The 72,089-nt window shown below is 36.8% G+C and overlaps 1 long non-coding RNA gene and 1 other non-coding gene across 2 annotated transcripts; both read left to right on the top strand.

The window, feature by feature from the left end:
• Positions 1-11,837: 11,837 nt before the first annotated feature.
• Positions 11,838-65,136, top strand: LOC138812361 (uncharacterized). Its single transcript, XR_011367605.1, has 4 exons — positions 11,838-12,104; positions 13,146-13,253; positions 17,911-17,961; positions 65,031-65,136. It is a non-coding gene; the product is annotated as an uncharacterized lncRNA (long non-coding RNA).
• LOC138812366 (U6 spliceosomal RNA) lies at positions 35,228-35,329 on the top strand. Its single transcript, XR_011367607.1, has one exon. It is a non-coding gene; the product is annotated as a U6 spliceosomal RNA (small nuclear RNA).
• Positions 65,137-72,089: the final 6,953 nt, after the last annotated feature.

Here is a 72,089-nt window from a genome sequence, read left to right as displayed (position 1 = left end):
GTCTGTCTTGCTGTCCTTAAAGGGAAGGGGCAGCAACTAACAACCCCCTTAAATCTGACTTTAGATGACTGGAAAAAAGTTACAGCTCGAGCCCAGATTGTCAGGTTTTAGGAACTTGCTTGTTTGTCAATTATGAAATTGCCACTGACCACCTGCGAGTTGCCCCAGTTAGATCTCAGCCTTGGGCCTTGGCTCAGGGGGTCTGAGCGTGGGGGACAGGTGCTAGGGATTTTTCTTTTCCCTTGCCCCAAGATGACTGGGAATTCTCCTCTGCCTTGGAAGGCCCCTGGGTCAACGTCTGCAGGAATCTAAGAGAAAAATCCTCCAGAGGTGAGTAGGGGGGTTGAGTCCCCTAGTAAGTGAATGGTGGTGAGATGTCGCCCCATTCACTGAGACCTGATTTTGTCTTTGTGGCCTGTCGTTTGTCTTGTTAACTTTAGTGTGTGTGTTTGTTTTATGTTTTCTGGGGTAGGGAAGTTCTGGGTGAGTGTGGCAGGCTCACTCAGCAGACTCTGGATTCAGCTTGCTGAGTGGGAGCAGCACAGAATTCCGGTAGGGATAACCTGGGGCCCATTAGTCCCCAACTCAGCCTTTGGTTCTTGTCTAGTTCTGTTTTAAAATTGGTACCAGTTTTAAATGTGGATCCTTGGTTTTTGTGTTTATCTGTGTTTTGTTATTTATTTATTTAAACATCTGTGGGGGAATAAAAGTTCCAGCTGGGCTCGGTCACAGACCTGCTATGCCCACCCTCCCTGTGAGTCATGGAAGGTTACTGGGCTAGTTTGGTTCCCTTCAAGCCTCAGGCTGAGTTTTCTCCTTGTGCAGGCTGCCAGCAGTGAGGGTGTAAAAGGCTGTGTGCCTGGTTTGGACTTTTTCAGCTAGTCCTGACAATGTAACAAATTGTGAAGTGCTCTTGTCTAAAATTGGATTAAAAAATTCTGGCCAGTTTGGTTTTAGGTGACCCCCTCTCCAGCCCTCCTCCAACAGAAGGGATTCAAAAGACTAATTAGTGAATTGCCTTGCTAGATAAGCAAGCTCTGGGAAAATAAAGCCCAACAAAGGTACCCAGTTAAAAAAATACTATCATAAATTTTTGTTTAAAAACTTTAGAAGGTGTACATACAACTGATTTTGATTTTTGCGCACTTTAAGATCTGTGTGAATGTTTTGTGTGTGTCTGTGAACGTGTTCAAAGATAAAATTGTCAGCATGCTGTAACAATTGGGTGAATTTTAATTTAAAAATTCAGAAGGTTATGAGGTTTGGACATTACCAAAAATTTTTAAAAAAAATCTTTGCATTGTTTTAAATGGCTTTTTAAAGATTCTTTAACTTGCAAATTAGAAAATCTGGTATTTAAAAAACTAATGTTTTAAAATGCATAAGACTGTTTATACTGTAATCAAGTTATATGGCTTAACATAAATGCATTGGCTGTTTGGGATCTAGTTCCCTTGGCTAAAATTTGGGATAAATATTAAAAATTTAAATGTAAAGGTTAGTTTAACACTGTCAAAGATGGTACCTGTTCTGTCTGTCTAAAACTGATGATTTCATTCAAGAACCAAGAGAAGAGACAGGGGGAAAAACTAGAAGCCAACAGAAGACCTATCTTTAGGGGTGAGAGGTGAACAAGCACAAGTGCAGTTCAGCTGGTCATGCATGGTGGGACAGGTCCTGGGAGGAGTCCATGCATGGTGAAAGAGGGCAAGCTGGCAGTTCATCTAACCCTAAAGAGTCGGATTGGGTGTGTGCCCATTCCATAGAAGGGGCTGAGTGGCCCATCTTTGTTCTCTCTTTTCCCAGCAGATAGACACTGAAAACATGATGGTTAAAATGAGTGATGTGATGATCTGATTAGTATTGCTAAAACCTCCCCTTGGATGTGTTAACATTAAAATTAAAAAGGCCTTAAAAAGAGGGTTAAAAATTATTTGTATAATGTGACTTGTTTTTAATGTTTTACAATTAAGATATTTTTAAAAGTCATAAAGATGCTAAGTCTAGCTTTTTGGGTCAGTTATGATGATTGTTATTTGTGTGTCTGTTTTAAAACAAGAAGCCAAGAGGCAATGAGTGGCACTTGACCTCAAGATTTCAAGGGATCTTTTCAAAATGCAAATAAAAACTAAAGTATACAATATTAAAAAGAAGATTAATAGGAGACTAAAAAATAGGGAATGGATTTTTGGATATAAAGTTTAAAAGTAAAGTTGTTTTTAACATTGGCTTCAATGTGCATGGAGGAAAAAATTAGGATTACCAAAATAATTGCTATTCCAGTTTGGTCTTATAGGTTGTTTTTTTTTTTTTAAGTTTCCAGCAAGCCCAGAGCAAAGCACAGAGGATTCTTACAAGTTGTCAGATGTAACTTTGACTCTTAATAAGTTTCAGGTAAGAGCATGCTTAAAAGCTACTTATATGTTGACCACCTTGTTGCTTTTAATTGGAGTAAAATGGCCTTTTTAAAGACTCATTGATCTGCAAACTGGTTCAAAGCCAACTCGGGCACAAAAAGGTTCCTGTGAGACTGTCACCTCTATTCAGCCAGCAGAGTACTAGCCCCGGACTAAAGAGTCAGGGGACAGTACTCAAGCCCCAAGCTTGAGACTCACAGTGGCAGAGTACTAGCCTTGGACTGAAGAGTTAGGGGACAGTATTCAAGCCCCGAGTCTGGGACTCAAAGTGTCAGAGTGCTAGCCTTAAGCTGTAGAGCTGAGGGATAGTGCTCAGGCCCCAAGTTCAAGTCCAGTGACCAGCTAAAGGGAAATACCAATGAAGCATTTATCCCAAAGTAAAGAAGACACTCCTGGGACAAAAGCATTGGAGGAGCATCCAGAGGCAGTAAACCACTGCTTGTATGACAGAAATGTCAGATCCTAGAGTCATTTCTGCGTGGCCCTTCAAAACAGGTCAGAGCCAGGAGGTCATAGGAAGATAGTTTGGAAGCATGCCTAATGTTCATGACTACCTTGTAAGGGACAAGAACTTGCCAGTCCTCTGTGATAGTAAAAAGCTAATGTTATAAAATGTGGGGGATAGTTTAAATCTCAACCCCTTTATGTACCAAAAGCTCTAATTGGCAGTAATATTGAGCTGACACCAGCTACATGAAATTCATCTGCTGAGGAAAATTTGTAATCCTGAGAGAGTGTGTTTCTATTGATATCTGTCTAAAGGCCTGCAAAGGTAAATTAGGCATTGTTTGGGATCATTAGAGATCACATTCCAAAGCCATCTAGAAAAATGCTTTTGCAAACCAGAGTGCTAAACAAGCTACACTGCTGTAGCTGGAGAAAAGGTCTGTGCAGTTGTCAAAAGTTAAATATTGTTCTTAATGACATCTAACCCTGATGGCCTCTTTGTAAAATAGGCTAAGGTTATAGGTTCCTGGCTAGGTAAGATCAACGCCCCTGAAGTCAGCTTGAAGAAGTTAGAAGATGGACCTTCACCATTCTACCCCCATTTTAAGATCAAGGGTGCAGAGTCAGTTTTGGAAAAATAAAGCAAAATAGATAAAATAATTTTTAAAAAAAGGCATAAAAAATAGTGTTAACAGTTGTCGGTGTGCAAGGTGTGGAGACTGCTTTTGTCAGAGATGGTTACAAGACTAAGCCTTCTGTGTCTAATTACAAAAATATCTGGTTAGTAAAAAAAGTTGTGATGGGTTATTGTTTAAAGATCTTAAAAACCAGCAGGATCAAAGCCTGCCAAGCCTATGCAATGTATCTTTAACCAGTCTGTGTAGGAATTTACAGCCCAGCATGAGGTGTGACAGTCCCTTGGAGCCACTGAGAGACCCTGCTGCTGCTGCTGCTGCTGCTGCTGCTGCTGCATACCCTAATGGGTAAAGTTCAACGACGGCCTGACAGCCACCTGGAAAAACTCCTGCCTGATTCCATCACCTGAGTCTGCTTCCTGGTTGACTGCTGCTAAATCTAAGATCTTGTGGGACATTCTTTTGGGTAATATCCAGAAACCCTCTCTTCCCACAGTGGATATTGGGGACAAGTATATCACTGGCTTGCTTGCCTTAGGCACTTCAGTGCATAGTGACTGGAAATCCACTCTATGGTCGCAGTCTAGTTTGCCTCTGGTATGGTGATAACCTGAGTGTGTTATCAATGGAGGTAATACTCTTAGCCTTAAACTATAGCAAGCTTCTGCATCACAGTGGTGCCTTAAAGCTGTTCTAAGATAAAGGTTCCACAAGCCAAAGGAAAATTGGGCAGTTTTAAACTGCAGCCACAAAGATGCTCAAGAAATTGTAAAGAAAGAAGGTAGTAAAGAAAGCCTTGGAAAGGAAATTGGGGAAATTTGAAAAGTAAGGATTGTCTTCAAGACAAACCTCAGAAAGCTTAAGTATGTAGCAGATGGTATGAGTATGTCTTAAAATTGGAGCTTACAAGTACAGCTGGTATAAAATTAACTGTGATACACAGAGTCAGGACTGGTGGGAAAAAAATGTAAGGGGCCCTGGTACAGTTAATTTTGTTACAATCAGACATTGAATACTCAACAGACTGGTGTCTTTTGTATAAGAAAAAGATCAGCGCAGTCTGTCTATTAGTTCTGAGATCCAAATACCAAGCATTGAGAACGACTGACATCCCACAAGATAATATAGAGACACCCTGAATTTTAAGATTAAAATTAGCCCAAAGAAAAAGGAGGGAATGAAAGATTAAAAATTAGAATTACATTTCACAATAGCTAACTGCTGATTTTGCTTTTGTAAACTTGCTCGCCCTATCACTAACCCCCTCCCTTCTGCATGGGAAATAAGGAATTGAGTAAAAAGTCTCGGAGCCCAGATGCCGGAGCCCAGATGCCGGCCCCTGGGACAAGGCTTGTGGTCATAGATAAAGAACACACAGGTATGTTTTCCTGGTTCCTGTTTGAAAATTCCCTAAGTGGCCAAATGGGACCCACGATAGGGACCCAAGATAGGGACCCAAGATAAGGACCACCTGGCAAGTCCAGCAAACTAGGCCAAATGTTAATCAATCTCAACCCTGTAATTCTGTAAACTCCCTGACCCTTATCTCCCAGAGTGACTATCTCCTTTGAGCATCCGCGCCAATTGTTTTATTACAAAGAGTGTTATAAACTTCCCCATGTAGTAAAAAAATGACTGGTAGAGTGTATAGTGACCCATAATTACCAGACGCCTTGTGTTATGTGTAAATCTTGGGGTTTCTGCCTTTAAAAAAAGCCTGTAACCACTGCTTGGGGCTCCCTGTCTGCTCGGGACAGAGAGTCCGTTTGCGCAAACGTCAAATAAACTCCTCTTGCTTGTTGCATCTACTGGTTTGGAGTCTTGGTCTCTGGGGCACCCTCCCATAGACGAAAGTGTCCCAGGAGTCTGGGGTCTTTCAAGCAGAAGTACAAACATGATTTATTCCTGAACAATCAAGCTTCTTGTAGCCTGTTTCTCTCTTCCTATTTTGCTCCCAGATGCCCTGGAGACCCTGGTTTGAAGACATATTCTGTATTGTCAGGTGTGTGAGATAAATGACTTCCTTAGAAGAAAATGTGAATTTGAAGATTGAAATTGAGAAGGGAAATCAAACTCTTCCATCTTTTTTACTAAGGACCAGAAAACAATGATAATGTCCTTACATGCTGAGATTAAGCAACTTTTGCCACCTGTGGTAATGAATTTAATTTTGATGCTGTTGTGAAATGTATCTGACATGTGTCCTCAACCCTAATTTCTTATTTTCTGAGAGCACCACCTATTCAGAAATTCTGATTTGTGCTGTGAATATTTACTTCCTGTAAAATGTAGTTGATTGGATATTTTGATTTTGTGAAAGCTTGGTTAGTTTGATATTGTTCTCTCATTTAAATTATTAGCAAGTAAAAATGAATTGAACCTGATTAAATGAAGTTCTTTCTGCCCATTTACTCTGGTACAGATTTCTCTGATTTAGGAAATCTACATTTTAAGTCATTCTGGATGCCTCACCAGGTCTGTGTATGTGGATGAGTCAATAAGAATTGCAGACTTTGCCACATTGATTTTGGAGCAAAAAATATCAGCTGGTAACTAAGCAATGATTCAGAAGACAGATGAGGCTGAAGCCATGAGCCCTCCTGCCTGTGTTCAGCTCCAAATCTCTTCTAAAACACCCCTCACTTTCCATGCAGTGGTTACTTTTTCTATCCAAAAAGGTTTCTGGAGCTTCATCTTATGCTGGCCTCCTAGTATGCCAACATGAGGTGAGTCAAAGCAAGCAAGGCAGATGTGGCAGAGGCATTTTTTGGGTCAGATTTGGGGCCTGAAATCTGGGACTGGGCATTGTCCCTCAGCTCTTCAGCTCAAGTCTAAAACCGCTGATCTAAACAGCTGCATATATCAAGTAGATTTAACAGACATCTATTGAATATTTCACCCAGCAGCATCAGAATACACGTTTTTCTCTGCAGAACATAGAACATTTTCCGAAATAGACCACATTTTAGGTCACAAAGGAATCTTGTCCAAATTCAGAAACATTGAAGTTATACCTTGCATTCGCTCACACCACAGGGAATAAAATTAGAACTAAACACCAAAAACCACCAAAGAAAGTCCTGTAACACATGGAGGCTGAACAACACACTGTTGAATCACCAGTGGGTCAGGGAAGAGATTAGAAAGGAAATTCAAATGTTCATGATATTCAACAAAAATGAGCACACAAATTACCAGCTCTTCTGGGACAGAGCGAAGGCAGTACTCAGAGGCGACTTTATAGCTTTGAGTTCTTTCATCAACTAATTGGAGAGATCTAAAACCAACAATTTAATGAGACATCTGAACCTCCTTGAAAAAGACCAGCAAGATAAACACCAATCCAGTAGATGAAAAGAAATAATTAAAATTAAATCAGAATTAAACTAATTAGGATCGAAGAAATCCATAGAAAGAATCAACAAAACAAAGAGGTGTTTCTTCGACAAAATTAACAAAATTGACAGACCCTTAGCAAATCTTATCAGGAAAAGAAGAAAACTCACCCAAATAAACTCAGAGATCAGAATGGAAATATCACCAGAGAAACAACCAAGATTCAGAACATTAAAAGGGAATACTTATGAAAACTATGCTAATAAGTTTGAGAACTTGGCAGAAATGGACCTTTTCATGGCAAATATTGACATGCCGAAACTAAAACAAGATGAGTTAAAACATTTTAACATGCCCATATCAAACATTGAGATAGAAACAGCAATAAGAGAAGTCACATTTAAAAAAGCCCAGGACCAGAAAGATTTGCAGCAGAATTCCACAATGCCTTTAAAGCAGAGCTCACACCAATAGCCCTTCAATGAAATTGAAAGAGAAAGTGCACTACCGAACTCATTCTATGAAGACATCATAACCCTTATCCAAAAACCAGTCAGGGACTCATGAAAAAAAGAGAATTATAGGCCCATTTCTTTGATGAACATTGATGCAAAATTTCTGACAAAATTTTGGCCACTCAACTTCAACAATTCATGCAAAAAATCAAACACCACGATCAGACAGGACTCATTTCAGGGATGCAAACCTGGGTCAATATACGCAAATCAATTAATAAAATTCATCAAATAAATGAGACCAAGGATAAGAACCACATGGTTATCTCAATAGATGCAGAAAAGGCATTTGGCAAGATTCAACACCCATTGATAATGAAGACTCTGGAAAAACTAGTAATCCAGGGAACATTCTTCAATACAATAAAGGCTGTATAGGACAAACCTACAGCCAGCATTATACTTAATGGTGAAAAACTAAAGCCATTTCCTCGTAAATCAGGAACAAGACAAGGATGTCCATTCTCGCCACTCCTCTTTAATCTAGTATGAGAATGCCTAGATACAGCAAAAACAAGATTCAAACATAAAATGGAAAGATGATGTAAAATTCTCCCTCTTTGCAGATTGAATGATTTTGTATTTAAAGAATGCCACTGACTCCACTCCCAAATTATTCAAGCTCATTCAAAACTTGGGCAAAGTAACAGGTATAAATTTAACCCTCAAAAATCAATGGCTTTTCTGTATGTCAAGAATGAAAAAAGTTTGGCTGGAATCAGGAAAGCAACTTTATTCATAATAGCTCCACAAAAATGAAACACTTAGGAATTAACTTAACCAAAGAAGTGAAGGACCTCTATGATGAAAACTTTAAAAACCTGAAAAAGGAAATCAAAACAGAACACAAAAAGTGGCAAAAACTCCCAGGCTCCTGGATTGGAAGGATCAACATCATGAAAATGGCAATATTTCCCAAGGCTATCTACAAATTGAATGTATTACCTATCAATATCCCAAATTCATTCTTCAAGGAATAGAAGAGACAATCCAAAAATTCATATGGAACAATAAAAGACCCTGGATAGCATAAAAGATGATTAACAGAAAGAAAAGTGCTGGAGGAATATCAATACCAAATTTCAAACTCTCCTACAACACCATAGTAATCAAAACAACTTGGTAATGGCACAAGAACAGACCTCAGGACCAATGGAATAGAATTGACATCATCCTGATGTCAGAATTTAGAATTGACATCATCCTGATGTCAGAAGCCAGTTGTTTCACACGTTTTCCTCTCCTGTGAAAGTCCTGAGTCTCAACCAAGAAGAGGAATTCAAAGGCAACCCTATAACCATAGGAATAGGTTGTCATCCATGTCAGCAAAGTTATACCTGTCACCATATTTAGTAAAATACACAATACCTCCATGAAATAGAGACAAAATAAGGAGAAGAAATTCACCGAACACAAGATTCTCTACACACATGTGTATCAATATAGATCGTACGTTTAAATTATGAATTCAAGACTATAGTGGACCACCTTGGCAATCAATGTCAGATCCTAGGAATAGCTTAGCTCATTAGTTGCTCACAGGTTAGTGTGTTCACCTTGGCTTATAGGCGAATTGGTCGTACTAGGACCTGAGTTAAGATCCCAGCACTACCAACAAACGGATGGTGGAGTAAGAAGCCAAGTGTGAAACTTGTTTTCCTTTTCTCTGAATATCCTGGGTGATTTTGAGAATCCTGGCATGATGGAGAACATTTCTACAAATCTAGATGCTCTGGGATAGGATGTCATCAGTGTAATAAATTAAAGGGGTTTCATCTTAGTACAATCAATGGTAAATAAATGAATGAAACAAAAAATACCAGAACAACCACACCAAACATGTATGGACTGAACATCTATAGGTAAGTATAAATCCTATCTTTACAATGTATATAAATAGTATGTTTCCAGGGCTGGGGCTTGAATTCAAGACTAGTGAACAGGCCTAACTTTCTTTCTTTCTTTTTTTTTTTTTGTTGGTCATGGGCCTTGAACTCTGGGCTTGGGCGCTGTCCCTCAGCTCTTCAGCTCAAGGCAAGCGCTCTACCACTTGAGCTACATCGCCACTTCTGGTTTTCTAGTGGTTTATTGGAGATAGGAGTCTCACGGTCTTTCCTGCCCTGGCTGGCTTTGAACCGCAATTCTCAGATCTCAGCCTCCTGAGTAGCTAGGATTACAGGCGTGAGCCACTGGCGCCCGGCTGTGAACAGGACCAACTTTCTTATGTTCAAACACGGTGATTTTCCCCTTCATCCACTTTGCTGCAGATTTACCCAGATCCTGAGTTCAAATCCAAAGCCTGGAAGAATAAACAGTGTGAATTGCAAGCCAGGGAGAGTAATTTATTTTACTTTTCTCAATATGGCGCTTGAATTCAGGTTGTGGCAACTCTGCCTCAGCTTTGATCACCCTAGTCTGGGTTTCAGCCACTAGACCTACAGCTCCTCCTGGGATCCTAGACCCCCAGGTCTTGCATGGAAAGCAATGCACAGAAAAAATATGGCCATTTTATGGTTACTTCCTTTGCATGGTGACCCTCATGGGTCTGAATGACACTGTTGCAAAGGGTACTTCACCTTGCATTGCTGAAGGCTGCCAGAATATCAGGGAAGCCATAGGCCCACGTGGCAACATAGGCCCTGATTTCGAATCCCTGTCCTGACACCAACGAATGGCCAGAGATAAAGAAAATGGTTCCCATCCATAGGATTAACGATGGAATATTGTCAATGTCACGGTTGAATGAACTGATCATGAATGATGCTCCTATAAAATTAGACAGCATCATTTCAGGAGGCTGATTGATTTGATTTAATATTTATGAAGCATTGAAAGAATATTATTACTTAAAGGAAAGCAATAATTTCAGAACACTGATTTCATTAATAGTTTAAGGATGAAAACAATTAATTAATTACATTACATTAATTACATTAATTACATGGAGGCATAATTAATACCCAGGGATTTGAAGGAATGTAGTCTATATAACTGAATATTGTATAGACATCTCTGACACTCTATAAAGATATATATTTATTAGCATACTGCCATCTTCATGTCAATCTTTTCTTATTTGGTCACCCCTCGGGCTTGATCTGAGGTCCTGGGAACAGCCTGTCAGCAAAATTTGTCCTAGGATGGCATGCTAACACTCACGCATTCATGAATTGGGCCTTGTAGGCTTGTAGGTCTTGAGTTCAGATGCCAGCACTACCAAAAATGAATTGTGGAGTAAGAAGATGATAGTGACACATGTTTTCCTTTTTATGAAAGTCCTGTATGTCAGGTATGAAGTGGAATACATATGCAGACCTATATCTTGTGTAATCAATGTATTCAATGTTTTATATTCCATAATAGTCAATAAAATAAATGGTCAATACATGAAAAAATAAAAAAAATAAAGTAATTACACTGAATGCAATATGGAGTCAACATATGTATATAAATATAAATCATGTATGTAAATTGTACATGAATAGGATGTTTTCTAGTGGTGTAGATCTATTTGAGGCATAAGGAACAGAACTGAATTTCTTGACTTTAAGGCGGCCAGCTTCCCATTCCCACACAGTGCAATAGAGTTACCAAGACATTGAGTTTCAATCCCAGTCCTGGCAGAAAAATGGTACCTTTGCAGTATGTGAGGCCCAATTCTTAGGCATTTCATTATGCCTCAATTTTATGAATGTGATTGTTTAACTGCTTAATAAAGAATTAACTAAAATTGATCAGTGTCCTATAATATAATTGTGTATAACTTTATCCTGGAATCATTCAAGAGCTGCCCATTCAATCATGACATACATCACATTCCATTGGTACTCATATGGATAGGAATGAATTCCATAAGCTCTCCAGCCATTTGGAGGTGGCAGGACCAGGTTTCGAACTGTGGGCTCCAGCTCCCTCCACTTCAACCTGGGGATAGGGTACTCACCGTTCTGTCCAAGAATATCAGCAAGACCAATGATTAGATAGGTACCAGTGGCTCTCAGCAGTCCTCCTTGATACTTACAAGGCTGTGATGGGAGGATCATGGTCAAAGTCAGCCTAATCAGGAAAGTTCCTGAGACCTTTTTCCAACTTCAGTGCCAACAAAGCCAGAAGCCCAAGGCTCCAGTGTGGAGGGCGAGCCTTGAGCAAAAGCAGTGCACAGACTGTGCCCAGATCCTTAGTTCAAGGTCCGGGTCTGGCAACAAACAGACATATACAACAATCTGTGCAGCCATCTGCCTAAAGCAGGTCACCCTCTTGTCTCCAACTGAATTGGACATTGGTCCCTGGGATAAGGGCTGGGGGAGCCGCTGTCTTCTTGACTCAGCCCATGCTGCTTGCATCACAGAACTCTGGCCACACCCCCATTCTTTCATGGTTATTTCTGACCAATGGGATACAAGAATGGTGACCACGCCCACATTCCATGCTGCCTAGTAGCACCCTGGATTCCCTCTGTTAGTTTACAACTCTACCAGCAATTGAGGAAGGTAGAGGTGGCTAAGTGGTGAGGAAGAGACTCAAGCAACTTTGGAGTATAGTAGGAAATTGAGATGCCTGCCCGCACCCCAGCTCCCTCCTCCCCTTCCCAAGTTGCAGGATTTTAAACCTCAGGCAATGGTGCACTGCCAACCAGGCCTAAAGCCCTGACCTGGTCCCTGGCCCTGGTTCTCTGCTCTTGGTCCATGTGTTTCGCTGCCATTGCTTCTTGCCCCACCTGGAGCAGCCTCCAGCAGCTTTTCCCAGCAACACAGGTGAGTGGCTTCCCCCAAATCACAACTAACTGTGATCAGACACCCCTCCTTGGGCACCATGACCCATGCTTGTTTCCTCACCCTGGCTCTGAGGAGCCATCTTTCTGTCTTGGGCATTTCTGAAACAGAGACTCAATATATGCTCTGATTGGACTGGATCGAAGTCTTCCTATCTGGGAAAGGTATGCTCTACCAGGCCTGGCCCTCTGTAGTTGGGATGGTAACCATGTAGCACCATGCTCAGTCATCGATTTAGATGGATTATCCCAAGCTTTTGGTCCACAGCAGCCAATTCTTGACCACAGGTGAAGCTCTGGGAAGGGTCACAACCATCAGAACTCATTCTCCTCACAGGACAGTTTGAGGAAACAAGGGATTTATACAGAGGGAATCTCTGGAGCATGGCTTGGCATGGAGGGAGTGGCATTCAGAGAAGGTTCTCTGCAATTCTGTGAGCAAATGACAGGAAGATACCCACAAAGGGCTCAGGTGGGGCCAGTTATTAATCATGCAACAGCTGGGGATTTTGAAACAAAACATGGGTCTCTTTCATCGTTACCCTATACCCATGAGGATGGGGATCCTTCACTGTGTTTAATTTTGCATCTGGGGAAACCGAGGCACAGAGAAGTCAGGTAACCTCCTTATGACTTCAACTTCACAGGAAGCTCGGCCTGACTTCACTACCATGCTCCCTAGGACAATGGGTGATATTCAATCCGCTTCTTGTGGTAGGGAGTCCAGTTCTTGTCAGTTGTGGGGCTTGAACACTAGGCATGGGCGCTGTTGCTGAGCTCCTCAGCAAAAGGCTAGTGCTCTACTACTTGAGCCCACAGCACCATTTCTAGTTTTCTGGTGGTTCTTTGGAAATAAGAGTCTCAGAGACGTTCCTGTGGGGGCTGGCTATGAACCATGATCCTCATATGTCAGCCTCCAGTGTAGTTAGGATTAGAGTTGTGAGCCACCGGCACCCAACCTAATTTTAATTCTGACTTTTCCCTCTCTCTTTCATAAAAACTGTTTGAATGGGTGCTGGTGAAGGGGGCCCAGCATCCCCATGTGGCTGGAATCCAAGGTGACCGTCTCATTCTGGAGGTGGGCTGTGGGTCAGGAGCTGTCTAGCTCAGCCTGTTGAAACAGCACCCTGAGGTAAGCCACACTGTGCCCTGGCTAGATCATGAAATTCATTGTCCATCCAGCCTTACTGGACTTATTGTATTGTATTGCTTTCTAAATCATTTTCTAGCACCTGGCCAAACTTATGATACTTAGTTATGGAATGAAAATGTAATGCCTTCTTAAGAAAGTCATTTAGGGCTCTGGGAATGTGGCTTCATGGTATGGTGATTGCCTAGTATTCATGAAACCCTGGGTTCAATTCCTCAGTAACAGAGAAAAAAGAAAAACACTAGAAAGAATACTGGGCCACAAGTGGTAGAGTGCTAGCCTTGAGGAAAAAAATGCTCAGGAATAATTCCCTACCCCTGAGTTTAAGCCCCTGGACTGGCAAAAAAATTAGTAAATGGAAAAGAAAGAACACATACTTGAAATATATAATTGCTCCTTACATACTGACACCTGACAATAGCCCCTAATTCATGTACTTTACTTATGTTAGGATACTGTGTTGAAAAAAGTTTTGTTCATTAAGTCACAGCAATTAATGCCAGGAATGTGCTTGGATGTCCGCTGAAGATTAATTCTGGAAAGTCAAGGATTCCAGCATTTTGTGTCATCACTGCTAATCACAAAGTGAAAAGTAGTCTGCGTGATTTTGAAATCTTTTTGGTCAGTTTTGCCATCAAAAAGGCAGAGGCTAATTAATAGTTATGACAGAAAATAAGGAGTAACTCCGGATGGAAGGAAAAAATGATAGTAAATAAGGTATACCAGAAACTGGTCTAGAGAACCATTTTTGGTTATTGAAGAACTATTTGTCAACTAGGCTTTTCCTCATTGCCTTTAGCATTCTAAATCTCTTAGGCTAGTTCTTAATCTCTGCGTGGTAAATGTATCTCCTTCTATGCTGTTCTTTCATATCTTATCTCCTTTGTTTTCTAAAAATCTCATTCTTTCTATATTTCTCTATGAACATTTCCTGATACTAAATACACCTATACAGATGTCACAGGATGCTAATGTAAGGGTCCCATAGCTCATGATTCATTAATGTAACAAACTGGAAAAGGAGGACATATTTATTGCTACCTCAATTTTTTTGAAAAGCTGCAATGTCATCATTTGGTTAAAATTTCAATTCTTTGTCTACACAGTGTGTCAGTGCACCTAAATGCAAATATGAAATGGGTGCTGGTGGTTTACACCTGTAATCCTAGCTACTCAGGAGTTTGAGACCAGAGGATTGTGGTTCAAAGCCAGCCTTGTCAGGAAAGTCCATGTGAACCTAATCTTCAATTAACCACCAGAAACCAGGAAGTGGTGCTGTAGCTAAAGTGGTAGTGAGGTCAACTTGAACTGAAGAGCGGAGGGTCAGTGCCCAGGATCAGAATTCAAGCCTCAGAACCAACAAAAAAGGTGAAATATGACTTTAAGTTTCCCCAAAAGGAACGACAAGATCAATAATCTTCCCAAGCAAAAAAAATTAATTCCAAAATGATTCAATGCACCTACTTTTGGTGAGTTATGTTATGGAATCTGTGCTGGACATATTCTCTAAAAACAAATCGTTTAGGGATACAGGTGGACCCATTGCAACAATAAGATGTACAAGTCATTATGTCAAAAAATGAACTTTACAACTTTGGTGGGGGGAGGATGGGATGGGGGAAGAGGGAGAGTATGGGAAGGGATGGGAAGGGGAAAAAAAGAAGAGGCAACAATGCTTGATAAGAAATGTACACATTATCTTCCCCGTGTAATTGTAACTCCTCTGTATGGTATTCTCACAATACAAAAGAGAAAAAAATGTCAAATATTAGCTTTACAAAAAACATCTAATATTTCTTCTTTGAAGAGAGATGTCTATACAGTTGATGTCACTTGGCTTTCTTACTATCTTAGTTCGAATCCAACCATGGCAGTAGAGTCTGTCAAACTCTTATCTGTAATTACACAGCATAAAAACCACAAGTGTAATTTTAGTTCAAGCAGCAGAGCTTTGGGGGCAGGTTAGCAGGAAACAAAACTGTTCAGAGACAGGATCCAGCCTAGGAGTTCAAGCCCCATAACCAACACAAACTAAAAAAACAAGCAAATAAAACCCCCAGATATTTCATTGGGACCCTCCTTAAAGGAGTACTGGTCTGAGAAGAGGCTTCTTTTGCTGATCATAATCACTGGATACTTTTTTGGAATCCTTATTCTCTGGAAAATTCAGGACCAAACTAAAGGAATTGATAACTGACTCCTGAAACAAGGGAATCATCTCAGGGGTGAAAATACCATCGATAAGACACTTTAAAGCCTCCATGTCTTTGTTTCTTACCAGTAGAATGGTTTTGGGGGGGTCCAGTCGTGGGCCTGAACTCTGGGCCTGAGCGCTGTCCATCGGCTCTTCAACTCAAGGCTAGCACTCTACAACTTGAGCCACAGCACCACTTCTGGCTTATTTTTGCTTATGTGGTGCTAACGAATCGAACCTGGGCCTCATCCATGCAAGGCAAGTGCTCTACCACTGAGGCAACTTCCCAGTCCCTGCAATAGAACATGTTTTAAACAACGTTATTTCCTTTTGTTCTATGCTGGCTTTCAAATGGCACATTATTTCTTTTTGTAATACTCTCAACTAGGAGTTTACAGAAAAGTTATATATGAGTAAATACACACACGAAAAAGTCAGGGACAGAGTTTCCTTCAAGCCTTGGGATTTTTTGAACAGTAAAAAGGAAAGCACAATTTAACTTGAACTTTGTCAATCCTCTATGTTCCATTCCTTTCCTGGGACCAGTTTCCACATCCAGTAGCAGTTACTTCCAGGAACAATCTACGGTGCTGCCTGAGATATAATGAATGTTTTCTTGCTTCACCGAAAAAACACAAGGACATCCTGCTCTGAGGTTACACGTGTTTCAGAGACAACTTAGTAAAGAGAAAATATGAAATTTATATTGCTTTTAAATACATTTTCCATAAGTATATTGAGTTCAAACTTTGTAAGTTCTCTATGGATTAAGGCGAATTTTAAATGGGAAGAAGATTCTCAGATCATTTTTTTGTGAGTGTATGTGCTGCGCATTATTTGCCAACTGTTCATGAGTTAACAGTAAGGAAACAATAGCAATAATAAGAGAAAGAGAAGTTTTGTGTTTAAGTATAAGGGTTCATAGAAGACTCTACAAATAAGACAACATTGAAACAATAAAGCCAAGTCCAGTATGTAGATTTATGAGAGTGATATAGAGAAAGCATTACTCGTACGTGGAACAGGAAGTATGAGGCCACTCCCTTTCTAAATCATGCTTGCTAATCACGCAACTTTGTAGACAGTAGAATGGAAGCATAATTCTGTTTTCAATGCAAATCAGATATAAGAGCATGGACTTAATTGGAAAAAAAAGATCATCCTGAGAGATCAGGGATTATACTAGCCATGAACTGGTGGATAAGATCACATTTATTTTCTTTCCTTTACTTATGTATTTTTTGTTAGTGATGGTCTTGGCACTTGAACACTGGGCCTGGGAGCTGTCCCTCTGCTATTCAGCTCAAGGCTAATGCTCTATACTTGAGCCACAGTGCCACTTTCAGTTTTCTTGTAGTTAATTGGAAAAAGAGTCTCCAGGATTTTCTTGCCCAGCCTAGCTTTGAGCCCTGTCCTAAGATCTCACCACCACCCAGCTAAGGATCACATTTCTAACAGTGTACACACAGCATATATAATGTGCATGTTCATCTATCTTTATATGAATTCTTACGTTGAAAATCTAGGCTACAGCTTAGCCTTTACACTCACAAAAATGTTTGTAATTTAAAAGTTGATACTACTGGAGAAATAAAACCTAAGAATGTAAAGGAGTCTGGGAAGTTCCGTATGCATCCAGCCTGGGCAGAACAGTCTTTGAGAAACTATAATTAACCAGCCAAAAGCTGGATTGGAAGCATGGCTCAAGTATTGGAATACCAGCCATGAGCAAGGTTGCTGAATAAGATCTTGACGCTTTTGCATACATACATACAATCATACACATATATACAGAGACACATATATGCACTCACAAATACACATATGAAGCAACTCTCAGAATATGTGGAAAAGGTAGAAAACAATAGAAAATATGTCCTGAGTAAGATTGGAATCAAGTGATAATTTTTAATGTTAGAAAGTCCTCAAGTGAACCTTCTTCAAAAAAGTTTAAGAATATTACATAGATAGGGACCAGAGTCAAGTAATCATTATTAATGGGATCAGGTCCATGGAGGAATGAATCAGAGACTCCTGCAGGTACATCTGAAAATGTTCATATTCTGTGTCAAATGTTATAACATCTTTGAAAAGAGTATATGAACACTCTGAGCAGTATAGTGGATAATATTACTGGAGAAGTTCAGAATTGCTAGTCTGTATCTCGATTAAATAAACCAAGAAACAATGGAGGGGAAATGTGATACAAGGCTAGAATTCTAGCACTCAGACTAAGACAGGAGATTAGATAGTGGAATTACACAGTGATACCTTCCCTGGACCAGGTAGTATAATTTTGTCTTAATAAAACAAACCAAACAAGAAAGGAATACGCAGTTCGAAGTTTGGGCTAATATTGTCATTATATTTTGAGAAGTCGTTTCCTGTTGAAATGCAACTCATATATAATCCTCAGTTGTGTTTTAAATGTTCTCTTCATTACAGAACATTCTTAGATGCAAAATGGCTCATGATTCCCATCCAAAATTTGAAAAAGTAAGTAATCATCATTCTGATAGATTCCAAGGATAGGATGAAGGATTACAAAAGCTTAAGCCTGGAGAAATAGCAAAGTTAATCTAATGTAGGACTATGTAGATCTTGCTAAATTAGAGTTTAAATTTAAAATAAACATTTTGGTTTTGTTTGTAATTTCATATTCTATAGGATACTACAAAATTCTTTTAAGTAGAGGGTTTAATTGATAAAGTTACAAATGTTTCTTGCAATCTATTTGCCTAGAATATTCTTTCATGAGAATTAGAACTCAGTTAATAGATAATACCAACACTTCATGTATAAAATGAAAATGTGAATAATGTAGACAGAGTTGGCAAAAAATGGATGATATTAATTTATAAATTTAGAAAAGACGATTTTTTGAGGTTTTGGTATAACATGGTATGAAGAGAATAATTGTGTGTCATCTGTCTTCTACCTGTATGTAACACAGGTAGCAATTTCCTTAATAACGTCTTCTGTATACAGTGAGAAAACTGCTAGGTTTGGGATTTGTTTTTTTTGTTTGTTTATTTTATTAGTTTGACCTAGGGCTTGAACTCGGGGACTAGACACTGTCTCTGAGCCTCTTTGTGCGCAAGGCCCATGCCCTACCACTTCAATCTCAGCTCACTTGTGTCTGGCTTTTGCTGGAAAGTTTATTGGAGATAAGAATCTAGAGAACCTTCCTGCCTCGGTGGGCTTTTGTCAACGTCTAGTGCGTTGGAGTCCCTGGGTAAGGGTAACAAAATCACCAGGACACAGGGGATGCAGAGTGCAAACAGCAATTGCCACTGCATGCTGTGCTTTATTGTTAGTGGTATTTAATGACAAGCAAGCATGATCTTTGCCAAGATTTGGTCAGAAGACATTGACACAAAAATTTCAACAGATACATTTTTACTTGACCTATGAGACAATGTCTTGATATATTATTATCTAAACTATTTTAGAGCATGTTCAAACCAATCAGGAAAATGCTTGACCAGCTGGTCAACTATGATTAAGCAATCAGAAGAGCTACTTCCTCAGCTCCCAGGAGTCTGTGACATGTGTTTTGAGATAGGGAGAGAGAACATTTTCCCTCTCTAGCCCGGCATGCCAAGAACTTTCCTAATACTCAAACACAGTCCTCAGATAATCCTGAGGCCGGAGTCTGCACCATTCTGCCCCTTCAACATAGACCCTGAGTCTTCACAATTTCCTTCTTTTTTCTTTTGTTTTAAAAGTAAAGCTTTCCACAGAGTTATCATAGACGCTTGCATTGGTTTCATAAATATCAAATATAACAGTACAAGTGCAAACAAAATAATAACAACCATAATTTCCACACCACTAGCAGTATGTGAAATGCTTTGTAGTATTTCTTTTGGATCCAACCCTTCCAATTGTTTAATAAATGCATCAGCAATATTAGAAGCATCATCATTTGTAAATTGTTTACCAAAAATATCATGTACATCAAATTGTAACTGAGCAATCAATTGAGCAGCAGTAGAATTTCCATATAAATATTGCTGTATTACATTCTAATCATATATATATATATATTATATTTTACATTAGTAATGCAAAAGGTAGTAAAATTGCAATCACATTTTAACAATAACTTTTTTTCACAACCAATAACTTGTTTCCTAACCATCCCACTGTCTGTTTAAGAAAATTAATCTGTGTTTGTAATAGAGTATCATTTTCTACCTGTGAGACCCACAATTCATGTGAATCCCGGTGACATTCTTCCACAAAGTGCTAATTTGTAAGGAAGTGTGTAGGGCAATTCCAGACACCGCAGCAACAGTGGTAATAGCAATTAAGTTTAAGATGACAGCTACCATGGCTCCAATCATGCACTATGTACATTGTAGTAGTTTGGTAAAAAATTCAATAACAACACTATCCAAAGGATTTTGGGACCATTCTCTTCCTAATTTAACAGTAGCCAAATATGAGTTCTTTGTTGTAATATCATGGTACTATACTGCCATTAAAATTAAGAGAGGAATTAATGCAAGAACACAGGCGACAATTAAAACAAGAAATAGTAGGAGAAAATGTATAATTTCCCACTAAAAATGCATAAGGCAGAGCTACACAAGCAGTTGCATCATGAGATTTGTACAAAGTAAAATTATAAGTGGATGCAGAGTTCACCGTCCCTGAAAACGATCCATTTGATAGCATCATGGGTTTCAGCGCCGCTGCGACCTTCCAAAGATGAGTCTGAACAGCATTGGGTGCAGCCATGAAAGCCCATAGAGCATCTGCAAAGCCTCCATCTCCCTAGGCCATCAATTGAGCTCCAGTAAGCTATCCATTAATGGCTTCCGGCATCCTAGTAACATTTGATAAATCACATCTGGTAATATTCCATTCTGAACATGTGTTAATAAACTGTCCAAAAGGTCCTCAATTAATAAAATTATTGAACATTTTCCCAAATGTTCCTCTACCCTCTTGCCACACAAAAGGCTGATATTTTAAATCAATATAAGTAAAATCAGGGCACATAGGTAAGGATAACTCGCCATCAGTGACACTTTCCCAGCTACTATTAATGGCCAAGTAGTTAATTGGTGCAGCTGTGTTTTAGAATTGGAAGTGCGTTTCCCAGGTAAAACCCAATGTTGCCAATTCATTACTAAACATGGAGGAGGCCCCAGAAAAACAGGCAAGGAATGAGTATAGTAAGTAAAATTTAAAAAGGTACCATCATCTTTATTGCAAAATGTGAAATTATTCCAAGGAGGAGATAAAACAGCAGGAACAGTATAGACTGTTATATACATGTCTCCCCAAACAACAGGTTCCAATAAAGGAGGGTTAGGAACAAAGTCCCAATAACTTACATTAGCATTAGCATGGACAGAGTTTACAATAAGCAGGGCACATGGCCAGGAACAAGTTCTCAGCCGTGACAGGTTTACCATTAAATTGTAACATCTTTTGTCCTTCTCCAGTCAACTTTTTAACCTGCCCCCAGGTGGGCAGTGGGGATTTCTTTTTCCTCAACTGGTGGCGGATTCCTTGCAAGATATGGGGCTGTCCTCACTGGGCCACGTCTGTATCCATCAGGCAGGAAGCTAGTATTGTTTGCCATCCTGTGTAGACACAAAACCTTATCCTTGCCCCTTATGTAATAATGTTCCTAGTTGCCATTCTGCATCCAATGCAATCTTATTCCATACGGGAGCATTTAAATAAGGTTTTTGTGATATTTGCTCAAAATGGTGCTCAGCTCTAGTTAAAATATCTCCTTGTGGTTAGTTTAAAAAATTAAGAACATAAAGAGCTTGATGTAAAATTATTTTAGGATTTTGCATGGAATACCACAAAATATCCATACTTTCATCCAACCTTTTCCTCATTTTAATTTTTTTCATTTGTTGTTTTAGTGTGCCATGAACACATTCAATAATGGCTTGTCCTTGGGGGTTATTTTCTATTCCTGTAATATGTACCACATCATAAAGTTCACAAAATCTTTTAAATCTGATACTTTTATTGGCTGGTCCACGTCAGTCTTCATTTTGGCAGGCACTCCCATAATGGCAAAATCTTCCAATAAGTGTTCTATTACATGGTTAACAGTTTCTCCCATAAGGGCAGAAGCCCAAATAAATTTGTAATACGTACCTATTGTAACATGTACAAAGGAAAAACAGCCAAAGGCTTATACATGGATTATATCCATTTGCCAGAGCTCTATAGGTTGTAATCTGGGAGGATTTACTCCAGCAGGTACAACTCTCAAAGCATTGGTCTGCAGATAGGACACCTTTTTATAATTTGTTTACCTTGAGAATAAGGTATTTTATAAAGCATATGTAAATAGCTAGAATTTGTATGTAAATGAGAATGATCCTGTTTAGCAGAACAAAATTAATTTATCAACCTGATTATTGCCATATACAAGGTACCCAGGTAAGGAAGAGTGAGCTCTAATGTGAGCTACAAACACTTTGGCATTACGTTGTTGCAGTGATGCTTGTAATTGTTTAAATAATTGGTTTAGCTGGGGTTTAGATGAATGTGTAACTGCAGTGACTATATTACTCACAACTCCTACAGCTTAGGCAGAATCAGTAACAATATTAACATCTCCCACAAAATCTTGTAACACCTTAATAATAGCAAAAAGTTCATTTTGTTGAACTGATGCTTAAGTAGTTCTTTGTACCCAATATTTATTTGTTGTCTAATAGCACTTTTTGTTTTGGAGCCATCTGTAAAAACAGTAATAGCAGTTGAAATAGGGGCCTTGGTAATTATATTATTAATGATAAGTTGTTGTTTACCCAAGCAATCCCACAATCTACCTTTGGAAAAAATGATAGGAAAATTGCCCAGTAAAATTTACTAATGCTCTTTGTAGCATTTCAGACAGGTTTAACAAATATTTTACTTGGTCTTTTGGCAAAGGAAAGATGATTTCAAATAAATCATGCCCTGATAGGATAAATACCAGTTGCCTGGCCTGTTGAATAATAACTGCCAACTGTTGTTCATAAGGCATAATATTTTTTGTAAATCTATGCAGTGTATAAATCCATTCTAATGGTAGCTCATTTTGTCTTATAATTCCTGTTGGGTATTTTCATGTATCTAAAATATATAAATTTATGAGTTGAATAAGCGTTACTCGATGTAAAAACATTTTTTTATTCTCTGTTCTACAAATTGTATTTCTCTTTCAGCTTCCTTAGTTAAAGTTCTTTTGCTATGTCAATCAGGCTCCCTTTGTAACATTGAAACAAATTATGTAATAGATAAGTAGGAATTCCTAATGCTGGTAGCATGCAAATAATATTTCCTAGTAACTTTTGAAAATCATTTAATATATGTAATTGATCACGTCGTAAAGATATTTTTTGAGTTGTCACTGTTTGTCTACAAACAATATATCCTAAATATTTTACCACCGTATCTTTTTGTATTTTTTCAGGTGCTATTATTAATCAAAAATCTTTAAATATAAAGTGTAAACACTGTAACACCATTTCTAATTCTGTTATATTTGGTCCTCCAAACAAAATATCATCCATATAATGAAAAATATAAATGTGAGGCCATTTTTGTCTAACAGGTTTTAAGGCTTATCAACATATATCTGACACATAGTTGGAGAATTCATCATTCCTTGGGGCAACACCTCCCATTGGAAGCGCTGATGAGGGGTTTGATGATTTATTTGTGGTAAAGAAAAGGCAAATCTTTTACAATCTTTACATGTACAGGAATGGTTAAAAAAAAAGCAATCTTGTAAATCTATTACTATTATTGGCCAATTTTTAGGAAGCATGGCAGGCGACGGTATACCAGGTTGTAAAGCCCCCATAGGGTACATGGATGCCTTACCTCCTCATAAATCAGTCTGCAATCTTCATTTCCCTGACTTCTTTTTAATAACAAATATTGGAGAATTCCATGTTGACATAGAAGGCTCAATATGTCCTTTGGTTAACTGTACTGCAACTAATTGATGAGCTGTTTCTTATTTTTCTTTAGATATAGGACATTGTTCAATCCAAAGAAGTTCCTCAAATTTCCCTAATATCTTTATGGGCTCCATCTAAAAATGTTAAAATTGAATATAAGCTCCCCATTGTTCCAGTACATCTCTACCAATTATGTTAACTGGAACTTCCATAATATAAGTTTTAAGGATAGCTCTCTGTCCGTCTTCTGAGGTTATAGTAACATATGACACTGTTTGTCCTATAAAATTTACAGGAGTATTGCTAACTCCTTTAATATTACAGGGGATTATTTTATATAATAAATGATTAGGCCATTCATGAGTTTTAATAATTGTAATATCTGAGCCAGTATCTATTAGTCCTGTCAATATCTTTTCCTGAATATTAATCTTAATCTTAGGCTGCATTTTAGTAATATGAGTAGTCCAAAACACATTTTGTTGGTTAGTACTTTCAAATCCCCCAATGTGGAGTGTAAATGACTTTCCAATAGATATATATGATAATAACAAGATTTGAGCAATTCATTCTCCCTTTTTAAAGGAAATATGTGCAGCAGCTGACATTAAAAATTTTATTTCCCCAATATAGTCAGCATCAATAATTCCTAAATATATTAAAACTCCTTTTGCATTAAGACTGGATCTACAGGTCAATAGGCCAAATGTTCCTTCAGGTAAAGGCCCATAAATTCCAGTAGGATATTTTTGTGGCTTATCACCACCTTTCAAAATAAAATCTTTTAAGGCTGGTATGTCCACTGCGGTGCTGTGGGCTGTGGCAGGAAGAAGGGAAAAAATGGTTGGCTGCCCTCCATTATTAATCCTGGGCCCCGGGGCTGTCCCAATGGAGACTTTCCCTGCATAGGGTAAGCATCTTTTATAGGAATTCCTTTATTGTCTATTTTTGATCAAAACTCCCTTGCCCAGTGCTTCCATTTTTTACATTTAGGGCAAATTCCTGGTCCTCTCTTGTTAACGTCAGTAGCCTTTTTGACCCTATCCAAAACACTTTAGAGGGTTTTGTTTGCAAGCATGCCAGGTTAGTGGCCATAGATTTAGCAAATACCTGCATACACCTGGATTCAGATGTAACGTCTTTGCAGTCCCTTAAATATGTATTCACATCCCCAGATTCTTTAATACGCAATAGGGTCCGTCTACAGTCCTCATTAGCATTCTCATAAGCCAACATGTGTAGCAGTTGTTGCCCTGCAGCCTCTACCACAACAGTACATTCCAAGGTCAATTTCAATCGTGATAAAAATTCAACATAGGGTTGATTAGGTTTTTTAATTTCTTTAGTCCAAAAGCCATAATGCTCTCCTACTGGTCAAATCCTTTCCCATGCCTCAATACCAATGTCTCTTAACTCCTCATGGATCTCTTCAGGAGAGTTCACTTACATATGAGCATCCGCATATTGTTCTGTTCCACTTAACATGGGAAAGGTTATGATCTGCAGGTGTGGATTACTGCTCTGTGCATTTTGTTTAGCCCTTTTTGTACATAACTCAGTAAACCACATTTGCCATTGTAGGTATTTCGGTTTCTTAAGCAAGGCTCTACAAAGCATCTTCCAATCCTAGGGAGCAAAATTATTGTAATGTCAGGCAAGCCCATTAAGCAATTCCTTAACATAATGAGACTGAGGACTGTTAGGTTTTTAAAAAGAGGAAGCTGAGTAAGAACAGCACCACGAACGTGGTATTCAGGTAAGGGGTAGTTTTATTCAGTAGACCTACTGGGACCAGGCAAGGTTGGAACTCCACGAGGCTGGGAAAAGCCTAGGAAAGAGAGAGCTGGGAAAGAGAGAGGAAAGAGAGAGAAGAGAGAGCTAGAAAAGAGCAGCAAGAGAGCAGAGAGCTAGAAAAGAGCGCGAGAGAGCAGAGAGCTAGAAAAGAGCAGCAAGAGAACAGAGAGCTAGAAAACAACAGTGAGAGAGCAGAGAGAGAGAGAGCAGATTGCTAGAAAAGAACAGTGAGAGAGCTAGAAAAGAGCAGAGAGCAGAGAGAGCTAGAAAACAGCAGCAAGAGAGCACCTCTGGGTCTGGGCTAGGCATTATCTAGGGTATGGGCGGAGAAAGGTGTGGCCACATCAAATTCAGATGTGATCTCAACGGATGCAGATGTGACCTCTTCCAGGAGTCCCAGTTGCATAGGTAATGCAGGTACTGGGTGGAGACTTTGCTGCGAGGAGGGTGGAGTCTGCTCACCATCCTGTAGCAGACCTTATATTCCAGCCTTTTAATAATCATAAAATAGGGCATGGATTCTCTCGGGCTACTTCCTGCTGACAAGGGGGCATCGACAATAGGGGTAAAAGGCTGGAATTTGGTCCCCTCCCAGAGAAGGCAGTGAGCAGCAGTGGTACCTTGGTGGCATGAGTCCTTAGATGAAGCCTGGAGAAGTCTGATGAGCATTGAGAGGCTGGAAAAAAATACTCCAGAGCAAATAAATGGCAAGAGGAAGGACTTGGGGCTGAAAATGTAGAAATGTCCCTAGATACTTCTGACATCTGGCGACTAGGTAGAGAAGTCAGGTGACAAAGGCAAGAATATAAATTCCTGTTTAGTTAATAGGTAGACAGGTATAGACATTTGATGGGCAGGCTTCTTACTTCCACTGACCTCCTGGCTCTGGTAAATTTTGAAAGGGCAGGCACAAAGTAGCTGATGTGACATCTCCTCTTACTCCTCTCCATGTTCCCTTGTTCCCCAGACTGGCTGAGTCTAGGTGCTCATTGCTGGGATGGCTTGCCCAAGTTGGTATTCAAGGAGGCTTGAACACAAGGCCTGGGCACGGTCCATGAACACTTCTGCTCAAGGCTAGTGCTCTACCACTTTGAGTTACCTTAGTACTTCCAGTGTTTGGCTGCTTAGAAATAAGAATCTTGAGCCATGATTCCAGCCGGGCTCTTTGTAGGTTAGTTGGGAGATGGAGTCTTAGGGATTTTTCAGCCTGGGCTGACTTTGAACTGCAATCTATGCCACAAAAACCCTTTATTATTTTCAATTAAAACAACAAGGAGATCAAGTAGAATAAGTAGAACTGACCTGGTTCTTATCAATAATTGACAGACAAATATTCTGAAATGACAAAACTCAGTAGATGTGATGAGAATTTCAGCACAGATATGCCCAGTATTTTAGAACCATGTAGTCAGTAGAATTCACAACACAAAACAAAAAGGCTTATCAAGAATTGCCAACAAATATTCTGAAATGACATACCTCATTAGATGTGATGACAATTTTAGCACAGATATGCCCAGTATTTTAGAACCATGTAGTCAGTAGAATAAACAACACAAAACAAAAAAGGCAAAACTCAAAACCTAAAATTTTAACAACAATGTTTAGACATCTTTGCTAACAAAGGCACATCACATGGTTGAGCCTCAGTTACCAGGGCCTGTGAAGAGCGCAACTTGTTAGCAAGGCACCTTAGAATAGATGGATGGAATAGTAAGTTTGGTGGAAGGTTAAGGGCCATATAGGGCCAAACCCTAAAGTCACCATGTGGCCAAGATGGTGAACTCAAGATGGTGAATTTCTGAAAAAAAAAATGCAAAGACACCTTGAACAAATAGACCAAGACTACAATTGGCTAGCCTTTGAAAGAGAACCTAGAGGGGGTCGTTGGGACCCAGCCTGCGTCACACTCTTCAGGACACAAGCCAAATGTAGAAAAAAGACAGCGAGAGATAGGGAAAGTTGGACATGAATGGCAGAGAGAGAACAGAGAGAGCCCAAAAGTAAACAGACTTCTGACCATTTACCATTGAAGTAGCAAAAACTGTCTACATCTGAGAATGGCATAAAAATGAGGCACTCTGGCTTTCCAGGGAGAGCAGGAGACATTTTAAAGGGGTTTCACGGCTCAAGCGTGATTCGCAGCACCCCATTAAAAGAGTAGGAGAGTCAGTCTGGTGAGTGAAGTAGAGCTGACGAGGCGGAAGCGGCGTCCCAACATTTCCCAGAGCCTTCTAGAGAGAGCAACAGAGAACCATAGAGTAGCTTCACTTACCAGAGTAGAGAAGTGGTGTGGACGTGGATTATGAAGGCCAGCAATGGTATCGATGAGCTCTGTCCGCAGCAGACAGTTGGGTTCACAAAAGGCCATCAGAATTGTGCGTATTCCTCAGAGCAAAAAGGGTAAAAACAAACAGAACAAGAAAAAAGACGAAAAAAAAAAACAGAGAAATCCCAGCAATCCTGAATTTAAGCCCTTTATCCGAGTCACGGCACCATTTATGTTAGGTTTTTAAAAAAAGGTAGCTGAGTAAGAAGAGCACCACACACGTGGTATTCAGGTAAGGGGTAGGTTTATTCAGTAAACCTGCTGGGAACAGGCAAGTTGGCACTCCACGTGGCTGGGGAAGGCCTAGGAAAGAGAGAGCTGGGAAAGAGAAAGGAAAGAAAGAGAGGAAAGAGAGAGAAGAGAGAGTTAGAAAAGAGCAGCGAGAGAGCAGAGAGCTATAAAAGAGCTGGGAGAGAGCAGAGAGCTAGAAAAGAGCAGCAAGAGAGCAGAGGGAGCTAGAAAAGAACAGTGAGAAAGCAGCGAAAGAGAGCAGAGTGTTTGAAATGAACAGTGAGAGAGCTAGAAAAGAGCAGAGAGCAGAGAGAGCAAGAAAAGAGCAGCAAGAGAGCACCTCTGGGCTTGGGTTAGGCCTTATCTAGGGTATGGGCAGAGAAAGGTGTGGCCACATCAAATTCAGATGTGACCTCAGGGGATGCAGATGTGACCTCTTCCAGGTGTCCCAGTTGCCTAGGTAACGCAGGTACTGGGTGGAGACTTTGCTGCGAGGAGTGTGGAGTCTGCTGGCCATCCTGGAGTGGACCTTACACGGACCATACAACATTACTGCCTTCTTAAGTTTACCAATATCATCTACAGCAGCACCTTAATATCTGGCTGGTTGAGATATACCATTCATAGGGGGTCGTTGAATTACAGGATAAGAAAAAATAGGCATTTCATCATCAAAGTCACTGTCTGAGCCCTGTGTTTTGTGAGGGAATGATGCTGTAAAAATTGCATTGGCCAGTGAACGAGCTGAAGGCTGCTTTACTTTCAGTTTCTCAGGTTCTCCTTTCACTCTGCTAATTTCCAACCCCATATGTTGTAATTTTGATAATATCCATTCCATTTGCTCAGACATTTTGTTTACACTTTCAGTTTGTTCCTTTTCAGCCTTTTTTACCTCTTGTTTTTTCTCTGTGAACTGCAATGCATCCTTATCTATTGAGTCCTTAACCTCAGAGTCCAATTGTAAATCTACTATAAAAGGGGTGGCCTCTTTCTTTAAGTCTGCTTTTAATCTTTCCTCATTCAAAGCTTTAAAAAGGGTATGTAAAATAGCCCAAATGGACCAAAATCTAATAGGAATCTTTTCCCCTTCTCGAACAGCTCTTTCTACGTTATTCTTTACTCATTTCCAATTATCGACATCTAATGTTCCTTCATCGGGGAACCAAGGATTCCATTCCCTAACTACATTAATACAGATTTCTATGTCAGAAGAAGAAATATTTAGACCATAAGCAGCAAGTAAATGTTTAAGCATAGTTAAGTATGGAGTAGATTTAACTTGTCCCATCATCCTGTAATTAAAAGTACTTACCTGAATATCCCTTCCTGAATTCAACCATGAAGGGTCCCTGTTTGGGTGCCAATTGTAACGTCTAGTGCCTTGGGGTCCCTGAGTAAGTGTAACGAAATCACCAGGGCACTGGGGATGCAGAGTGCAAACAGCAATTGCCACTGCATGCTGTGCTTTGTTGTTAGTGGGTATTTAAAGACAAGCAAGCATGATCTTTGCCAAGATTTGGTCAGAAGACATTGACACAAAAATTTTAACAGATACATTTTTACTTGACCTATGAGACAATGCCTTGGTATATTATTAATTTGGGGGGGGGTCTGGTCATGGGGCCTTAACTCTGGGCCTGGGTGCTGTCTCTCAGCTCTTCAGCTCAAGGCTAGAGCTCTACCACTTGAGCGACATCACCACTTCTGGCTTTTTTCTTTTTGCTTATGTGGTGCTGAGGAATCGCACTCAGGGCCTCATGGATGCAAGGCAAGCACTCTACCACTTAGCCACCTTCTCAGCCCTGTCTTGGTATATTATTTATCAAAACTATTTTAGAATAAGCTCAAACCACTTTTCCAATCTCAGGAAAATGCTTGACCAGCTGTTCAACTATGCTTAAGCAAGCAGAAGAGCTACTTCCTCAGCTCCCAGGAGTCCATGACATGTGTTTTGAGATAGGGAGAGAACATTTTTCCTCTCTAGCCCGGCATACCAAGAGCTTTCCTAATACTTAAACACAGTCCTCAGATAATCCTGAGGCCGGAGCCTGCATCATTCTGCCCCTTCAACATAGACCCTGAGATTTCACAGTCTTGAACTGTAATCTTCCAAGCTTAGCATCCTGATTATCTTTGATAGTTAAAAAGTATAAATATAAGTAATATTTGCAAGAATTCCAGTGGAGGAAAAATGATGCAACCCAGTTAATAGTGGTGTTCTTTCCAGAACAAGGAGGGCATCACATTAGCAGAGATGCAGTGTATTTTCACAATGGAGATAAGCTATACTTGTGTGAATTAAGGGAATTTTGAGGTACACCCTACAAATTGGAAACTGGTGGGCTAGGATGACTTTATGACATAAATCTTGTGATTGATAGTCATGAAATAATAGCTTAATCTGATAAAAAAAAACTGCTTACTCTTGAAGAATTAATTATAACATGCTTCATAGTTTTATCCCATATCAGAATGTGGCTCTTTTTCTGTTCACTTCTCAGTCTGTAACACCCCATTGGAAAATGAATCTATTTCAGAATTACATAACATGCAAACAGGTATATTTTGAGTCTCTCAGGTATGGAATGTTCAGAATTTTAAAATGAGTAGTTATTAGTCCTAGGAATTTTGAAGAACAAATACATTCTGTCCTCTTAACAACTTATTTACTTTTAAAAGTTATGGGTTTCCATAGAATGAAAATGTTTTCTGTGTTAGTATAAGAAAGTAGTAAATTTATTCTATTTTCAAAATATTGGCAAGTATATTGTGAAAAATTGTCTAGTTGGATATTCAAGTTGGTGATCCTGTGATAAAGAAGAGGTAATTAATTCAAATTAGATGCCAAATAATACTGATTTTTAAAAAGTTACTACATAAAGAATAATATTTACTATACCAAAACAGTGAAATTTTATTTCATCAGCTTATTTTTAATTTAATTTTATTATGAAAGTTATGTGCACTGGGGTTACAGCCATTGTAAGGTACTGAATACATAACTTTTCAAACTTGCTATCCCCTCTCTCATTTTTCTCACAAAAGTTGTAATGTACATTTCCAACTTATTGTGTTGTGTGAATTGCCATTGCATTGGTTTGCTCTTTGTCTTTGCCTCGCCATTTTTTTTGTTCCTCTTCCCTTCCCTAATTAAGGTAAATGTATACACAATACACAGGGTACGAAAATGAAACACAGCAGGGGATTAACCATAGGGGAAAATCTCAAAGAAAATAGAAATCACATAGTACATCAAAAACAACAACCGCAAATTAATATCTCTCTTTCCATATCTTGGAGGTCATTTTGCTCATCATCAGCTTATATGAACATATATATGCATAACAAAGCCACTGGAAAACAGTAGTTTCATGGACACTATATCATGAAAACAACATGTTAACTTTTTTTGATGGTAAAGGTGGAATTAGGATTGTTGAATTCGCGATTCTGATAAAGGAATTTCAAAAAAGTTTTAAAATTTATGACAGGTAAATTTTAATTGTTCAAACTTTTTAGCAACATAGCCTATTAAGGACATTTAAAATTGTCTGGGAAAATAGGCTTTCATGCAAAGAAATCCTTGGAGGCTTAGCTGGGAGGGAGCAATGTGGGTGAATATGGCTCATTTTCACACTAAACAAACAAGCCTCACAAACCTTGCTGTAAATCCTGTAGGTTCCCTTGAGAATTGTCCTTACCCAGGAAATATATTTTCACTGTGTGAAAACAAGGTTTTAGTGGAATTTAAATTCAAAGTTCTTAAAAAAAAAAGACATCAAAATTTGTGAATTGACATTTAATTACCAAACAGTAATTCTCTCAAAAAGAAGGAAAGATGTAATTCAAAATCACATTATTAAAAGTATGAGAAAAGAGTAGTGGAGAAAGATGAGAAAAACCATAGAGGACTGTTATCTCTCCAGTGGTGTAATGGGTTCTTTATCTTGTTTCTTCCATTCTATTTTCGTCAGCTATGAAGAGTGTCTCAGGACTGGAGTAACCAGTTCAGACAAAGAATACTCACAGAATGGGGACGGGGAAAGTGGCTCAGTGGTAGAGCGCTTGCCTTGCATGCCTGAGGCCCTGGGTTCGATTCCTCAGCATCACATAGGCAAAAAGAAAACAGCCGGAAGTGGAACTGTGACTCAAATGGTAGAGCGCTAGGCTTGAGATGAATAGCTGAGGGACAGCGCCCAGGCCCAGAGTTCAGGCCCCACGACCGCCCCCCCCAAAAAAAAGAATACTCACAGAAGAAAATATTTTCAGTCGATGTAGGTGATTTATAACCTTTGACAGTCTATTCAAATCTGTTCAAAATTCTCCCCTACCCTAACCTGCCATCTTTGAACAGCTTTGTTTGCTTTTCCCAAGACTGCCCTTCATTAACTGCTTAAAATTTTGTGAGGTCATATAAATACTTTCTAGAGATTGCTGTTTGGTTGTGATTTTTGTGTGTTTTTGTTTGTAGTTGTGTTTTTAACTGAATTTCAAAAGGTTGCACAAGTGGGTTGGAATTAAATATGTCCACCTAATTGTCCAGTGCTCCTGGATCAGAGGCAATACTTCTATCATTCTTAACCAACCCTTTCTCCAAGACTTATTTCAGATTTACCACTTCCTTTATTACATGTGTACATTGAGTATTCTAGCTGTACTTGCCCCTTGTTCCATTTTTCATTCATTTTATGTCTTTAATATTATTCCTTTCTGGTTTCAATATCCTGATAGTCATTCTGTTAAACTGTCAGTTAATAGTTTGAAAGGCTTATATACATTCCATGGAGTTTCAATCCTGCATATACTTGAACTGATGTCAGCTTATATTTCCATAATTCATTCATCTGCAATAACAATTTGTAAGACTGGAGACGTGAAGCACCTAGACATGATTTTATTCTCATCTTTTTGGAAGATTAATCTTTAGTCAACAAGAAAGTTTAAAAATCACTTAGAATTTATAGCTAGCTACCAGTTTTTATAAATGGCTTTGTACATTGGTGTGTGATTATTTTATTTTACATGGGATGATATTTTCTACTACCTATAAGTTTTGGACAAAGAAGAAAACTAAATTTTATTACTGTAGAGTAATATGATAGAAATAGAAGACAAATTTTACGTTTATCACATATCTGATCAGTACCCATAATCAAGACTTAAAGTCATATTTCTTACTATGTTAGACAGATAGGGAAAATATGATAAGGCAACACATGATTGGGCAACTATTAGTAACTTTTTAAAGTGTGCATTCTTATGTGATGAAATTTACTTTATTATCCAATATTTGGGTTTGAATTATGGGAGGCAGATCTATTTTACACATTTCTGGAAGGCACCTACTGATCAACGCAAATGGTGGGAGATACTATTTCTACACTTTAATGAATGGTTGAACTTATTTGGCATTAGTGCTGAGTAAATAAATCAACTCTATTGTAACTTGATTCCTACACTTGAAAAACTTAATGTCACTGTCATTTACTTGTCAAGTGTTATTTTGGTGAATATGATTTTAAAAAGTTTATTTGAAAAGTTATATACTTTCAAGAGATTAAATGTAGGTTATCATTGGTTTGAGAATGACAACATTTTTATACTACAGAACCAAGATTTACTGAAGTACCAGTGTTTTGAAGTACTAAGGGTCTTCTCAATTAATGTTTTTCGAAATTATATTGGACCTCTAAGTCAAGTTTTCCTAGCCTTGGTAGAACAATTATGGATCTATCATTCCAGGAATTATTTTTTTGCCTACTTATGCTGGACTGCAATCTTTCATTCATCATTAAGAGAGGGGTATTAAAAATAATCTTGTGACATTTGGGATTTTGTTTACTCATATGGGCTGCTCATCTGTAAATTGAAAGTTTGAACTACATTACTTTCTCTCATATTTTGTGATCTCATCATTCATTTTAAGTTGCCTTACATTTCACAATTGCTTACTGCTAATTCCTGCAATGAATTGGGGCACTGAAATATCATAGGAAGTGAGAAATTGAGATGGGTCTTTAATTACTTTCTGTTAGCATGTTGCATGGGCCAAGATGAGAAGGTTTGCCCATGTTACCTGATGATGCAGATAACTGGGACCTGATATCCTCAGACCCGTGGGTACTGCAGAAGAATAATAGCTTTTAGGCATCATATCAGCAAAATTTGGGTATAATCAGTAAGAATGTTTCAGAAATATGGAGAAAAACACTTTGGGACTAGCGAGTTAACACAATATACACAGCAGCAGTGTGAAATCTCTTCTAGATTAGAGGAAAACAATACTGTTTTTTTTTACTATGTGAATTCAGAAGACCACGAACACTTAGAAGGTATCACAAGTTTATACCGAGGACATTGCATTGATACTTTTTATATTCTATTATATATTCTAAACCTAATTATTCATGTTTCAATCTATTTATGGGAATAAATTTCAATTTATTTGTCAAATTATCAATCAATTCTAGTAAGAGTCACTGTGTGAAATTTAAGATCAATACATATAAATATAAAATATATAAGTATATATATTATGAGAAATTGTTATTCATTGTTCTGTTGTGGTTAGGGTATCAAAGGCAACTCTGCTTTAAAGTATTATTCCATTATCTCTACCTCAGTTTTCAGTAGAGTTAGACCTAAAACTTTACCATTTGTAAATTTACAGCCTGGAGGCAAGAGGAAACACTTTGATTAAAACATAACCAATTTAAGCCTAATATCGAGGAGAAACATATGGACTTCTCTAGGAGGTATGGAAATATCTGGTGATAGAAAGTCAGTAGTGTAAGTTCCTGCCTTGTTGGATGGTAGACAGGCCAGGATATTAGGTAAACATGCATATGAACAATTTTTTCACATTCTTGGCTTTAGCTACTTTTAAAATGATAGGTATAATAAACAATTATATTTTGATAAAATACCTTCTATTCTGAATATTTCGGTCTGCAGTGTTCATCTCTCTATGAACCCTTGTAACTAAGATTAATTTTGTTCCAGTAAGAAAACTATGCTGTCAGGGTAAGATATTCTGGTTGGTCTGTTCCTACATGGAAGAAGGGTGAAGGGTAAGGAACACATTTGTACCACTGAGACCTCATTTAGGAAATTTTAAGCTGCAGAAGTTTAGAAGTAGCTCTTATGCAAGGCTTACTTTGAATCCATTAGCTCCACAACGCTAACTCCGTTGATAAGTACTTGAAAAGCCATCACCTTTGGACTTAGCTATAAAGGCTTCAAAATATGATCAAATTTCAAATGAAAACGACAAAATAGTCATTGACAAAAAATTGCAAATGTGAGCAATCGACCAAACAATATAAGTTTTTCCCACTATATACAGAAATTTATAGAAATAAGATCAATAGCATATTTAGGAACAATAAAGGTTCCTTGTTACAAATAGGCAACCAAGGATATATGCCTGTATAAAGATTGCATCATTAACTACTTAAACTAAGAGGATACTCCATGCTTCAGCAGTCGGTCTACCCAAATTACAACAATACAGAGATTAACATGGCACTTGCACAAGGATGATATGAAAATGTGTGAAGTATTCCATATTTTTCATTCTTCAAATGCAAGAAATGAAAAACAGTTATTAAAAAGTTGATTACAAAAATCAAGTGTAACAAAACCTGTAATTCATAGAATTACAGGTTAGTTTGACATCAGTGTATTAAATCTTCACCTTCGAACGGCCCTTACATAGAATAACCTTTAAAAAACTTGAAATTAGATAACATTATCTTTTTATCCCAAAGAAATAAAATAATATAAGGACCTCGGGAAAAAAGGAATCTTAAACTTGTTCTATATAGAATGTAATCTGAAAGGACACATTTATTAATGAACCTTTATATTATAAAACAATATAGACTGCAAAGTATTATATCTAGAAGACAATGAAATAGATTATGAACTTTATAGAAACATAGATACTTTTTTCAGACAATCACCAGGATTATCTTTAATTTCTATACTATTCATTTCAACAGAAAAAATAAAATTAAAAATATTCCAAACTCTGCAGAAATCATTATAGATGCATACAAACAACTCTTAAATACATTTTGAGACCAAAGTCATGCAATTCACGTGGAAGAATACCATGGAATCCATAAATTTTTAAATTAAGATATTACTGTTGTTTTGTATTATGAAAATATTTTGTAGGGACAGAAAGGATGGACTGGCACTTTTGAAATTTAAGAAACTTAACCAAACCATTACTACATAGGAGTACAATTTGTACAGCCTTCCATAACTTCAAAAGTAGTGATACATACTTATCCTTTTGGCAATATCAGATGAGGTTTCTTCCAAGTTGTTTTTCAGATCCGGTTTGATATCATGATTCAACAGAAGGAGGTACAGCATATCTTTGCTATTTCAATTCCCAGCAACAAGATTCAAGGGGGTCAAGAGGACTTTAGTTTGGAGATTGGTATCTGCATCATGATGAAGTAAGAAAGAATCCATTCTGGTATTATTCCACATATAAGCACTGTGCAGGGTTGCCAAGCCATTCAGAATTATAGCATGAATATCTGCCTTGAGCTACCAACTCATGGACAATGTCTAAATGTCCACTTTAGGATTCCTGATGAAGAGGGGTATACTTACCTCATCTCTAGTGTTCATATGAGTGGCCTTTTTGAAAAATAGTCTCGGTACTGTAGTAAGCCGATTCATTTCGACATCCCAAAGAAGAAATTTGCATGGATTCTTCTCCATTATTTTCTTGCAATTGATACCTTTCTCACGTTTTCATCTTGTTCCTTGTCTTCATCAGAATTGCCTAACCAGAGACTTTGAGTACCAGTGGAAATGAAGTGTCCATGTATGTCCCCAATAGTTCAGGTTGGTTGTACTGGTCAGAAAAATCTGGTGAATTTTCTGCATATGTTAATCCACCATGATTTATTTTCTCTTTTTCCATTTTTACTATTTTAAATTATTCTAACTGGAGAGTAGTGAATTGATAGAGAGCAGAGGAAAGATTTTCCTCCGTATTCAAATGCACAGACTGAAAATGAGGACCAGTGCTGTCTTCATAGGCAGCTTATTCTAGAAAGGAGAAAATAGGAAACAATGCCTTCTATGTAAATGATTTGGAAAATACCAAGATATAGTGTAAGAGAACTTACTATTCAATATATGAGCTTTAAGTGCTTTCTAATAGATCCATTATTTACTGGTAACCAACCTTAGAAAAAAATGTATAGTGCAGTAGTAAAATAGAAGTCCTTTGTATGACTACCTAAATTCTTGTTTTTTTTTAAAGACACTTGTTTTCATCTAAAAAATAGGCCTATCTATTTTCTTCAGTTGATTTTGATGATTGAAGATGCTTAATGAGGAGTCCACATGTATTAGTAGTCCTTTGATATCAATTAAATTTCAGTTTTTCTTCTTGGATAATATAATGATCAAAGCAATAGGTCAGAATCAGCAAACAATAGTTCAGCATCATACTTTCAATGCAAATGGATCACCAGTAAGTAATCTTTGATACCATTTTCCACAAAGTTTTGTCACAGATACAATCTGCCTGTCTTTTCTAGCTGCTTTCCTAGCCTGGATCTCTTCTTTCATTGTGCAAGAAAAGTGTGATTCAACTGATTTGTCAGAATTGTTAATAGAATCATCAAGGATTTAGATTCTTTATTAAAAAAATTAGGTGTGGGGCCTGAACTCTGGGCTTGGGCACCGTCCTTGAGCTCTTCAAATCAAGGCAAGTGCTCTACCACTTGAGCCACAGAACCACTTCTGCGGTTCTGTTTATGTGGTGCTGATTTGGAAAATGGCAGAGCAGAAAGTGAAATGATGCAACCAAAAATATAAAAGCAAAATAAATTAGGATAATTATGGATCAACTTATTGTCTATGAGAATCATGAACGAGAGAGAGGAAGAGAGATACAGATGTTCAATGACCTAGCTGGCCAAAAAATCCATGCTTCTGATCCATTTACAAAGTAAAGAATTTTATTTTTTATTTGTTAAAAGAGATTGAAATAGAATTTATGTATTTATTGAAATTAGTAAATACATTTTAGTAGCCTACATAAAGAGACATAGCTTTGACCAAATTATAAATAAGAATCTTAATCCTTGGACTGGGTTGCTGGCTCAGTGGTAGAGTGCTTTACTTGCAACTTACTATAGTGCAGAGACTACTTTCAAAAAAGGCCAGTCATATGAATACTGAGGATGAGGATGAGTATACCCCTCTTCATCGGGAAGCCTAGAGTGGACACTTAGACATTGTCCATGAATTGGTAGCTCAAGGCAGATATTCACGCAATTACTGTGAATGTCTGGACACCCCTGCACAGTACTTATATGTGAAACATATTGCAACAGTACACACACACACACACACACACACACATACATACACACACATATACACACATACACACACATCATCAGATTTCTTCGTATGTATTTTTTGTGTATGGTCTTAAGAAGAAATTTACATTACTAACTTGAATTTCTGACAGAACAATATAATCACTATACAACTTGCTTCTATACTCTCAATATTAAATTGCTAAGTATGTGCAATATATAAGTATAGGAAAAAGTAGGAGCCACATTGGTGGCTCATGTCTTTATTCCAAGCTAATCAGAAAGACGAAATCTGATTATTGTGGTTTGAAACCAGACCAAGAAAAAAAGTCCATTAGATTCTGGTTTGAAAGTAACCAGCAAAAGCTAGAAATGGTACAAGCAATAAAATGATAGCCTTGAGAAAACTAAAACAAATAAAAAAAACAAATTCTAGGACAGAGCTAGGCCCTGAGTTCAAGCTCTAGTATTAGTATTTAACTAATGAAGGAATGAATTAGTTTAATAATTACCTAAAATAAATTAAGTGGTCACAGGTGGCGGGGCAGATAAAATGTTACTACCATGGTGACTGGATTATGTATTATTTTGTAATAAGGCAAATTATCATTTGTCCAAATCACTAATATTTTATTTGAACTTTTTTGTACAATAAACCCTGAATTTAGCATGTGTGTATATGTGTGTGTTCGTGCACACACATGTGTGTTTATGTGTGTGAGTTTGCTCTTGCAATATTGCTTGCCAATATGAACAGGGTGAGGCTGCAAAGAGCTGTGTTGCAATGTTTTTTATTTATAAGTGTTCTGTCCTGTCATTTCAGTAAATTTTATTTGTTAAGTAATAAAATCATCATAATCAAAGCATTTACAACATAAGTTAGATAAAAGAGATCATTTTTATTTCTTAATATATGTTAGGTAAAAATATACACATATAATTAGGTAGTAAGTTATTCTGTAAGATGACTGTACAAAATGTGTATTTGACTTCTTAAATTGGTTATATTTTTAAGAAATATTCATGGAGTGATTTTGACCGACTTGACCAAATAGGTATTACTCTCAGGGTATTTCTGTGAAACTCAAGGTGGATAAACTCTTTCCGGATTTCAGTTGAAAATAACTTTCTTTGTAAGACCTTATCTATTCACACCAAGATAATAAACCCCGTATTTTTAAGGTTTGAATATCCCATCATAATGACTGAAAATCAGTATTGTATCTATACTTGTTAGATATATATTTTTAAAAAAACAAAAACATGTGTTATCTCCAGATTGTGGATGCATTTGAAGTTGTTTTGTACATACAAAGCTTTCTTCATTAATAGTTCTTTTGTGGGAGTAACTATCACAACTTTAACAAATAAGGCTTTTCTAATATCTTTTCCAATATAAATAACACCCCAGAGAGAGGTTTTTTTTTTTTGTTTTTTTTTTTTGTTTTTTTGTTTTTTTTTTTTTTTTTTTGCCAGTTATGGGGCCTGAACTCGGCCTGGGCACTGTCCCTCAGCTCTTTAGCTCAAGGCGAGCACTCTACCACTAGAGCCACAGTGCCACTTCCAGCTTTTTCTGCTTATGTGGTGCTGAGGAATCGAACCCAGGGCCTCATGCATACAAGGCAAGCACTCTACCACTGAGCCACCTTCCCAGCCCCCCCAGAGAGAGTTTTGCAATTTCATAAAAACATATAAATGTTTTAGTAATATTTTAGTTCTTTGACTATACAGCTAAAGACATTTGTGAAATAAATATTGTTAAGATCTGAAAATGTAAGTGGCTATATTGGCTTTTTATGCATCATTTTATGTAAAGCCAGTTTTTATGAAACTAAAAGAAATAGAATAAAAGAATGTAAGTGAATTGGGTAACCTAATTATAAGTAAAATTTTGTTTTCTATTAGCACAGTCCTTTGAATGTACATGATGCAGTTAAATTATTTTTGTGTCACTGTGCTTCAGTTATTTTTAGAATCTTTGTAGTTATGAGTGAATTTGTAGTATAAATAAAGGTCTTTTAATATGATTAGGATTAATCTTGTGTTTTGTGTTCTACTCCCATGAACATGAGTTATTTTCATTAGTCTTCAGTATCATAAGAAATTTTGAAAAAATTTGGTAGTATTGATGTCTTTATTTTGGGAGGGGAGGGGTCCGGTAGTGGGGCCTGAACTCTGGGCACTATCCCTCAGCTCTTTAGCTCAAGGCTAGCACTCTACCACTTTAGCCACAGCGTCATTTCCAGCTTTTTTCTTTTTGCTTGTGTGGTGCTAAGGAATCGAACCCAGGGCTTCATGCATATAAGGCAAGCGCTCTACCACTAAGCCACCTTCCAAGCCCTTCATTTCTTTTTAAACCAATAGTATTCACAAGTTGGAGAGTCTTTTAATTCATACTTAGGTCTTGGTGTCTATGATTTTTTATCCTCTCATTCCTAACATTAATGATAGGTCAGAATGCATTTTTGGGTATAGGAAAGGTAACATATTTATGTGGGGTCAAAGGTGATTTTTATATCAGTCTTGCTTTAACAGCATTTTAAAGTAGTACCTTTCTCTCAAAATGTTAGGTACAAAAAGCAATCAAAATACTTCGAATGGTAAACAACTTAGTTGAGCTGCAATGTGAAAATGATTGGTCCATAAGACCTGCAGTCTGTTTCCATCAGGAATTGGGGAGGTCATTCTTTCAGTAAGACAGTGTTAAACAGAAATATGGTCCCCAGGCATTGCAGTGTTGAGTAAAGGGATAAAATATGATTTTTACTATTTTGAGCTAGAAATCAAGAATGTAATACTTTAGCAGTTCCTTTCACCAAGGAGGTATGCATTGATTATTAACTTTGACTTTTCATATTACAGTTCCCTATTTTCTAACAAAGATAAAGTGAAATATTGTGAAACTGAAAACAATAATTCTGGGAAATTTTCCTAGAATTTGTAGACTAAGTGCTGATATTTTAGTCATAAAATAGAATGAGGTTAATTGATACAGTGGGACATGATCCTCAGGTTAACACTTACCATGTGTGCAATGTTGTACTAGTAACTCCAACTCTGAAGACTTCAATATTATTAACTGAGAATTAAAAATGTAAGGAGTTCCACTTTATGCAATTATTGTGAGGATTAAATTATATACCATAGGTAAAGTACTTGGAAAAACAATCAATTAGCATTTGACACATTCTACCTTTTATTTTATCATGTTGTGAATTCTAACATTTTTACTGTGATTTAATATGTGCAATGTAATGTATTGATATTCATTGCATTGATCACTTTTCTGTCACTATGAGGAAAATACCTACAAAGAAAACTTCTGAGGAAGAAAATATTATATTGACTCATGGTTTAAGAGAACAGGGTTTAAGATCAAATGTCTCCATTGTTTTTAATTATATTTTTATTATCTTAACTAGGTATACACGGGAATTTCCATTCAATAAATGAGTTTTTAAGTTTGGATCTTTATATAACTTTTCCCTACCCTTCCAAACCTCACCCCACTTTAATATTTTCTATTTTCATATTATTTGCATTGAATATAATGTCTTCACTCTTACTCCATAACTCTCTTTATTCCTTCCCCTTGTCTTCCCCTCACATCTTCCAGGTGATAGTTTCCTGGTATTCATTTTGTTGGATTAAAAGTTCAATTTTATAAGATACTACTACACCTTTTAAATACTGCTCTGAAAAATGAAAGCTTTGGTTAATACTGTTGTTTAACTTGCATAAAATTCTGGCTTCCAAATATGTGACAGAACATGGGTCCTTTGTGTTTCTGATTCTGACTTCGTTTACTTAGCATATTTTTAGATCTATCCATTTCTTTGCAAATAATGTAACAGTCCTCATAATGGATGCATGCAATCCAATTGTGTATATATGACACACTTTCTCCAACCATCCCTCCGCCAAATGGCATCTTGGCTGTTTCCATAACTTGGCTGTGGTGAATAGAGCAGTAATGAACAAGGTTGTGAAAGTGATTTTACAGTAACCTTTTCTAAGAATTCATCAATATTTTTCTGTGAGCAATCCTCTAGCCAGTTTTTCAGAATAAGCACATCCTTCCTTTCATCTCCATCACAACGTATTGCAAGTCCTCAAAAACACACTATCCCATACATGTCTCAATAAGCTAAAACCACACTATGCCCATATTTTTCAATATATTTTTAATACATAAATTTAGTGAGAACCTTCTATGTACTTTCGTAATGTGCGAATGAGAGACATAACAAGAGTAAAAGTAAGAAATATTCATTTTAATTAGCTATTATCATATTTAAAATCTTTTTCAGCTCTAACTCATAGCCTCACTTACTATTATTTTAATCTTTATTTGATTACTTCATCTATCCCCTAAATTATAATAGGTGAGTTAAATACATACAAAAAGTGTGGTTTGATTTTGACACTCATGTGTGAGGATGCACAATATGGGCAAATAGATGGATTAGAATTAATAGAAATTATCCATTTTGTTAGAGATGGTTTTTCCAAACTGATTCATATTTCATTCAACAAAAAGAAACGTGTAACAATTCCCTTTGTTTTGCTCCTTATTAACTTTTGTTTCCATTTTATTTTATAATGGATGATTTCATATATGTACTGTAGATACAAAAATATGTTAAACTATTTCTATCCATATGTATTGATATATATACATAAATACATATATTACACAGGTTACAACGATAATTTTTAACTTCTGTAACTATACAATTTACTAAATTATTAAAAACATCGACGGCTCATGCCTAGACTCCTGGTTACTCGGGAGGCTGAGATCTGATGAACATGGTTTAAACCCATCCTGGGCATGAAAGTCCATTAACCTCTTATCTCCAAACAACCAACAGAAAATAAGAACTGGAACTGTGGTTTAAAGTAATAGAGTGGTAGCCTTGAGAGAAAAAGCTCAGGGACATAACCCGGCTCTTAGTTCAAGAACTACAATCTACACAAAAATTCTATTTAATTTACACCTGTGTAAGTAGAGTATTTCCATAACCCAAATGCATATCCATGCTCATTTGCAAGGTAACTCTGTTTTGTGTGAAGAACCACTAAACATTATCACTAAAGTAGCATTGGAAAGTGGGTTCATTCTATCTCTCTAATGGATTTTTCTCCACTCAAATACTCAAGTGTTACAATTATTCCAATTATTAAAATCATAGCTTTTTTCTTTAATATCCCTAATATTACAGTATCTTGTGCCCACTACATGGGTGTTCTTACCACTTTGTCATGTGTCCTGCCCTAAATTATCCTGATAATTTTTTCAGATAGAAACTGGCTTCCTACATGTGTATGATCTTGGTCTCAGTCCACTTTATGTTATTCTTCCTGGAATTTAGAATAACAAGTGCATGGTGTTATGTACAGATTTTTCTGTCTAGTCTGGGCCTTAGCCAATGTTCTCACAACAGTGCACTCCCATGTAGTCAGGATTTTCATAAGCTTGTCATAGATGATTTTTAAAAAATCTTTGCATTTCCTGCAGGTTCTTGAGTACTGAATTAATTTGTGTTTTCTTGTCTTGTTTTGTTTCATTTGAATGTATGTGTTGAGTTGTTCCTAACTTTACTTTTTGTTTCTTTCCCTGATGTTCTTACCTAACGTGCTGAGAAACGAATTCTTCTTTCTCAAGATAGTCAGGGTGAACGTTATTTATTCCAAAGCAATTTCAGTAACATTTAAACACCTTCATATCTATGAATGGTATAAAAATGCTAAGCGCTGAGAAGGGTGTTTTTACTTTCACGGTAGTCTTTGCCATACACAGATCATGAAATATATGAAGATAATATAACTACGGATGCATGCCAGGAGGAGAAAAACCTATTATTAATTTTTTGACAGAGGCTTCCCTTCTAGTGAAAGAAATATATTATTTGATGCAGGATTTCTCAAAATCATATTGCTAGGAAGAACCTAAACAATCATCTAATACTATAGACTTGAGAGTGATGAAGACTTCCTGAATAATTTACTTTTGGGTCAATTAAAAGCAAGCTTCCAAAAAGAAAGTAGATTTTAGAGAAACATGATGAATTTTATGTAAATAGGTCCTTAGCTGATTTTGTTAATTTGTGAACTAATACAGGGTAATAAAGTACAGCAAGGTAAAAAAGAACTTCACATTGAAATGCTCATTTGTGTGTGTGTGTGTGTGTGTGTGTGTGTGTGTGCGTGTGTGTGTGTTCATGCGCATGGGAGTATGCAAACACACATGTGCATGTGCTCATGCATGCATTCATCATTCTTGAGGCTTGATAGTGCCTGGGAACTATTCCTCAGCTTCTGTGCCCAAGGATAGTGGTCTACCCCTTCAACCACTTCTGTTTCTTTTGTTTGTTTGTTTAGATAATCACTTGTATTTTCATGCTTGGACTGGCTTTGAACAGTGGTCATGAGATTTCAGACTTCCGTGTAGCTAGTTAAGTGTATTCAGCCTCTGAGTAGCTAGTTAAAATTCTGCCTGTCCTCTATGCTTCACTGCTCTTTTATTCATTTCCTGAGGTAATCACAAGCCTAAGTCATATATATGTCTAATTGCTTTAAAAATGCTGTTACTGCTTGGCACCATGGGCTCCTATCTGTACTCTTAACTACTTAGGAGGCTTGAGAACAGAACCCAGGCCAAAAGTTTAGTGGAATTCCTTCTCAATCTATAGCTGGGTGAATTGGAACATTTCCACCATCCTTCACTATCTAATTACTACGATGGAAAGGACTGTGGATCCAGGCCAATCAAGGTAGCAGGCTGGACAAGTTGATGTTCATCTCGGATGCCATTGATGATGGGAAGGCTAAAAGCACAGATCAGGTCCAAGTTCTTGTGGCAAGGAAACCCCTATACTAAAATGAGCCACTGATATGATGCCAGCCTAGCAAGAAAAATATACCCCAAGTTGAAATACCCACAATTTCCCACAACCAAAATAAATATATACATGAACATTCAAAAAACTGTTCTTTGCTCTAATATCAGCTTTATCTGACTATCATATGATGTGACAGAATAGTTTCTTCATTAAACTTATGATAATTTAAAAAGACCTAAAATATTCTTTCTCCCTTATTAAGTGCAAATGAATGGCAAATTCCCTCATTTCTTACATATTGGACTACCACTATAAATTAATCTTATGTTTATTATTAATAGTAATATATTCTTATTTATTACTTTTCTTTGTAACAATTTTTAAACTTTTGGCTTTTCTGCTGAAGTTGAAGTAATTAAATAATATCATCAAATATATTCCTTGGGTATTTATGGCAGTTTTTTACAAAGTTTTTAACCAATGGCTTCTACGAATTCTTAATTGGTATATCATTTGGGTTATTTTTAATTTCAATTTAATTTTATTTTAATGGTAATGTACACAGAGGTTACAGTTACCTAAATAAGGTAAAGTATTGAGTACATTTAATAGGGAAGGAACATTGTAATGCCTTCCATTGAATTTTGTATACTCAAAACAAGAAATACTGATGCTTTTTTTGTTGCTATTGATCCATGGGTACTTCTGCTTTCTTTGTTAATGCATTTTTATTATAAAATCGATATACAGAGGGTTTACACTTAATTGAGTCAACTAAAGAGCACACTTCATTTTATTTTCTAAATTTCAAATTTTGGGCTTAAATGATTTCGTTTCTTTAGGGTAATTCATTTTTTTCAGAGTTGTAGGATTAGTTAATTTATTTTTGCATGATTTTTACACATGTAAATTATTCAGACACATGTATTTTTCTTTTATAATATTTAACATGACTATTTAAACAATTTTTTCTTAATTTTTATATGGTTAATGATTTTAAATAAATTTATTTTCTTATAGTTATAAACATATTTGTCCAGGTAACAAATCCTTACTGTATTTTCAAGAAGCACATACTTTATTAAGAAATGCTTCATTACTTGGCCACTTTTTGGAAATAGTTTTACTTGAATTAAAAAAAAAAAGTTTGAGCTCGTCATTGTGATTTGTGGCATCCATTTTCTAGCTATGGTGGGTAGTGTAAATAGGGTTTGTAATTCGAGAGATACTGAGAAACTCTGACCTTATTATAAAACTATTCAGAATGAAATGAATAGATATATAGCCCTCGCTACTGTTATATAGGGCACCTCGCTATCATATTCTAAATCTTGAGTTAAAACACCAGTAACATCAATCTTTTGTCAAAATAAAAGGACATTTGTTTCAAAATGCTTATTTTTTAAACTTATTTGCAAATATTCTCATGTCTTCTATTAATTTTCAATTTACTTAATCTATTAAAATCCAAGTATATTGTGATTATTTTATTTCTACTAAACTTTTAAATAGTATGAGTAATATTATGATTTCATATATTAACATACTTTTAGTATTTGTGATAATTTCCTCTGTTTAATATGATAATATGAATATTCCAAATGTGTGTATGTGTGTGTTTATGTGGTTTTTGTGTGTGTTTGCTTTGTGTGTACTTTGTAATGTTTGGGAGATCACACCATTGCTTCACACATGCTAGGCCAATGTTTTACCATTGAGCTATACTGCCTAGTTATAATCCAAATAGTGTTGCAAATCATGACATTGAAAATTTCATTCCTAGTATGTTTTTTCAAAATTATATATGATAAAATGTGATCCTTATTCTATCCACGCTAGCAATTTTTATTGTTATATAGAATATTCCCACTACCTTTCCACTTCCAAAGTCTTGTGTTTGTTATTGATAAATGTTTTACTTTGCTTCTTTTCTCTCTTCATTCTTTTTCCCTTTAGAGTTTAGCTAATTTTTCTCTTATTTCTTTGCGAATTAATTATCATATTCCTATTAAATTTCCTTACATTGTAACAGGTATATACAATGCTTTATTTTCTATTTTCTTTTTTCCCATTTTCACTGACTTTTGGTCCAAACTATTAGATGGATTAAAAAGAAACTTGACTCAGGACACTTTACTTTTCTCCTTTTCTTCTCTGAAGTCTTTCTGTTTTTTGAAACACCATAGCAATGACATATAGCTCCTATGTGTTCCATCATTATTTCCCCTCTCACTCTCCTCTGTTGTACAGCTCAAGTTGTTATCATTCAGTTTGATGATGCTACAGCATTATCTAAGTCTTAACTCATTCCTAAATTAATTTTAGTTGTTTCCAGTATTCACTAAAGACATTTCTCTATGTATAATATCTGGGGTCTTGTGTTTTTACAAGGTACAAAATATGAGTGACTATCAAACATCTAGATATCTCTGTAGAATATTGGTCCACCTGCTCAATAAACTCGTATGTAAATTCAAGGAATACAGGTCAGTCAGAACAATCTTGTAAAATTGTGTAGCTTCAGCCTTCATACTAACTTTGAATCGTATTACCATGTTTAGTAGTGAAGACTAAATAGTTCTACTATAAGAGCAGATACATAGAAGAATGTAACAGAGTTGTCAAAAATAAATTCTTAGTTTTATGATCAATAGATTTTGAAAACTATCCTATGACTTTATGAAAAAAAATAAAATCTTAAATGGGTGTATTGACACTATTGTCTCTCGAGATTTAAAGAATGATCTTAGACTACTACCTCAATCCTTTTTTGTTTTGTTTTGTTTTTTTGACATTCATGGGGCTTGAACTCTGGGCTTAAGCGCTGTCTGTGTTCTTCTGCTCAATGTGAGTGCCCTACGGCTTGAGTTACAACACCAGATCTGGTTTTCTAGAGGTTTATAGGATATAAGAGTCTCATGGACGTTCCTGCCCGGCCTGGCAGGGTTACAGATATGAGCCTACTTCCATCCTTATACAAAAATTTAATATAAAAAATGATTATCAAACTAAATGTGAGATGTGAAAACCTATAATGCATAAATGTAAAAGGTTTCTAAAATTTTGACATGGAATGCATTAGTGGCTAATGAAAAGCAAAAATAATCTGGATTATATCAAGTGATAGCTTTTCATAATTCAAAGGACACTATAACCGAAGTGAAAACGTATCCAAGAGATACAGGAAACATATTTGTTAATGCTACAATGTGAATGCTACAATATTACTGAATCTTAAGTATTTTTATATCTTCTAATTCTATATAAATTTTTCCCGAATAGGGTATTTCTTTAAAGAACATATGTAAATTGATAGTCAATAGGAGGAGCAAATGAAATAAGTTCCTCTTTAGTATCTAAGAATAAATCAAAAGAAAACTCACTAGTATGACCATAAAATAAAAAGATTACACAAAATATAGTAGTGCAATTATGGAGAAATTGATATACTCCACATAGCAAATCAATTTGTACAATACTACAATCATTATATCAAGCAAGTTTTCAAAAGGTCAAAGAAAATTTACAGGATATATTTATTACACTTCTATGTATATATTAAAGAGAAGTAAAAAACTTGTTTGGACAGGGAATATAGCTCATTGACAGTACACTTGAATAATATGTGTTAGAACCTGGAAATAATCCCCAAAAACAAATTTGAAAAGACACACTATAGAGGATGTATGCTGGACAAATTCCTGTAAGTGAATTTTATATCTATTTTAATGTCTGTTCTAAAATTTATGGCATTTCTATTTGAAGAAATGCAAGTTTGTGAAAATTAGGCTTGGAAAACCTATTATTGTACAATTTACTTCCAAAGCACTACAATGTATACAATAAAAGGAGATTATATATTGCATGTGAACTTCATGTCAGCAAAAAGGAAAACTATTGTTAAAAATACTTCACACAAATTGCAGAATACCTAAAAAGATGTTTTCATTGTTGGCTAAAAAGTCTTTGTAAACTACAGCGTTTAAAACAACGATGTGATTTCTGTGTTTTTTGAGTTTTTTGGTCGTTTTTTTTGAGTTTATACAGAGATAACTCAATCAAAAAATGTATATGATAACTGTAATATCTAGGAATTATGCATCACTTATAAGTAATTGATAACCTTTTCTGGAAGAAACTTTTAGCAAATGACAAATGACCCAAATCTATGCATCTGCATTCTAAGAAAGTCATATGTTACTTCTTCAATCCAATTGTATTCTCTACTTTGCTAGGAAAAAAATTATTATCAAGGTAAGAACCAATACCAATGAAAAGAATAAAAATACATAATCATCTTGACTTATTTGTGAAAATAACAAATGAAATAAAACAATTTCACTTAAGCAACTCCAATATTAGTACATATAAAGATGTTCCTGAATACCAATATCCATTGAATTTTTGGAATTTTAATTTCGACCAACATATAAAAACTAGAACAAGAAAACAAATATAGTCTTAGAGCAAATCAGCCTTCGACTAATTTTTTTAATTGTTTTGAAATTACAAAAGTATTGATACACTGGGAAGGGATGTGAAGGGTAAACAAAGGAGGAGGCTGCAGTGCTTGATAAGAAATGTACTTATCTTGCCCATGTAATTGGAACCCGTGTGTACAGTATGTTCACAATAAAAAATAAAATTTTTTAAAAAAAGTGAGGAAAAGGAAAAAAAGAAAAAGAAAAGAAAAAAAAGAATTGATACCATTAAGAAAATGATTTTTTCCTATGGAAATCAATTTAAAATGTTTATTACTTATTATAACTCAAATAGCAAACAAGAGTATTTTTATACAATCATTACAAATATCATTTTAATACTATAATAAAATAGAATAAAAGACCAGTCCCAATATATTATCATTATTCTTAATTCCTAATCATTACCTAAATACCTTAAACTGAATAGTCATGTCTTTAACATAAACATAAATATTCTATAGGTTTTACTTAACATTTTCCAGGGGAATGTATTCATGTTTCTAAGGAATGTTCACAGCAGTTAAAAGGTGCTTTTTTGAAATTAATGTGAGGCACAGAGGTAACTCCTGTTTTTAGTGGTTAAATGGAGATAAGAATTGAACAAGTATTTTTTTTTGCGGGATGGAGGGGTCCAGTCGTGGGGCCTGAACTCTGGCCTGGGCGCTGTCCCTCAGCTCTTCAGCTCAAGGCCAGAGCTCGATCACTTGAGCCACATCGCCACTTCCAGCTTTTTTCTTTTTGCTTATGCCGTGCTGAGGAATATAATCCATGGCCTCATGCATGCAAGGCAAGCGCTCTACCACTAAGCCACCTTCCCAGTCCCCTAAAAAGTACTTTCCTGTCTGGGCTAGTTTCAAACACAATTCTAAGATCTCATTACCCAGAATCGCTCAAATTATAGGCGTGAGTCACTTGGTTTGATGTATTTTTTTTAATTTAATTATGTTTTAAGATTTTTGTTTCACTATAATGTACATCGTTCCACACATAAATTCAAATATATGTATTTATTTCTGATGACAAATATTCTCTAAAATGTATGTCTTTCTACATATTATATGTATATATATATATATATGTATATATATATTGCTGAAGACAGACTTCCTCTAAAGCTTTTATGCTACTATTTTTTGACCTTTTTCATTTCAAAGATATACAGTCTATTCTTCCAAAAGTTTCCTAGAATACAATAACTAATATTTCAATAGAATGTATAATCTATTACTTTCAAGGGAATTTTAGAGATACACATGATATTGCAGTAACATTTACAGTATATTACTTGAAATAATTCTGTTGCCACTCTTAAATATTTGTGTGTAGTGGTGGGGAGAGAAGAAACTAATTCATACTGGTTAGGAATTTGCAATAATTCCAAAATCTATTCCATAATTTGTTATAAGCACATAGTCAATCTACCTGTTAAGGTTTAGTTTTTTTGTTTCTTTATTTGTGCAGATTTTTAATATGGATGCATGCACAGTGGCAACATTAAAAATATTAATCCAGATTTTGTGGATGATTTATATTTCTCTTGGGTAAACTAATGAGCTCCAAGAAAATGTCCATAAGGTGCCTTTCAATTCTAATATCACTGTTTGTCTTAAAATGCTTTAAATTCTACACACTTTAATGTGGACACAGGGTCATATTGTGGAACTTTTCTCCGCAGAGAGTGAGCACTACCCTATTGCTTAACATGGACAATGTACCTTCATACATAGACTGGGCATGTGCAAAGAAGAAGTGGTAGTTGAACAATTTTCTTAGCAGTTTTTACAGATGAAATGTAAATAGAGCAACTACGAACTCAAAAGGAATGTGCAAAGAAGACAAGGGCACAAAGTAGAATGTGCCAAGAAATGCTGAAGTATATTTTCAAATAATGTGCTCAGGTGTGAGGGTGTGTTCAAAGTACAGATTCAGACAATGTACTTGGATATCTTGGGGGGGGGGGACTGCTTTAACCTATTCTGGGATAAATGTACAAGTACAAGCCGCTAACTCTGACTCTAATCAGACACAATATCATCAACTAGGGATAAATTCCAACTGCAAAGTAAGAAAAAAAAGGCTTATCACAGTTGGTGTTCAGGTTGAAGCAATGGCAATCACATAACTTTTCTTACAAATCTTCCATTGTTTTGGAGCATTAAAGTAGGAAAAAGCCAAGTAATTATTTTGCATGTACCTAAATTAAATGAGATGTATTCTATTGGTCTCTCTTTAACTTGAAAGTTATAGATTATGTCTTTTTATACTCTATCTTTGGACAATGATCTGCTGTCAGTTGTTTTCTTCTCGTCCCCTTCTTTTGCCCTTCCACTTACATAATTGTTATTTAAAGAGACATACTTAAGCTTGCATTTCTAAATTCTTCAAAATTATCTGAACTACTTTATACTTCTGGCAGCCTCCTATATCTTTCTCAAGGGACATATTTTTGACACTACCATATTTATCTTCTGATATTGGATATCTTCCTGCCTAATTAAGTGCAAGATATACATGAGACTCATCCAGATTTCTCAAAACTCCTACCACCATAAAATCCTATCTTACTTAGAAATCATGCTTTTAGAATGTCTGGGGAAGTGGCATCTCTCATTTTTGAATGACCCTAAGTGATAATTACATGCCGTCATGTTTTAAACCAATATGCGACTCAGTAGATGAACTAAGTGACAAAATGTGGTTTATGTATGCACGGTGGAATTCTTTTTTTTTTTAATATTATTTTATTTTATTTCAGAACATACTGTACAGAGGGGCTACAATTACATGGGCAGGATAATGCATATATTTCTTACCAAGCATTGCAGCCTCCTCCTTTGTTTACCCTTCACCTCCCTTCCCAGCCTCCCCCCTCCCCCCACCCAATTATACCCCCCTCCCCCCTCGACATTGTAAAGCTGGTTTTGACATGACATTTTGTACTTCTCATTGTTGCAACAGGTCCACCTGAATCCTTAAACGACTTGTTTGGCCCCATCTCCTCCACATGTTATACTGACATCAAATATAGTGAAAGCGGGGGTTACACTGTGGGGGAGGGACATACAAAGCAACAAAGAAATAATCTTATAAATGCGTTAGAAACATATGCATGAAAGAAACGAGAACATTAAAATACATATTTAAGGGTTCATTTTCCTAACATCACATTATCTGACCTTTTCCGCTTGACTCATACCTATACTAGATATTGCAAATAAGGGAAACCATGGGACCTATGCTTCTTTGGGCCTGGCTTACTTCACTTAATATAATTTTTTCCAAGCCTTTCCATTTCCTAACAAATGGGGAAATGTCATTCTTTCTGATGGAGGCATAGAATTCCATTGTGTATATATACCACATTTTCTTGATCCATTCATCTACTGAGGGGCATCTGGGTTGGTTCCATATCTTAGCTATGGTAAATAATGCTGCAATAAACATAGTTGTGCTGGTAGCTTTAGTGTGGTCTTGTTTGTAAACATTTGGGTAAATGCCCAAAAGTGGGATTGCTGGATCATAGGGGAGATCTATGTGAAGTCTTTTGAGGAACCTCCATACTGCTTTCCAAAGTGGTTGAACAAGTTTACATTCCCACCAACAATGGAATTCTATACTTCAAATTCATACGGAAATGGAAAGACTTGGAAAAATCCTACAAAGTAAAATAAACAAGACACAAAGAAATAGATTCCGTTGTTTCCTCATTTGTAATTAGTAGGAAATGTCTAGGATAGTGCTAGCAGTTGAGCAGAATTGCTCAATAACTATGTATGTATGACCATATAAGATGATGATGAGCAAAATGGACTCCTGGATATGGGAACAGAATTTTCTGTTTGTGGTTGTTGTTTTTAATGTACTATGTGATTCCTTTTTTCTTTTGTGTTTTCCCTTTGGTTTATCCCTGTTATATTTGATTTCAATATCCTGTGTATTGTATATACATTTATCTTAATTTAGCAAGGGAAGAGGAACAATGAAATGGCAAGACAAAGAACAAAGGGCAAACCAATGCAATAGCAATACTCACAAAACAACATGTTGGAAATTTACATTACAACTTATGTGGTGTATTGGGGTAAAGGAAAAGTGTGAGAAAAATGAGGGAGGGGTAAAAAAAGTAGCACATATTATGTATTCACTACCTTATAATTACTGCAACCCCTTCTATATATCACCTTGACAATAAAATTAAATTAAAATTGAGCTGTATAAAATATAATTTCACTGTATTGGTATAGTAATTTTATTCTAAGTGTATTACCTTTTAAAGAAATGAACATTTTGGCTGCTAATTTGATTTAATTATCCCTTTATGAGAGGGTCAACAACTTGAATATTATCAAACAATACAATATTTTTAGAATATACTTGTCATTATTTTGGAAAAAAATTGTTTTAGTATTGTCTCATACTAAAACAGAAAAAGTTCAATTCTATGGAAACACTTAACTTTTCAAACTTAATAATTGTTAGGAGGACAGAATATATGTGTTCTTCAACATTCCTATTATTACTAGCTATTCATATTCAAATTCTGAACATGCCACACTAGAGACATTCAAAACAGTACCTGTTTGCATTTTATTTAATTCTGTAATAAGTGCAGTTTTCAATGAGGCGTTACATATTTAAATTCAACAGAAAAAATAACCACAGTCTGGTAGAAGTTAAAACGATGAAGTATCTATATTAATTCCTCTAGAGTAAACATTTGTTTATCAAGTAAGCCATTATTTAGATAACCATCAATCCCAAGATTTTATGCCATAAAGTCATCCTAGCTCAACAATTTCCAACTTGTAATGTGCACGTTAAAATTCCTTAAATTCACAACATGACTAGCATATAAGTATTCTGAAAAATACTACACTACTGCTAATGTGATGCCCTTCGTACACTAAACACTACACTAAACTTTGCTGCATCATTTTCCACCCAGTGTTACCCTTGAGATCAGAACACTTGCAAATATTATTTATAATTACATATTTTATCTATCATAGATAATCAGGAGATCTGAATGTCTGAATATTAAGATCTGAAGATTCTGGTTCAAATCCCACCCAGGAAGGACGGTTCCTTAGATGCTTACCTCCAATAAACTGGTCACGAAAAGCCTGACACAAGTGGCACTGAGGTTCAAGTGGTAGAGCAGTAGCCTTGAGCAAAAACAGTCTCAGGAACAGTGCCCAGGCCTAGAAGTTAAGCCCTAGGACAAACCAAATAACAAAAACAAAATAAAAACAAACCCTAACCGTAGCATTTTTCTCATTGTATACAGAGGTACATAATTAAGGAAATTTCTTCCTGTGTTATGTATTGGTAGAAAAAAAAAAAAAAAGATGTCACGCATTTACTCTCTTCATACCATGTTACACCAAAGTCTCAAAAAGTTGCTCTTTTGGTAAATTTATAAATTAATAGTATCAATTTGTTGACAACTTTATCTAGATTATTCACATTATCATGTTACTTATGAACTGTTGAAATTAACTGTTAACTAACTACTAATTATACCTTACTTGAAATAATATTTTAGGCAAATAGAATGCCATAATAATTTGTGAATTTGTAAATTAAATCTCTACTTAAAAACAATTTTATACGATCCTATAGAATATTAAATTACAAACAAAAATATTTATTTTAAATCTAAATTCTTATTTAGCCAGGTCTACAAAGTCCTACATTAAATGAACTTTCCTATTTCTCTAGGCTTAAGCTTTTGTAATCCAACATTTCTTTAGAATCTAACAGAATGATGGTTGCTTTTTCAAATTCTTGGTTGGGAATCATGAGCTCTTTTGCATCTAGTAATATTCTGTAATGAAGGCGACATTTAAACACAACTGTAATATTCTGTAATGAAGGCGGCATTTAAACACAACTGAGGATTATATGAGTTGCGTTTCAATAGGAAATTTGACTTCTCAAAATATATTGACAAAATTAGCCCAAATTTCCAACTGTGTATTCCTTTCTGGCTTATTTTTTATTCCTCTTTTGTTTGTTTTATTGAGACAAATTATACTACCTAGTCCACTGAAAGTATCACTACGTCATTCCACTCTCTAATCACCTGTCTTATTCTGAGTGCTAGAATTCCTGGCTTGTATCACATTGTCCTACAATAGTTTTCTTTTTTTATTTAATCTAGATACAGACTAGCAATTCTGAATTTCTCCAATAATATTTTCCGTTAGACTGATGGCTCAGATTGTTCATGTACTATTTTCAAAAATGTTCTAACATTTGAAACAGGATATGAACCTTTTCAGATGCTGTGAAGGGGTCTCTGATTCATTCCTCCCCGGATCTGATCCCTTTATTAATGATGAGTTGACTTTCTTACTATCTTTGTTCTCACCTATGTAATATTCTCAAGCTTTTTGGGGAAATTTCACTTGAGGACTTTCTAATATTAAAAATTATCACTTGATTTTATTCTTACTAAGGATATATTTTCTAACTTTTCTACATAATCTGACAGTTGTTCCATATGTGTGTTAGAACATATAAGTGCCTCTGTGTGTATGTGCGTGTTTGTATGTATATATGTATGCAAAAACCTCAAGCTCTTCTTCAGCACTCTTGCTCATAACTAGTATTCCATCACTTGAGACATTCTTCTAATGCATCTTTTGGCCGGTTAATTATAGTGTCTCAAAGACTGTTTTGCCCAAGCTGGATGCAAACTGAACTTCCCAGACTCCTTTACATTCTTAAGTTTTATTTCTCCATGGGTATCAACTTTTGAACTACAACCATTTTTGTGAGTGTAAAATCTAATCTGTTTCACAGATTTGTATCTCGAGTTCATATAAAGACGGATGACTATACACATTACTTATGCTGAGTATACACTGTTAGAAATGTGATCCTAAGCAGGTTTCAAGTGGTTCACACTGGTAATCCTAGCTAATTAGGAGGCTGAGATCTGAGGATTGCAGTTCAAATCCAGTATGAGTAGAAAAGTTTCTGAGGCATTTATCTCTAATTAACCAACAGAAACCTGGAAGTGGTGTGGGGCTCAAAGGTAGAGAAAAAGTTTTGAGCTGAACAATAGAGGGACAGGGCCCAGGCCTAGATTTCAGGCCCCACTACCATCAAAAAAAAAAAAAAAAGAAAGAAAAGAAAAAAAAAAAAGAAATGTGATCTTAGCCACTAGTTCATTGCTAGTATAATTCCTGTGCACTCGACATGGCCTTTTTTCCAGTTAAGTCCATGGTCTTATATATGAATTGCTTGGAACCAGAATTATTCTTCCATTCTACTTTTTACAAATTTGAATGATTAGCTATAATGATTTAGAGCTATTAGAAGAAAGAGAGTGGTCTCATCCTTCATGTTCCACTTAGTAGTAATGCTTTCTCTATGTCACTCCCATAGATCTGCATACTGGCCATGGCTTTATTATTTCAAAATTGTCTTATTTGCAGAGTCTTCTATAGTGTATAGAACCATTTTACTTAAATACAGAATTTCTCTTCTCCTATTCCTATTGTTTCTCCTTCTGTTACCTTATGTACACTTGGGTAATACTACACAACACAAACACTGAAAAAATTTTTCTGAGAACCTTCTTCCCACTTAAAATAGGTCTTTTTTTAAAATTTAATTTAATTTTATTTGAGAAGATACTGTACAGAGGAGTTACAATTACATGGGCAGGATAATGCGTACATTTCTTACCAAGCATTGCAGCCTCCTATTTTGTTTACTCTTCACATCCCTTCCCAGCCTCCCCCCTCCCCCCAATCCCAATCCTTCTCCTTCCCCAACTTCCACCTCGCCCCCCGCACCGACGTTGTCAAGCTCGTTTTGGACATGACAACTTGTACTTCTCATTGTTGCAACAGGTCCACCTGTATCCTTAAACAACTGGTTTTTCCCCATCTCCTCCACAAGTTATACTGACATCAAATGTAGTGAAAGCAGGGGATATACTGTGGGGGAGGGACATACAAAGCAACAAAGAGATAATCTTATAAATGCGTTAGAAACACATGCATGAAAGAAAAAAACATTAAAATACACATCTAAGGGTTCATTTTCCTGACATCACATTATCTGACCTTTTCCGCTTGACTCATACATATACTAGATATTACAAATAAGGGAAACCATGGGACCTATGTTTCTTTGGGCCTGGCTTACTTCACTTAATATAATTTTTTCCAAGTTTTTCCATTTCCTAACAAATGGGGCAATATCATTCTTTCTGATGGAGGCATAGAATTCCATTGTGTATATATACCACATTTTCTTGATCCATTCATCTATTGAGGGGCATCTGGATTGGTTCCATATCTTAGCTATGGTAAATAATGCTGCAATAAACATAGTTGTGCTGGTAGCTTTAGTGTGGTCTTGTTTGTAAACATTTGGGTAAATGCCCAAAAGTGGGATTGCTGGGTCATAAGGGAATTCCATGTGAAGTCTTTTGAGGAACCTCCATACTGCTTTCCAAAGTGGTTGAACAAGTTTTCATTCAAACCAAGAATGAAGTAAGGTTCCATTCTGTCCACATCCCCTCCAGCATCTGTTGTTGTTAGAGTTCTTGATTTTTGCCGTTCTAACGGGAGTGAAGTGATATCTCAATGTTGTTTTGATTTGCATTTCTTTTATGGCTAGGGATGTTGAACATTTCTTCATGTGTCTATTGGCCATCCTTCTTTCTTCTTCAGAGAAGTTTCTCTTTAAGTCTTTCACTCACTTATTTATTGGGCAGTTGTTTCTTTGCGGATTTGTTGTTGGGGGGTTTAATTTTTTGAGTTCCAAGTATATTTTAGATATGAGACCCTTGTCCGTTGTATGGCTAATAAATATCTTCTCCCAATCCGTGGGCTTTCTATTGATCTTGCTAGCTATGTCATTTGCCCTGCAGAAGCTCTGCAACTTTATGCAATTCCATTTGTCCAACCTTTCTTTGATTTGTTGGGTTTCCGGGTCTCTATTCAGAAAATTTCCACCTGAGCCAAGGAGACCTAGGGTTTCTATCACCCTCACCTAGGAGAAAATAAAAATAAGAGCATTGTAGTATAAGAAACAAATTATATTAAAAGATGCCAATATAAACTATCATGAACAACACACACCTAGTATTTGTTTCTCATACCTGTAACACTAACTATAGCAAGGATTATATATGTGAGCCCGAGGCACCAAGCAGTTCATCATTTCAAAAATGTCTATTTGAAGACAGGTGCCAGTGTCTCATGCCTATAATCCCAGCTACTCACGAGGCTTAGATCTGAGTATCACAGTTCAAAGCCAGTCCCCATAAGACTCTTATCTCCAATTTGCAACTCAAAAACCAGAAGTGGCCTGTGGCTCAATTTGAGCACAGAGGCACAGGGAAAGTGCCCAGGCCCTGAGTTCACCCCACAACTGACTCAAAAAATAAATAAACTTTTTAATGGCTGAATTTCTTGTGAATTAAAATGACAGGTGTGTTATACAATTCTATAGACTACAACAGATTTCGTTATATTTGCAGTTAGAAAAAGCAACAGCACCTAACTAAAGGATTTTTTTTTCATAAACTGGGGCAGACTGGTCTTTAATTAGAGGAAATTGCTGGACTCATATATAGTTTTTTTTGGTTGGTTTTTGTTTTAATTTTAGAACAGGATGAGAAACATTATTTCTGCCAATGGTCATTTGGATATGTTTAACATCATTCACAGGCCATGTAGAATTAACAGTAAAGACAAGACACAGTCAACTGGCAATAAAACTACTCGTTTTTATGCCATGTTCCAAGGGAATTGTTTAGCTTATATGTCCCTATGGCCTATAGTTTCCTATTCTTGTTTTAATCAAAATACAAGTATGTTCTACCAATTCAGATTTTAGCCAGGCAATATGTAGTATTAGTGCTAAGAGTCGAGGAAAATTGTAACACAACCAGGGAAGCATAAAACCAACACTTTAGTAGCTGGACACTGAAGACTCAGGCCTATAATCCTAGCTACTCAGGAGGCTGATGATCACAGTTCAAAGACAGCAGGAGTGAGAAAATTTGTGACTCTTCTCTTCAATTAACAACCAAAAAGCCATAAAGGAAGCTGGGGCTCCAGAGGTAGAGTAGCCTTGATTAAAAAACCCAGGGGCAGCACACAATCATGATTTCAAGCTGAAGGTCAGGTACACAAATAAAAAAAAAAAAACATCAACAACAACAAAAAAAGAAACTGGGAGAAAGCTAAGGAAAGGTTGCTATTGTCTATAAGAAAAATATACACATGACATGAATTGTGGAATGGTAAACTCACTGTACACACCTTAGTAACAAGTACATTTAAAAATAATCTGAGAAAACCCAAAGCCATGGGCCTTATGATGTGCATCTGCTTTCCAGAATTTCAAAGTTCCATCATCTGAGCTGGTACCTCACGGGTTGAAGCCCAGGGAGATTAGTAAATATGAGGGCAGAGATCTTTTCAGAATGTCCCACCAAATCTTTGCTTATGTTAGGCAAAAAACGAAACAAAGCAAGGAAAATAGACTTTAAGGTTAATTAGGCTGCTATTAAAGATTCAGATGTTGGTATACTTTGTGGAAGGGAAGGGAAAAATGGTTTAAATAGGGATGCAGGTGGAGCCATTGCAACACTGAGATGTACAACATTTTATGTCAAAAAATGAACTTTACAAATTTGGCGGGGGAGGTGGGGGATGGGAAGGGATAGGAAGGGGAAACAAAGGAGGAGGCAACAATGCTTCATAAGAAATGTACTCATTACCTTGCTCATGTAATTGTAACTTCTCTGTATGGTATTTTCACAATTAAAAAAATTTAAAAAAAAGATTCCAGGCAAAATTATACTGTTACATGATAAGTTAGTACATATGTTTTGTAGATACTGAACACACATGTGTCAGAAAAAATATCCATGGATTCAAAACTGGAAACACTGAAGTGTCAAATCCCACATAAATCCAAAGACATTAATTGTTGGAGATTTTAACACACCACTCTCCCCACTAGATAGATCAACTCGGCCAAAACTCAACAGAGAAACCACAGATCTAAACAGCTGCATAGATCAACTAGATTTAACAGACATTTCCCGAATATTTCACACAGCAGCATCAGAATAAACGTTCTTCTCAGCAGTACATGGAATATTTTCTAAAATAGACAACATTTTAGGCCACAAAGCAAACTTGTCCAAATTCAGAAACATTGAAGTTATACCTTGCATTCTCTCTGACCACAAGGGAATAAATTTTGAACTCAACACCAAAAGCCACCAAAGAAAGTCCGGTATCATATGGAGGCTGAACAACACACTGCTGAATCACGAGTGGGTCATGGAAGAGATTAGAAAGGAAATTGAAATGTTCATGCTATTCAACAAAAATGAGCACACAAATTACCAGCTATTCTGAGACACAGCAACGGCAGTACTCAGAGACAAGTTTATAGCTCTGAGCTCCTACATCAACAAATTGGAGAGATCTGAAACCAACAATTTAATGACACATCTAAACCTCCTTGAAAAAGAGCAGCAAGTTAAACTCCAATCCAGTAGATGGAAAGAAATAATTAAAATTAAATCAGAATTAAATGAATTAGAATAAAAAAAACTATAGAAAGAATCAACAAAACAAAGAGTTGGTTTTTCGAAAATATTAACAAAATTGACAGACCCTTAGAAATCTTATCAGAAAAAGAAGAGAATACACCCAAATTAATAAACTCAGAGATGAGAATGGAAACATCACCACGGAAACAACCAGGATTCTGAACATTATAAGGGAATATTTCTCAAAACTTTATGCTAATAAGTTTGACAACTTGACAGAAATGGACCATTTCCTAGCAAATATTGACATGACAAAACAAAACCAAGATGAGTTAAACCAGCTTAACAGGCCAATATCAAGCATTGAAATAGAAACAGAAAATAAGAGACCTCCCAGCTAAGAAAAGTCCAGGACCAGATGGTTTTCAAGCGGAATTTTACAAGGACTTCAAAGCAGAGCTCACACCAATACTCCTCCAACTCTTCAATGAAATTGAAAGAGAAAGTTCACTACCGAACACACTCTATGAAGCCATCATAACCCTCATCCCAAAACCAGGCAGGGACTCATCAAAGTAAGAGAAGTATGGACCCATTTCTTTGATGAACATTGATGCAAAACTTTTCAACAAAATTTTGGCCAATCGACTTCAACAATTCATACAAAAAATCATACACCACGATGAAACAGGATTCATTTCAGAGATGCAAAGACGGTTCAATATACGCAAATCGATTAATATTATACATCACATCAACAGGAGCAAGGATAAGAACCACATGGTTATCACAATAGATGCAGAAAAAGCATTCGACAAGACCCAACACCCCTTTATGATGAAGGTTTTGGAAAAATTAGGAATCCATGGGACATTCCTCAATACAATAAAGGCTGTATATGACAAACCTACAGCCAGCATTATACTTAATGGTGAAAAACTAAAGCCATTTCCTCTTAACTCAGGAACAAGACAAGGATGTCCACTCTCTCCACTTCTCTTCAATCTAGTAATAGAATGCCTTGCTACAGCAATGAGACAAGATGCAAACATAAAGGGGTTCCAAATAAGGAAAGAAGAAATAAAACTCTCCCTCTTTGCAGATGACATGATCTTGTATTTAAAGAATCCCATAGACTGCACTCCCAAATTTCTCAAACTGATTCAAAAATTTGGCAAAGTAGCAGGGTATAGAATTAACCCTCAAAAATCAATGTCTTTTCTCTATGCAAACAATGAGAAAAGTGTGGCTGAAATTAGGAAACTAACTCCATTTGTAATAGCCCCTCAAAAAATAAAATACCTAGGAATTAACTTAACCAAAGAATTGAAGGACCTCTATGATGAAAACTTTAAAATCTGAAAAAGGAAATCCAAACAGAACTTAGAAAATGGCAAAACATCCCATGCTCCTGGATTGGAAAGATTAACATCACGAAAATGGCATGACTTCCCAAGGTTATCTACAAATTCAATGCAATACCTATCAAAATTCCACCCTCATTCTTCAAAGAAATAGAAGAGGCAATCCAAAAATTCTCATGGAACAATAAAAGACCCCGAATAGCAAAAATGCTCCTCAATGGAAAGAACACTGCTGGAGGAATATCAATACCAAATTTCAAACTCTACTATAAAGCCATAATAATCAAAACCACTTGGTACTGGCACAAGAACAGACCTCAGGACCAATGGAATATAAATGAAAACCCAGAAATGAACCTACATGCATATAGCCAACTAATCTTTGATAAGGGAGCTAACATAATAGAATGGAAGAAAGACACCCTCTTCAGAAAATGGTGCTGGCAAAATTGATTAACTACTTGTAGAAAACTAAAACTAGATCCTTATATATCACCCTGCACCCGAATCAACTCCAAATGGATTAAAGACCTCGAAGTCAAAGCAGACACTCTGAAAACATTACAGGATGGAATAGGAGAAACCCTAGGTCTCCTTGATTCAGGCCGAAATTTTCTTAATTTAGACCCAGAAACCCAACAAATCAAAGAAAGGTTAGACAAATGGGATTGCATGAAGTTGCAGAGCTTTTGCATGGCAAAAGTCATAGCTAGTAAGATCAATAGAAAGCCCACAGATTGGAATAAGATCTTCACTAGCCATACAACGGACAAGGGTCTCATATTTAAAATATACTTGGAACTCAAAAAATTAAATCCCTCAACAACAAATCCTCAAAGAAACAACTGCCCAATAAATAAGTAGGCTAATGACTTGAAGAGAAACTTCTCTGAAGAAGAAAGAAGGATGGCCAATAGACACATGAAGAAATGCTCAGCATCCCTAGCCATAAAAAATGCAAATCAAAATAGCATTGAGATACCACCTCACCCTAGCTAGAATGGCTGTAATCAAAAACTCTAACAACAACAGATGCTGGAGGGGATGTGGACAGAATGGAACCTTACTTCACTGTTGGAGGGAGTGTAAACTTGTTCAACCACTTTGGAAAGCAGTATAGAGGTTCCTCAAAAGACTTCACATAAATCTCCCCTATGACCCAGCAATCACACTTTTGGGCATTTACCCAAATGTTTACAAACAAGACCACACTAAAGCTACCAGCACAACTATGTTTATTGCAGCATTATTTACCATAGCTAAGATATGGAAGCAACCCAGATGCCCCTTAGTAGATGAATTGATCAAGAAAATGTGGTATATATACACAATGGAATTCTATGCCTCCATCAGAAAGAATGACATTTCCCAGTTTGTTAGGAAATGGAAAAACTTGGAAAAAATTATATTAAGTGAAGTAAGCCAAGCCCAAAGAAACAAACGTCCCATGGTTTCCATAATTTGCAATATCTAGTATATGTATGAGTCAAGCAGGAAAGGTCAGATAATGTAATGTTAGGAAAATGAACCCTTAGATAAGTATTTAAATGTTTTTTTTTCTTTCATGCATTTGATTCTAACTCATTTACAAATTATTTCTTTGTAGCTTTGTATGTCCCTCCCCCACAATACAACCCCTGATTTCACTATGTTTGATGTCGGTATAATTTGTGGAGGAGATGGGGACAAACATGTTGGTTAAGGATACAGGTGGACCCGATGCAACTATGAGAAGTACAAGTTGTCATGTCAAAAACGAACTTTATAACTTTGGTGTGTGGGTGGCGGGTTTGGGTGGGGGGGCGTGCAGAGGCTGGGAAGCGATGTGAAGGTTCAACAAAGGAGGAGGCAGCAATGCTTGATAAGAGATGTACTCATTATCTTGCCCACGTAATTGTAACCCCTCTGTAGAATATGTTTACAAAAAATTAAAATTAAAATTAAAGAAAAAAGAAACACTGAAGTGTAAGGTATATTAATTAGGTAAGTTTCATTAGGTAGCCATCGAAATGAACACCACATGGTATTCAGTCAGGTAAAGTAGTTTATTTACCTAACTGCTGCCCATGCCATACATGGCAGAGCGGCATGTAAAAAAAGGTGGAGCAACCTAACCTAGTGTCAGGACATATCTAGGCCAAGGATTGGATGAGAAGTGTTACCAGAGGCTGACCAGGTTGTGACTTAGCAGGAGGGGGAGGTGGCTATCTCCAGGTGTGTCAGATACCTAGTTAACACATAAAGGGTGGAAACAGCCAAGAAATGGGGGGGGGGTGTCTGCATAGGGTCTGCACGCTGGGGCAGACCTAATACCAAATACAGGTAGCTCCTCTGGCATGTGACTTCTGACTCCATTCTCTATCACTTTCTTTCTTTCTTTCTTTCTTTCTTTCTTTCTTTCTTTCTTTCTTTCTTTCTTTCTTTCTTTCTTTCTTTCTTTCTTCCTTCCTTCCTTCCTTCCTTCCTTCCTTTCTTCCTTCCTTCCTTTCTTTTCTTTCTCCTTCCCTCCCTCCCTCTCTCTATCTCTCCTCTCTTTCAATCAACCTCCCACTCTCCTCTACCTCAGTATTCTCAACTCTCAAATAATGAACACTTGCTGAGTTGAACTCACAGGCTGGGAAGAACAGCTCAATTGGCAAATGTGAAATTTAATTTAATATTTCCTCACACCTCTACCACAGGTCACTGGAATCAAATTGTGAACACTTAGCAGCATGGCATTTCAAGCCTTTTGGAAGAGGAAAGCAAGCAAATACATTGCATTCTGTGAGGTCCACCCAGGGAAGATGAGGCAGAGTCCTTCCTCTTCTTGGCTAAATCCCAGCCCAGTTTCTGGATCAGGAGAGGTGACTGCCTCCAAGTGAACCAGGGATCTATATGACACAGGTACTGAGCAGCAACTTAGCCTCTTGTGGTGCTGAGATGAATGGCATGATTCAACATGATCCACTGTTGAGATTGATACTTCCTAAATTTTTGGTATATATATATATATATATATATATATATATATATATATATATATATATATTTATTTATTTATTTATATATATATTTATATATATATATATTTATATACTAAGTGACATGTAAATAAAATAAAATGAATAAATTACAATGAATAAATTTAACGAACTGATACCATTTGCAAATAATTATTGTACCTTAATAAATTAATGTCTTAAAGTATCCAATGCTATATCACACTTACATGGATGTTGATCTTCTTCAGCGTTTTAATTTAATTTATTTATTTTATTTATTTATTTTTTTGGGTCCAGTCGTTGAGTCTGATCTCTGGGCATGGTCGCTGTCCCTCAGCTCTTCAGCTCAAGGCTAGCACTCTACCACTTGAGCCACAGTACCAATTCCGGCTTTTTTTCCTGCTTATGTTGTGCTGAGGAATCAAACCGATGGCCTCATGCATGCAAGGCAAGCGCTCTACCACTGAACCACCTTCCCAGCCCCTTCAGCTTTTTTATGATATTGTTTTTTTTCTTTGTTGTTCAGATGAAAAAGCCTGCAAATAAATATACTTGTCTGACGTTCCTTTCTTTAGAAAATGAAAGGCAGTTTCATAATCTGGCTCTTTATGTGTCATCAAAATAATTTTTTTATACTTTCAAGTACATATTGTCTTAGACTTAGATCTCACTCATTTTCTTCTAAAAATACCTATGGGAAGGAGAAAATGAAGGATCATTCTGTTACTTTGGGAGCTTCTGTTCTTAAACACTGCAATAAATATTATGAATATCAACCTCTGAAACTATTCAGAAAGATGACTTGAAAGTTAACTTTCTACACACGCATGCTAGTCCCTCATCTAAATCACAGAACTTAAAATAAATAACATTTTAGCTGGGAGCCAGTGATTCATGCCTGTAATCCCAGATACTCAGGAACTGAGATCTGAGGATGGTAGTTCAAATCTAGCCCTAGCAGGAAATCTGTGACACTCTTACCTCCAATTAACCACCAGAAAACCAGAAGCGTCACTGTGGCTCAAGTAGTACAGTACTAGCCTTGATCTAAAGAGCTTAGGGACAGCACCCAGGCCTGGAGTTCAAGCCCCATGACCAAGAAAAATAAAAAAGGATAAAAAAGGGGGAAAGCAATTTTAACGCTATTATGCACATATGCACAAAAATTGTCTAGAAATAAAATTATAACAGCCCCAGGACTGGCAAAAAAAGAGATTAAAGTGAAATTGCCTTCAATCATTCATTTAGTCAATCTATACACAGGGCAGGCTCTTGAAATTCACATCACTAACTAAAGGGGTAGAATTTGAGAGGATCACAGTTCAGAACCAGTGTGCAAGGAAAGTAATAAGATTTTAATATCATCCTAAAGTCTTGCATGTTGGAATTCATTTGTGTTCCCAGCTGCTTTGAAGAAAGAACTGTGGAACTTAACCTTTGTTCAGCCATCAGCAAAATTGATAACCTATGAGCAAAGTAACTAAATTGATAAAGGATTGTTTTAATGGTAGAATACTTGTTGAGCAAACAAAATATCTAAATTCATACTCATTTCCTAAAAGAGGAAAGAAAAGTGAAGAAAGAAAGAGAAAAGAAAGAGAAAGAAAAGATAATAGAGATGGAGGAGGAGAGAAGGGAAGGAAGGAAGGAAGGAAGAAAGAAAGAAAGGGAAGAAGAAAGAAAAGGAGAAAGAGAGGTATAAATAAACATCTCAGCATGTGTCAGATGTTAATAATAACCGTAAAACATTTTAGCTATAAATGCCATCATTTAATTCTCTGGACAGAGACATTTTGTATCAAGCCCTGTTGTACGGACTTGGGACCCCCAAATGTCCACGAGGGACCACAACCAATGCGAACAGCAAAAGAGTCGTTTATTTGCAAGCTCAAGCTTGGTCTTCCGTGCACTCGGTAACGGGTGCCGGTCAGAGTCCCCAAGCACAAAATCAGCATAGCTTTTATAGTATTGAGCAAACACTTTTAGGGAATTTCCACACAAGCAGTTACATGATTGGACTGAGTCCACCCTAACTGCACTGTCCTTTTTCTGAACTATTGCCATATTCTGTTCCTGGAACACTTGGGCAACTGCTCTGATTTCTTAATGGTGAGCAGAGTTGGTGGTAACCTGTGTTTTTTTTTTCTTTCTCTTGGGGTTAGTCTGAGGGCAGCCTAGCACAAGATGGTGGGGTTAATCTCAAATTGGAGTTACTTTGGCTCTTCATTCCCTCCTCTTCCAGACCATCGGGGACCAATCATGGTCCCCTAATTGGCAAAGTCTTCTATATTTACAGATTGGTATTGGGATCTCAGAACAAATAGATGGACTCTGCTGATCCTTTCTTTTACAAAGGACATCACTCTACAAGGTCCAATTGTGAGTAACAAAATTAACAGTACCAAAGGCCCTTTCATTTTCTTCCAGCAATCCTGACTCCATATATCACAGCTCACTTAATTTTTTTGGGGGGTCCGGTTGTGGGGCATGAACTCTGTACCTGGGCGCTGTCCCTCAGCTCTTCAGCTCAAGGCTAGCGCTCTACCACTTGAGCCACAGCTCCACTTCCAGCTTTTTTCTTTTTGCTTATGTGGTGCTGAGGAATCGAACCCAGGGCCTCAGGCATGCAAGGCAAGCACTCTACCACTGAGCAATCTTCCCAGCCCCAGCTCAATTAATTTCATACCAGCTGTACTCATAAGTTCCAATTTTAAAATATACTCATACCATTTGCTACATACTTAAAATTTCTGTGGTTTGTCCTCTTTACAAACATTTTAAGACATTCCTTACTTTGTAAATCCTTTCTTATCCAGAGTATACCAATTTTTTTTCCAATTCTTTTTGTAAGGCTTTCTTTACTACCCTCCTCTTCTTTATGATTCCTTGAGCTTCTTTGTGGCTAGAGTTCTAAATCTGCTCTGTTTTCCTTTGACTTGTGGAAACAATTTATCTCAGAAAGCCTCAAGGAATGGGATGAAAAGCTTGCTAGATTTTAAGGCTAAGATTAGGGTGGGTCTCATTCCTTTTACTACCTCCATTGATTTAAAAAAATCTCTCCTTTATCTTTAAAAAACACCCAGGAAGAAGCAGGTTATTACCATACCAGAGACAAACTAGGCTATGGCCCTGAAGTGCCTAAGGCAAGCCAGTGATATCCTTGCCCCCAATATCCACTGTGGGAGTAGAGGGGCTTACTAGATATCAGCAAAAAATGTCCCACAAGATCTTATTTTGTAGCAGATTTCAACAGGGAAGCATTCTCAGGTGATGGAATCAAGCAGGAGTTCAGTCTATTTTACTGCGATGGAGGTGGTCTGGGTGATGATGTAGATTTCCTCCAGGTGACTGCCAGGCTGTTGTTGAACTTTACCCATTAGCATGTGCAGCAGCAGCACCAGCAGCAACAGCAGCAGCAGGAGCAGCAGCAGCAGCAGCGGCAGGGTCTCTCAGTGGCTCCAAGGAACAGTCACACCTCGTGCTGAGCTGCAAATTCCTACACAACCTGGTTAAGGACACATGACATATGCTTGGCAGGCTGTGACCCCACTAGATTTTAAAACTATTTAGACAACAGCCCGGGACAATTTACAAAGTTGCCAACATTTTAAACTAGATAGTTCTTTTAATAAGGCTAGGATTTTCTAGGCAGATATAGAGGGCTCAGGCCCATAATATTATTTCCCATGTCTTGTCTTTTCCTTCTGTCTGTTTTGCCACCTTTTTAAAAAAGTGAATCTGGTCCCTTGTTCTTAAAAGGGGATGATGGGCAAAGATTCATCTTCTGTCACTTCTTCAAGCTGACTCAGGGATGTTGATCCTAGTTAGCCAGGAGTCAATAACCATAGCCTATTTTACAAAGAGGTTATCAGGGTTAAATGTCATTAAGAACAATCTTTTAACTTTCAAAAAATGCACAGACCTTTGTTCTGGCTACAGCAGTGGAGCTTATTTAGACTTTTGGTTTGCAAAAGGATCTTTCTGGATGGCATAGTAATGTGATCTCTAGTAACATAAGAATGTCTGTGTTACCTAAGCAGGCCTTCAGACAGATATCAATAGAAACACACTCTCAAGTTTACAAAGATTTTTTTCCTGAGCAGATGAATTTCATGTAGCTGGCATCAGCTCAAAATTTACTGCCAATTAGAGCTTTTGGCACATACAGGTGTTGGGATCTAAACTATGTTCCACATTTTAAAACCTTATCTTTTTAGTACTATCACAGATGACTGACGAGTTCCTGTCCCTTACAAGGTAGATAGGCATAGACATTAGGCATCCTTACAAAATATGTTCCCATGACCCCCTGGCTCTGACCAATTTTTGAAAGGCCAACCACAAATGACTCTAGGATCTGACATTATTTCTGCCATCCAAGCAGTGGCTTATGGTCTCTGGATGCTCCTCCATTTCTTTCATCCCAGGAGTGTCTTCTCCACACTGGGAAAAATGCCTCATTGGCATTTCCCTTAGTTGCTGAACTTGAACTCAGGGCCTGAGTTTTGCCCCTCAGCTCTACAGCTCAAGGCTATCACTCTGCCACTTTGAGTCCTAAAGCAACTCTGCTTGCTCTTTCAGATATCTTTTGGCTGAGTAGAGGTGACAGTTTCACAAGGACCTTTTTCTGCCTGGGCTGGCGTGGAACCAGTTTACAGTTCAATAATTCTCATAAAAGGCCACTTTCCTCCACTTAAAAGCAACAAGGTGGTCAACATAGCAGTGTCTTTTAAATATGTTCTTACCTGAAAATTACTAAGAGCCAAAGGTACATCTGATAAACTTACACGAATCTTCACTCCTTTTTGTGGACCTGCTGGGAACTGTTACAAGAAAAACCTATGAGAGCAAACTAAACTAAGTATTAAGCAATTATTTTGGTAATCCTAATTTTTCCTTTTAGCACTTTGAGGCAAATGATTAGAACATTTTTACTTTTAAGCTTTATATACAGAAATCAATTCCTAATTTGTAATCTCCATTTTAATATTCTATACTTTAGTTTTTAGTTGCATTTTGAATAATCCCTTGACCTCTCAAGGCTAGGTGTCACTCATTTCCTCTTGGCTGCTTGTTTTAAAACTGATACACATTAAAACATTTAAACTCAAATAATAATTTTTTCTTATTGCAAAAATTATAATCACCATCACTGTACCAAGAAGCTAGACTTAACACCATTATGCCTTAAAAAATATCCAATAGCAGAATATCATTGAGAACAAATCGCATTATATAAATAAACTTTTTAACCCTTTTTAAGGCCTTCTTAATTTTAATTTTAACACATCCAAGGGACAGTTTTAGCAATGCTAATCAGATCATTACATCATTCAGTTTTACCATCATGTTTCCAGTGTCTATCTGAAGGTAAAAGGTACAGAATAAAGATGACCCACTTAGCCCTTCCTGTGTAATGGGCACGCACCCAGTCCGATCTTTAGGGTTAGATGAACTGCGTTTGTGCCAGCTTGCCTTCTTTCACCATGCATGGTTCCACTGTGCATGACCAGCTGACTTGCAGTTCTGCATGTTCACCCTTCACTCCTAAAAATAGTCCTTCTCCTGTCTTCTAAGTTTCTCCTTGTTGTTAAGCCAGATAACTTGATTACAGTGTAAAGAGACTTATGCATTCTAAAATACCAGATTTTCTAATTTTCAAGTTAAAGAATCTTTAAAAAGCCATTTGAAACAAAGTAAAAATTCTTTAAAATTTTTTGTTAATGTCCAAACCTCATAACCTTTTGAATTTTAAATTTAAACTCACCCAATTGTTACAGAATGCTGAAAATGTCTATCTTCAACATATTAACAAACACATACAAAACACACTCACACAGATCTTTAAGCATGCAAAAATAAAAACAACTTGTACATACATTTTCTAAAATTTTCAAACAAAACTTTAAGATAATATTTCTTTTAAACTAAGTAACTTTGTTGAGCTTCATTTTTCCTGGGCTTGCTTGTTTATGAAGGCATTTTGCCAATTAGTCTTTTGAATCCCCTCTGTTGGAGGAATGTTGGGGGGGAGGGTCACCGGAAACTAAACTGCCCTGATTTTTATCCAATTTTAGACAAGAGCCCTTTACATTTTCAGGACTAGCTGAAAAGTGAAACCCAGCCACACAGCCTTCTCTGTGACTGAGCTCAGCTGGAGGCTGGAGCTTTTATTTCCCCAGAGATGTTCAAATAAATAACAAAAACACAAAACCCAAAAACCCACATGTAAAGCTCATACCAATTCTAAAACAGAACTAGAAAACTCAATACCCAAAGGTTGAGTTTATCCCTATCAGAACTCAGTGCCGTTCTCACTCAGCAAGCTGAATCCAGAGTCTGCTGAATGAGCCTGCCACTCTCACCCAGAACTTCCCTACATCAGGAAACATAGAACAGAGAACAATCAGGTCTCAGTGAATGGGGTGATGTCTCACCGGCATTTGTTGACCCAGGGGCCTTCCAAAGTGAAAGAGAAGTCCGTCATTTTGGGGCAAGGGAAATAATTCCCTAGCGGCCATCTACTCAGACTGACAGATTCTCCCCCATATTCAGACCCTCCTGGGCCAAGGCCAAAGGCTAAGATAAACTCCAAATGACAAACAGAACACTCAACACAAAGACAGAACTTACAAAGACACAGTGCATCATTGTAAATTGTAAACCAGACAGTGCCAAACTACAGATGGAGAGTTTCCCCCAAAATGGAAAACTTCCCAATACAGATGGAAAGCTTCCCAAAAAGTGTCTGCATGA

Source organism: Dipodomys merriami, unplaced genomic scaffold (assembly GCF_024711535.1).
Source record: "Dipodomys merriami isolate MVZ:Mamm:240054 unplaced genomic scaffold, mDipMer1.0.p SCAF_568, whole genome shotgun sequence".
Classification (NCBI taxonomy): Eukaryota; Metazoa; Chordata; class Mammalia; order Rodentia; family Heteromyidae; genus Dipodomys; species Dipodomys merriami.
The sequence above is the reverse complement of the archived record's forward strand: the minus strand, read 5'-3'. Positions and strand labels throughout refer to the sequence as shown.